This window comes from Manihot esculenta, chromosome 15 (genome assembly GCF_001659605.2).
Source record: "Manihot esculenta cultivar AM560-2 chromosome 15, M.esculenta_v8, whole genome shotgun sequence".
NCBI lineage: Eukaryota > Viridiplantae > Streptophyta > Magnoliopsida > Malpighiales > Euphorbiaceae > Manihot > Manihot esculenta.
In genome coordinates this window covers 21584618-21656706 of record NC_035175.2, presented here as the reverse complement: position 1 = coordinate 21656706, position 72089 = coordinate 21584618, and the positions used below count along the sequence as shown (strand labels likewise).

The 72089-nt window shown below is 38.2% G+C and overlaps 1 protein-coding gene and 1 pseudogene across 1 annotated transcript; both read right to left on the bottom strand.

Annotated features, from left to right (window-relative positions):
- Positions 1–17353: 17353 nt before the first annotated feature.
- On the bottom strand, positions 17354–45862 carry LOC110608385 (annotated as a pseudogene).
- Positions 45863–49528: 3666 nt separating this feature from the next.
- On the bottom strand, positions 49529–50502 carry LOC110607374 (metalloendoproteinase 3-MMP). The gene has a single exon (XM_021746473.2). It carries the CDS (start codon positions 50480–50482, stop codon positions 49556–49558), a length of 927 nt encoding a protein of 308 aa, XP_021602165.2. The 5' UTR covers positions 50483–50502; the 3' UTR covers positions 49529–49555.
- Between the last annotated feature and the right edge of the window lie 21587 nt (positions 50503–72089).

Below are 72089 nucleotides of genomic sequence, written 5' to 3'. Positions count from 1 at the left end.
TTGATGGGTTGGAAATGTGTGAAGAAATGGAAAGGTCGATCCCTAGAGAATCAAAATACTTTTTTGGCTCGCCATGCATGAGAGGCTCCTAATAAACAACAAGAAACATAACAGACATTTAACTAATTCCTTAGTGTCCTAGATGTCCTGGTAAAGAGGAGACTACTCTCCAGGTCCTCAGAGGTTTCCCTATGGCAAAAGACGTTGGAAAAATAGGACAAAATAATAAAAGTTGAATCGTATTGGACATTGTCTTTAAGAATTCATTTTGCAATCCCTTAAATTTAAACAGGGTTTTCTGGAATTTAATTTCTAAGATCAAGACATCAAGGAGTTATTTCTAATTTATAACCCAGCAGAAAGCAATAAAAAGAGAGGAATAAAGTAGATAAAATGGGTGTGATTTTCTTTGTGAAAATGCAGTCTATTTATAGTGAAAAAATATCTATTGTAAACTGTTTTAAAAATCTTGAATTAATATAATCAAATATGCATAAAATCATAATGATTAGATTTAATACTAGATTTAAATATCAAACCTGCAACAACAAAAAAAATCTCAAATAAAATTTTCAACGACCATAAAATCTTACAGAATGAGATAATTATATTTGAGATCTAAAAATATTTGAAAGGTCAAAAATGAATATTTATTGGCAAGTCAAAATCTTTTGAAATTTAAATTCATTTTACAACAATCCCCCACATATTTCAAAAGATTTTTCATTGCTGGATTTAATATTTAGTTTATATGTTTAGAATTTAGTATCTTTTAGACTATAAACCAAACCTAGACTAATAAGACTTAACATACAAAATAATTGGTGAAACTTTTGTTTCTATGAACCAAAAACTTATTTTTGTAGGTTAATATTTTATTAATCTCATAACACTCCACATATCTCATTGTCAATGTTGTTTTATGCTAATAGGTCATACGCATGTCTGGTAATTTATAAATGTTCTAGAGATTATGCCACAAACTCATAGAAGCGACCCCACTCCACACTTATATAGGTGATATCATCAAGTATATACTGCAATTTATACACCACCCATAGAAGGATATGAATATCATTGAGAGCTTTCAGCTCATCCTCTCATTAATGCAATCTTGTACTTCTCACACCATAGGAAGGGACAACATTAAATAGTGGTAACAGAACTAACAAATAACTTGTTATTACTCATATGAACCTTTTTCATGGGATCTCCAATTACAAAGGTTGGATTCCTATCACTGTTAATTTTATATTGGCTCAAGTCTCATTCCCCTCGATATTCTATTTATTAACTTCTTTCTTAAAGGTTTAGTCAGAGGATTAGTCAAATCCACTTCTCACTCCACGTAATTAATGGATATAATTACATTTTTCAACAGCTGCCTTACCATATTATGTCTTAGACAAATATGTCTATTTTTACTATTGAAAATTTTATTCTTTGCAATAATTATTGCCGTTTGGCAATCATAATACGCAAATGATATTGATTTTATTCTCAACATAGTATTTACTAAGAAATTTGTTAGCCACTCAAGCCTCATTGTCATCTAATTATAGAGCAATAAACTCTGACTCCATGCTAGTTTTGACAATAATAATTGATTTTCAAGTAATTACACCACCGTCTAGATTAAATATATAATCACTAAATCTAAATTTCAATTAACATCACTGTATTCTTCTAATACAGTGAGACATCCATTATATAGAATGTCTCACTATATAGAATACCATAACTCATGGTACCTCTCAAATAATTCTTAAATTTGACTAAAATAGCCCAATGATCATGATTAGATTATGTATAAATCTGCTCAGTCTATATAGTATAAGCTATATCAAGTCTGAAAAATTCATTAAATGCAACAACCTTCTAATAATATGTGTATATTTAAATTGAGCAATAATATTATTTTTACTCTTCTTTGAGAATTACCGTTATGTGGAGTATTCACTAGTGTGACGTTGAGATATTTAAACTTCTTTAGAAGAAACTCAATATTAATACTCTTGCGATATAATTATACTATCATTTCAATTTTAATACCACAAATTACATTTGCTTCCTTTATATATTTTATATCAAATTTATGAATAGGAAAATATTTTAATTTCACATACTATAATATAAGCATATCATTCACATATAAATAAATAATCGCTCATTCATTATTTATATATTTTATAAACATATACTTATCAAACTTCAACGGAAGAGAAAAAAAAAAAGACTCTAATATAAACTTGGTTAAATTTCTCATACTGTTGTTTAGATACTTGTTTAGGTACTTGTTTCAAAATATATAAAGATTTAAAAATTTTATAAATTCTATTTTCTTGATTAGAAATAAAACAACCCATTGTACCATATAAAAATTCTCCATCCAAATCTCTGAAAAATAAGAATCCAAATAGTGAATAAAATTTAATATAACCAAGTTAAACTAGTTAAATACTTTTTATTTAAACCTACGTTTTAGAGGAAAAAATAGTTTTAGCAAGACTTTTAAATACTTTAGATCATATACTGATAATCTTTGTTCATAATTATATGAGCCTTATCTCTTTTCTGGGTCCTTAATATATATATATATATATATATATATATATATATATATATATATATATATATTATTGCTTTCAATATTTATTGGGCCAGCATTCTGTGACCATGCGATTCCCTGAAATGGAATGGCAAGCCAGCAAAGGGCCCACCGACACACCCGCACCGAGTTGTATGTCATCAAACAAATTCGAGCCCATCTTTAATGCCCCCACATTGGCTCACAAGCTTGCATTACTAAGCCTTAGCTTGTTGGTCCACTGTATGGAAGAGCTGCACACCTACTGTTCTAATAAACCAGCTATGCCACCGATATTCTCTTAACATCGGGAGGCATCTCTATGAGAGGATGCTTAGTACTAGCCATTCCAATATTCTAATTAGCAATATATATTACCAGTTAGTTATTATATCAATTTTATTAATTATTTATCTCAATATGAAGATTTATTCTTCTAATGCACGCACAACATGGCAGATACTTCACTGTTATTCAATCATGTCAAAAGCAAATATGACCTCCTGTATTAAAATATCTCCAAAGCATTATTTAAAAGGAAAAAAAAGTCTTATAACCACAGTGTCCCCATTAAATAAAGTATACCTCCAACACCACAAATTGGCCATTATTTAAAATCTAAAGTTATTGCAGCTAACTGATGCAACAAACCAGATTTATCTTGAACATAAGCATTAAATCCGAGCATGATAACGTATTTGGATATGTAATACCCGGCTAGAGTCCGGCACCGGAATTTCTATTGTCTGATGGAATCCGGGGTGTTGGGATTCTATATAAGGGTAGGAGTTATGGTTTCTATGTGTTATGAGGTGTTTTATGGTTTTACAGTTCGATTGTTTTGAGTGTTGCAGAGAAAATGGTTCATGGTGATTGTAGCCAAGTTCGGCCGCCGAAGATAAGTTCGGCCGCCGAAAGTGCTCAATATTCGGCTTCCGAATTCAGGTTCGGCCCCCGAATGTTGCATGGTTTTGCATGCGATTCGGCAGCCGAAGCTGAGTTGCTTAGCCAGCAGTTTTGTATCCCTTAGTCAGCATTTTGGACAGGTGTTATCACCAGCTCATGTCCAGACGTTGGCCACGTCTCCCCTGGTTTATTTGCTGAGTTTGAGCAGCTCATGCAAGAGTTAGCTAGTGTGCAAGAGATTTTGAAAGTGTTGAAGAAAACAAAAACTAAGTTTTTGAGAGTTTGAGAGTGTGAAGAGAGGTGGTTCGTTTCCTTTGATCAGAGTGTTTATCTTCTTATAACAGGAGGTAAGTGATGCTCTTGAACATGTTTTTATGTTTTCTGAAGGTTTTATGGGAGTTATGGAAGGAGATGCATGCTTAGGGTATAAATGATAGTTTTGATGATTTATGCATGTATACATGTTTATGTGTTATGTTTGTTTTGTTGTTTGGGGTTATTAGATAGTTTTGGACCCCTGTGGACATATACGTGAGTATATGTGAGTTGAGTAGAGGAGGTAGGCATGTTTGGAGAGCTTGAAGGGAAGGAGGAGATGGTTTGCCGTTGAAGCTGAGTTCTGGATGAACTCAGGTTCGGCAGCCGAAGGTGCATTCGGCCGCCGAACCTCTTGCATGGTGGCTTAGGCTGCCACAGCTTGCCCCCGCGAGTTGTGCATGTTCGGCTCTGTTTGGGGGATTCGGCCGCCGAAGGTGCCGCCGAAGGTGCTTGAGTTTCGTCTCTGGAGAGGACTTTCGGCCGCCGAACCTGCCGCCGAAAGTGTTCTGTCCAGCTTTCCTTTGCTTGCTTTGCATGACTATTAGAGAGAGTTTTAGGGGATTCTTGGGGAGTTTAAATAGAGTTAGTCATAAGCTAGTTTGGTCCCTCATGTGCGTTTATCTGGATAGGTACAGACCAGAGGAACCAGAGAGAGCAGCAGTGAGTACTGCTCCAGAGATTCAGAGCCTGCAGAGTCAGTCAGTCCAGTTAGCCCGAGGTGAGTGGAACTAAACTTATGACTTTTAATTGAACTACAAACTGCTTTTGAGCATATCTCATGCATCATGTTTATGCCATAGGATGATTGCATTAGTATTCACGAATATGGTGCATTGCATCGTTATTTGATGATGTGAGTAAATGCTGAATGATCCAATAGTCTCAGACAGGAAGTCCAGGAGCCTTTGACTACGCCCTGGCAGGTATATAGTAAAGTCCAGGAGCCTTTGACTACGCCCTGGCCATGGTAAGTACAGGGGGTGTTATATACACATATACATATATGACAGGAAGTCCAGGAGCCTTTGACTACGCCCTGGCACAGAGTTACTGGGACTATGTGGTGACAGGTTTACTCTTGATGTGGCTTGTCTGTGATATGGTGCATTCCATGAGATCATAATTTACTGAAATGTTTTACTGTTCTACTCACTGGGCTATAGAGCTCATCCCACTCCCTTAACCTCAGTTTTGCAGGTTCAGTGTACAGTGTACAGGGACAGTCCAGCAGAGTACAGGAAAAGTAAAGAGATCTGTAATAGCTTAGAGTGGACATGTAATATTAAAGAGATGTAATAGTTGTGTGCTTGACCTAGTGATGTATGTTTTGTACATGATCTGTATATGTATATATGTTTTCCTGTATGTGAAAACCAGGCTTAACAGGTATGAGTTAACCCATCTAGAGCAAGCTCTAGTCAGGGATACAGAGTACAGAGTACATGAGTACAGAGTACAGAGACAGTGCATGCACAGGTTGAGCCTTGGTTCAGAAAAGAGTTTTATTTTCACATAAAAGGTATGATCATGTATGAGGTTTACAGGTACACAGAGAGTATAGCAGGCTTGCTACGGGTTCTGGCGGCCTTAAGCCGACCTGAATCCTAGCGCCGGTGATGGTCCATTTTGGGGTCGTTACAGATTGGTATCAGAGCCCTAGGTTCACATGATCGGACCTATAGAGACAGTGTTGGGCTCAGACAGGTTAGAAGTGGTCAAGCACAATAGGAAATCATGTCCACTAGGATAGGGTCTTGAGTCCTATCTGCTATGATATGCCATGAGTGTCGTATGTGTATGATATGTGATGTTTATGTACTAAGTGGTATGTTATATGTTGTGTTTCCAGAATAAAGATGCGAGGAACTCGTCGATCAGCTCGATTGACTGGAGTCCCACCAGAGAGTGAGAGACCAGCTGCTCGTCCTCCTGCATTGCCAAGGGCAAGGTCGCAGAAATCTAGCAGGGAAGGTACGTCAATAGACCCTAGAAGGTCTGTTGACGAGAGCAGAAGAGGTACAGCTAGGGGAGGAAGATCAGAGGAAAGGAGGGAAGCTATGGAGATTGATCAGTCTAGAGATGATAGCATGGGTATAGGCAGTTTTGAGGAAGGTATGGGAGAATCGCAGGGAGGTGCTCAGACCTCAGGTTTTGGCTATCCAGAGTATCCGATGGGAGGTATGTCGGAGTACTCGAGTTTTGTGCCATATCCTCCTTATATGCCTTATATGCCTTATCCTTACTATCCACCATATCCTATGTATCCCTCTTCCCCTACCCATCCAAGTGCAGCACATCTAGAGCCAAATGACCCAGTACTACCACCAGAACCAGTAGCCCCTGTTGTTGACAGACATGAACCTAGCTCATCTGGAGGTAAAGTCCAAATGACGGAGTACTTGAAATTGGATGCTCCTAAATACAATACGGGAGATGATCCATTTGATTACCTCAGAGCAGTTAGGATGATCACCAGTGAATTGGGAGCAGATGATAGGAGAGCCATTGAGATGGCAGGTTTCACATTAAAATGCAGGAAAGCCAGAGAATGGTTTAAGAATTATGTGGAGCCGAGAATGGACAGCATGTCATGGGGAGAGTTCGCCAATGAGTTTGCAGGGTGGGCTTTTCCTGACAGTTCAAGGGAGATGAAAGTAATTGAATTTGAACAATTGAGACAGACAGATGAGATGAGTGTTGATGAATTCACAGATAAGTTCCTGGATTTGCTTCAGTACGTGGGTCAAGCCTATGATACTGATCAGAAGAAAGCAAGGAGATATACTATGAGACTGCATCCCAGGTATGCTTCCTTGATTCTTCCAGCAGAAAAGGAGAGTTTCCATACGATAGTAGACGCAGCCAGGAAAATGGAAGCTAGTGCCAATATTCAGAAACAGTCACAGGCACAGGCTTCGGGTTCTAAAGCCCCCACACCAAGCAGTAAAAGATGGGACAGAGCAAAAGGAACAAAGAGTAAGTTCTGGAATAAAGTCAAGTCAGGTCTGGGAATAGGTAGTGGCTCAAGCTCTGGCACAGCTCCAGTCTGCAGACGATGCGGAAAACCACATGGAGGAGTTTGTCGGTTGGGATCTACAGCTTGTTTTCGATGTGGACAGGAAGGGCATATTGCTCGGGATTGTCCGCAGATGACTTTTGCACCATCCCAGCAGATGAGTTCAGGCAGTGTGGTACAGCCAGTTGTACGGCCAGCAGCTCCAGTCATGCCTCAGACTAGTGGCAGAGGTAGAGGGAGAGGGGTAGCCTCTACTTCAGCAGCAGGTTCCCGAGGTGGAAATCCGGTAGCCCCAGCACGGATTTTCACAGTGACACAGGAGGAGGCTAACACGTCGAACACAGTGGTGTCAGGTAATCTCATCATTGGGTGTTCAGATGTGTATGCTTTGATGGACCCCGGTGCTTCTCATTCCTTTATTGCTTCGAGAGCCATAGAGCGATTGGGTTTGATCAGTTCTGAGTTAGAGTATCCTCTCTGGGTCAGTGGACCTAGATGTGACCCATCAGTGGCAGTGTCAGTCTGTCGTTTCAGTCCAGTGTTCATAGAGAGTAGATGCCTTCCAGCTGACCTTGTGGTTCTAGACTTGACAGATTTTGATGTCATTCTAGGGATGGATTGGTTATCTACATATAGTGCTACGTTGGACTGTCGAGAGAAACTAATGAGTCTCAGAGACCAGGATGGGTCAGAGTGTGTCTTCAGAGGAGACAGGAGAGGTACACCCAGAGGTATGATTTCAGCCCTTCAGGCTCGTCGTTTGCTTAGGAGGGGTTGTCAGGGGTTTCTAGCTCATGTGAGAGAGCTAGACAGTCAGGTTAGGGAACCAGCCACAGTACCAGTAGTCCGAGAGTTTCTCGATGTGTTCCCAGACGATTTGCCAGGACTACCACCTGATAGGGAGATAGGGTTTGAAATTGAATTGCTGCCAGGTACCAGACCTATCTCTATTCCTCCCTACAGGATGGCGCCAGCTGAGTTAATAGAGTTGAAAGAACAGTTGCAGGACTTGGTAGATAAGGGTTTCATCCGCCCTAGTACCTCACCTTGGGGTGCTCCAGTGCTCTTTGTCAGAAAGAAGGATGGATCCCTCAGACTTTGTATCGACTACAGACAGTTGAACAAGGTCACTATCAAGAATAGGTATCCCTTACCTCGGATTGATGATCTATTTGACCAGCTAGCTGGAGCAGGTTGTTTCTCGAAAATAGATCTGAGATCCGGGTATCATCAGTTGAGAGTCAGAGAGGCAGATGTGCCTAAGACAGCTTTCCGGACGAGATATGGGCATTATGAGTTCTTAGTGATGCCATTCGGGTTGACTAACGCCCCTGCAGCATTTATGGATCTTATGAACAGGGTATTCAGTGAGTTTCTGGATCACTTTGTCATTGTGTTTATCGATGATATCTTAGTGTATTCCAGAGATGCAGAGGAGCATGCCCAGCATCTGAGGATCATTTTGCAGACACTGAGAGAGCATGGTTTGTATGCCAAGTTCTCGAAGTGTGAGTTTTGGTTACGGAGCATTGCCTTCTTGGGACATGTGGTATCAGCAGAGGGTATTGAGGTAGACCCCAAGAAGATAGAGGCTGTAGCTAACTGGCCCAGACCCACGACAGTGACTGAGATTAAAAGCTTTCTGGGACTGGCAGGTTACTACAGGAGGTTCGTTCAGAACTTCTCAAAGACAGCAGCTCCTATGACCAAATTGACTCAGAAGAACCAGAAGTTTATCTGGTCAGACCAGTGTGAAGAGAGCTTTGAGGAGCTCAAGAGGAGATTGACAACAGCACCAGTGTTAGCTCTGCCTGTCAGTAATGAAGAGTTCACAGTGTTCTGTGATGCATCTCGAGTGGGATTGGGTTGTGTATTGATGCAGAGTGATAGAGTCATAGCTTATGCTTCTAGACAGTTGAAGAAGCACGAGTTGAATTACCCTACCCATGACCTAGAGATGGCAGCAGTTATCTTTGCACTTAAGATGTGGCGGCATTACCTCTACGGGGTTAAATGCGAGATCTTCACTGATCACAAGAGTTTACAGTACATCTTAAGTCAGAGAGAGCTGAATTTGCGGCAAAGAAGATGGGTCGAATTGCTCAGTGATTATGATTGTAAAATCCAGTATCATCCGGGTAAGGCGAATGTTGTCGCAGACGCCCTAAGCCGGAAGTCACTAAGCAGTTTATCCCATATAGCAGCAGAGCGGAGACCGGTTGTGATGGAGCTTTATAAGCTCTTTGACGAGGGATTACAGTTAGAGTTGTCTGGTACAGGTGCGTTGATAGCACAGATGAGAGTGACACCTGTGTTTCTGGAGCAGATAGCTCAGAGACAGCACGAGGACCCTGAGTTGATGAAAATTGCCAGGACTGTTCAGTCAGGCAACAATGCAGAGTTCAGATTTGACAGCAAAGGGATCCTTCGCTATGGGAGTCGACTTTGTGTACCAGATAGGGGCAGTGTGAAGGAAGACATTATGAGGGAAGCTCATAATGCGAGGAATAGTGTGCACCCAGGAGCCACCAAGATGTATCAGGATCTGAAAAGGGTCTATTGGTGGCCAGCCATGAAGAAAGAAGTGGCGCAATTCGTGACAGCCTGTGAGGTTTGTCAGAGGGTGAAATTAGAGCATCAGAAACCAGCCGGAATGCTTAACCCATTGCCGATTCCAGAATGGAAATGGGAGAACATAGCCATGGATTTTGTAGTGGGTTTACCAGTAGCGTCCAACAGGATAGACTCGATATGGGTGATTGTGGACAGACTCACGAAATCTGCTCATTTTCTTCCAATACAGAGTAACTATTCTGTGGATAAGTTGGCACAGGTCTATCTGGATGAGATAGTGAGATTACATGGAGTTCCAGTGTCTATAGTTTCAGACAGAGGACCACAGTTTACCTCCCGCTTTTGGCGGAGTCTGCAAAGTGCGATGGGCACGAGATTGGATTTTAGTACTGCTTTCCACCCACAGACTGATGGACAGTCAGAAAGGACCATCCAGACCATAGAGGATATGCTTCGCCTTTGTGTGTTAGACTTTGGCGGTTCTTGGAGGCAGCATCTACCTTTGGTGGAGTTTGCCTACAATAACAGCTATCATGCGAGCATCGGGATGGCTCCTTATGAAGCTTTGTATGGGAGGAAGTGCAGATCCCCTGTTTGCTGGGAAGAGGTAGGAGAAAAGGCTCTTGCAGGGCCAGAGTTAGTAGACCTTACCAGTAGAATGGTGCTCATGATCAGAGAGAGAATTAGAACAGCTCAGAGTAGACAGAAAAGTTATGCAGACGTTCGCAGAAAGCAGTTAGAGTTTCAGGAGGGTAATTGGGTATTGCTGAAAGTGTCTCCAATGAAAGGAGTGGTTCGTTTTGGAAAGAAAGGTAAATTGGCTCCACGGTACATTGGACCCTTTGAGGTGTTGCAGAGGATCGGAAATGTGTCGTATAAGCTGGATTTACCTGCTTCTATGGAGAGAATTCACCCGGTATTTCATGTTTCTATGCTACGACAGTTTGTGTCAGATCCGAATCAGGTTCTGAGTGAGCCTGAGGTGGAGATTCATACGGATCTCACCTATATCGAGCAGCCAGTGCGGATTCTGGACACGCAGATCAGACAGCTAAGGAACAAGGAGATTCCGATGGTGAAAGTTTTATGGAACCACCATAATCTAGAAGAGTGCACCTGGGAGACGCGGGAGTCTATGCTCCAGCAGTATCCACATCTGTTTTGAGGTTAGTTTCCTCCTTGTGTTTTGTTTTTGTTGTTTTAGGAACATTCGAGGACGAATGTTCTTAAGGAGGGGAGAATGTAATACCCGGCTAGAGTCCGGCACCAGAATTTCTATTGTCTGATGGAATCCGGGGTGTTGGGATTCTATATAAGGGTAGGAGTTATGGTTTCTATGTGTTATGAGGTGTTTTATGGTTTTACAGTTCGATTGTTTTGAGTGTTGCAGAGAAAATGGTTCATGGTGATTGTAGCCAAGTTCGGCCGCCGAAGATAAGTTCGGCCGCCGAAAGTGCTCAATATTCGGCTTTCGAATTCAGGTTCGGCCCCCGAATGTTGCATGGTTTTGCATGCGATTCGGCAGCCGAAGCTGAGTTGCTTAGCCAGCAGTTTTGTATCCCTTAGTCAGCATTTTGGACAGGTGTTATCACCAGCTCATGTCCAGACGTTGGCCACGTCTCCCCTGGTTTATTTGCTGAGTTTGAGCAGCTCATGCAAGAGTTAGCTAGTGTGCAAGAGATTTTGAAAGTGTTGAAGAAAACAAAAACTAAGTTTTTGAGAGTTTGAGAGTGTGAAGAGAGGTGGTTCGTTTCCTTTGATCAGAGTGTTTATCTTCTTATAACAGGAGGTAAGTGATGCTCTTGAACATGTTTTTATGTTTTCTGAAGGTTTTATGGGAGTTATGGAAGGAGATGCATGCTTAGGGTATAAATGATAGTTTTGATGATTTATGCATGTATACATGTTTATGTGTTATGTTTGTTTTGTTGTTTGGGGTTATTAGATAGTTTTGGACCCCTGTGGACATATACGTGAGTATATGTGAGTTGAGTAGAGGAGGTAGGCATGTTTGGAGAGCTTGAAGGGAAGGAGGAGATGGTTTGCCGTTGAAGCTGAGTTCTGGATGAACTCAGGTTCGGCAGCCGAAGGTGCATTCGGCCGCCGAACCTCTTGCATGGTGGCTTAGGCTGCCACAGCTTGCCCCCGCGAGTTGTGCATGTTCGGCTCTGTTTGGGGGATTCGGCCGCCGAAGGTGCCGCTGAAGGTGCTTGAGTTTCGTCTCTGGAGAGGACTTTCGGCCGCCGAACCTGCCGCCGAAAGTGTTCTGTCCAGCTTTCCTTTGCTTGCTTTGCATGACTATTAGAGAGAGTTTTAGGGGATTCTTGGGGAGTTTAAATAGAGTTAGTCATAAGCTAGTTTGGTCCCTCATGTGCGTTTATCTGGATAGGTACAGACCAGAGGAACCAGAGAGAGCAGCAGTGAGTACTGCTCCAGAGATTCAGAGCCTGCAGAGTCAGTCAGTCCAGTTAGCCCGAGGTGAGTGGAACTAAACTTATGACTTTTAATTGAACTACAAACTGCTTTTGAGCATATCTCATGCATCATGTTTATGCCATAGGATGATTGCATTAGTATTCACGAATATGGTGCATTGCATCGTTATTTGATGATGTGAGTAAATGCTGAATGATCCAATAGTCTCAGACAGGAAGTCCAGGAGCCTTTGACTACGCCCTGGCAGGTATATAGTAAAGTCCAGGAGCCTTTGACTACGCCCTGGCCATGGTAAGTACAGGGGGTGTTATATACACATATACATATATGACAGGAAGTCCAGGAGCCTTTGACTACGCCCTGGCACAGAGTTACTGGGACTATGTGGTGATAGGTTTACTCTTGATGTGGCTTGTCTGTGATATGGTGCATTCCATGAGATCATATTTTACTGAAATGTTTTACTGTTCTACTCACTGGGCTATAGAGCTCATCCCACTCCCTTAACCCCAGTTTTGCAGGTTCAGTGTACAGTGTACAGGGACAGTCCAGCAGAGTACAGGAAAAGTAAAGAGATCTGTAATAGCTTAGAGTGGACATGTAATATTAAAGAGATGTAATAGTTGTGTGCTTGACCTAGTGATGTATGTTTTGTACATGATCTGTATATGTATATATGTTTTCCTGTATGTGAAAACCAGGCTTAACAGGTATGAGTTAACCCATCTAGAGCAAGCTCTAGTCAGGGATACAGAGTACAGAGTACATGAGTACAGAGTACAGAGACAGTGCATGCACAGGTTGAGCCTTGGTTCAGAAAAGAGTTTTATTTTCAAATAAAATGTATGATCATGTATGAGGTTTACAGGTACACAGAGAGTATAGCAGGCTTGCTACGGGTTCTGGCGGCCTTAAGCCGACCTGAATCCTAGCGCCGGTGACGGTCCATTTTGGGGTCGTTACAGGATAAGCCTCAACTATCACACTTAGAGAAAAGCAAATTTAATCATTGGTAAAATCCACTATATAGACTTTAAAGCACCAGATTGTAAGCCTTCCTATATATAGAGACAATCAAAAGTCCCGCAAAAGAACTTCATTAAAAATTTCCAGCATTATGCATCAAAAGAACTTCATGCTTCAAGCCAAGACAAGCAAACTTTAAAAATTAAACTAAATTTAAATCTTTTGATTATATATATATATATATAACTGACCTTTGAATGTAAGAGCCACTTTCACATTTTACGTGTGTAATATAATTTTTTCCTTGTTGATGTTTGACTCGTTGTCCTATGTTTCGACTTGCCATACTTTTCTTTGTTTTAATTTCAATATTCTTAGCCATTGTATTTCTCCTCCATTATCGATAGACAAATAAATTTTTAAATTTGTTGAAAAATAGAATAGAACAATAAACTCTCAATCGTGTTGGACACTGTCGTTAATGATTTATTTCGCAATCTTCATAATTAAACATATTCTTCTGAAATTTAATTTTTATAATAAAAAAATAAGAATTTATTTCTAATTTATAATTCAGCAGAAAGCAATGAGAAGAGAGGAATAAAGAAGAGAAGTATAATTTTCTTTGTGAATATACAGTGTATTTATAGTGAAAAAAATAATCGTTGTAAACTGTTATAAAAATATTAAGATAATATAATCAAATCTGTATAAAATAATAATGATCAGATTTAATATTGGATTTAAATATCAAACTAACAGTAGCAAAAAAAATGTCACAAATAAAATTTTCAACGATTATAAAATCTTACAGAATGAAATAATTATATTTGAGATCTAAAAATATTTAACAGGTAAAAAATGAATACTTATTGGCAAATTAAGATTTTTTAAAATCTAACTTCATTTTACGACAAAAGATTGATGGATCAAGTTGCTTCTAAATCATGACCAAGAACGTTTTTTCTAGCAAAACACTTATGCATACAAACTGGATAAATTTTTCAACCTGATTATTAGCAGAAAGAGTAAAGATAATGATGAGAAAATTATGTATTTCTATTATATATATTTTACAGAGATATTACATCTATATATACAGAATAGTATGACCTAATTATGACAAGAATAATAATCGTTATAATTATGCTAAACAAATCTTCTATAATCATGCAAAGATTGATTTTCTATAATCATGCTAACACCCCCTCAAATTCAAGGTGATAGCGCATGTGCCAACTTGAGTTTGTATAAGAGATCTTAGAAGCGAGCTGGAAGATGCGGTTTGGTGAAAATATCCGTAGTTTGGCTAACAGACGAGAAAGGAAACAAACATATGGTGTCGTGAGCAACATGATGATGTAGTGACACCCATGTCAGTTAATAGTCACCGTAACTAAAGTAGTTTAGATGTAGTATCAGCAAGAGCACGATATTCAGATTCATTGCTAGAACGGGCAACAACAGTTTGCTTTTTGCTACACCAAGAGATAAGAGAATCTCCCAAGAAGAAGCAACAACCCGTTGTAGAGCGACGATTAGTCGGATCGCCGGTCCAATCAGCATCAGAGTAGCCAGATAATATCAAGGAGGAAGTAGCAGAGAAGTGTAAACCATGAAAAAGAGTTCCTTTGATATAATGAAGGATTCGAAGCACTACAGAGAAATGAGTTGAATGAGGAGCAGACATAAATTAACTGACTGAGTAGAACGAAGGAGAGTAGTGGTAGGAGAACATGCAGTCACAGGTACAGAATCAACAACGGGTGCAGGTTCAACAGGTGCAGGTGGAGGTAGAACGACGGAGAGTAGTGGCAGAAGGAGATGCAAGCACAGGTACAGAATCAACAACTGGTGCAGGTTTAACAGGAGCAGGTGGGGGTCAGCTGGTATCATAATCACAGAATCAAGAATGTTTGAGTAATGCCTCAAGATCACTCATAGTGATGGCAAATTTCTTCATTTGTTCTTTGATTGCAAAGGAACAGAGATAAATGAAATACGGGCAGAGTCAGGTAGCTTGGTGGAAAACTAATCAGAATTGCAGAGAGAGAAGCAATCCTAGAAACTATAAATCGAAGTCTTGTGGCTCTGATACCATATTAGCAGAAAGAGTACAGATAATGATGAGAAAATTGTGTATTTCTATTGTATATATTTTACAGAGATATTACATCTATATATACAGAAGTGTATGAGCTAATTATGATAATAATAATAATCGTTATAATTATGCTAAACAAATATCTTATAATCATGCAAAGATTGATTTTCTATAATCATGCTAACACTGATCAAGACTTGCTGGTGGCTTTGGAAAATAGAAGTGTCATTTGTCTAAATTCTACTATCCAGAAGATAAGCTAAATTCTTCAAAGTATTATGTCTTATGCTGTGAATATTCATTAAGCTACAGCCAGTTTACAACCCTATAGTAGTATAAGCGAGCTGGGGGTACAGAAGGACATGTGGGAACTTGCAAATGCCAATATATCAAACTGAATACTGATTGTGATTTCAACTATAGGTCGGGCTGAGCTTATGCTGGAGGTGTTATCAGGAACGAAGTTGGCCTTTGGATCAAGGGCTTTGTCTCCAATCTCGATGTTGTTCGATTCTTGAAGCTGAGCTCTGGACGGTACTCAATGGTCTCCATAACTTGGTTAACCTGGGGCATACTTTTGTTGTCATTGAATGTGATAACGCCGAGATTTTGGAGCTGGTATTGGGTGATCGAGCCTCTCAAGGGAACTGCGCTCATTTGGTAAACGCTATTAAGGACAGTCTAAGCCGTTATACAGGATTCAAGTTGGGATTCATCTATAGAGAAGCAAACTTTGTCGCTAATAGACTAGCCTCTCATGCTAAGGAAGTCCCCATTGGCCTCTGTGAGCTTGATCAACCCCCTCTTGAGATGGTGAAGTAGATTGAATTGGATCATGCACTTGCTTCTGCTATAAACTAGTTTTTCCGTTTTCACTTCTTTTTCTAAAAAAAAAAAAAAGTTCAATTTCAAACTAATTATTTAATTCAAAATCTTTCTACAATTGCTTCTCAGGTTGATATAATAGAAACATCTTTGCAATTATCTTCTTCAAAAATTTATTATGAAGTTCTAATAAAACCTCTTTTCTAATCTTATGAAATTTTTAAAGAACACATGATTAAATTAAAGAGTATTTATAATATAGTCCATAACAAAACCACAGTTTAGCCCCTATTATTTAAAAAAAATAAACAATTTAGTCCCCATTTTGTTAATAAAATAATCATTTTGTTAAAGTTTACTATTAGATTATAAGAATTTAATCTTTCAAATCTCACTTTTTATAATAATTTAATCTGTTTAATTTTAATAATTTATAATAATTTAGTTTGTTTAATTTGAGTTATCTTCTTTCAATTGATTAATGGTAAATTTAATAAAATAATTATTTTATTAATGAAATAAAAATTTTGAAATTAAATTATTTATTATTAAAATAACAGGAACTAAATTGTGGGTTTTGCTAAACCTGATGGACTACACTGTAAATTACTCTAAATTAAATTATAAAGAAGCTACTTTAGATAAGATTCAAGATAAACTAAAGTAGAATTTCTATCGTTTTTAAATCATTTAAATTTTTTAAAATGGATAGGTATTGGGTTAAAATCATTAAACTCCTACATGTAGAATGTTTTTTCCTGGAGGATGCTTTGCTTTCATTAAGCAGTTTTTTAGCAGCCATGAGCATTACATCCAGTCTATATATATTTTGAGTATATGGTTTTTTGGGAGTCTTTTTTACTCTTCTTTGAGATAGTGGAGAAGAACTTTTTTTTTTTTTTTATGAAGAACCAGAGCTTGTCTTGGGTTTTGAAAAGAAGTTCATTAGACTTTGGGTTTTTCATCCTCTATTGCGCTGTTGCGTTTTAGTTTTTCTTTTCCTCGAAGTTTAGGTGCTATTGGGTACGAAAAATCTAGATTGGTCTAAATTGAGGCAGCTGGGTTATTTGGAGGCTATCTCTACTATTGTAATTATCCTTTTATTCTGGGTGATTTGGTTAGAAGGTGTCATTATTACTTAGCTGCGGGTGTGTATAGGTTCAGATTTCTGCTCTTCTCTTTATCTTTAGTTGATCTCGTCCTTTATGGCGGTTGTTTTATTTTTAGCGTGGAGCTAGAATCAAATGGTTAGATTGTTGTTTCTTGAGCTGCCTTGTCTTTTTTACTTTCTTTGATTCGTTTGAATTTGTTGTTTTATCTTAGGTGCTTGATGGGAAGAATTCTCATGCTTGTCTTGCTCTTCTCTTGGCTGCCTGACGGGAAGTCGAATCACAAGGTGAAAAATAGTTGTTTATTACAATTCATCAATTTGAACTTGACACCATTACTAGCTTGAGTGAAAATAGAAACTTTTATTCATTGAGAACTTAAGAGAAACACTGTAACTATAGATTACAACTAGAGTATTCAAAATGAAAAAAATATTATTCCTCAAATTTGTAAAGGCTAAGCTCAAGTAGAGAGATCGACTATTTGACTCTTATTTAATTCAAGAAAAGCCTTAAATGTTATATAAAGCACGAACCCCTTGGATATCATCACTATGAAGACCCTTAGTTGTTCCTAAAGGAATAGTTGGAAACATAATAGTTCCTTCCACTAAGCTATGCCTAAGACCAAGTAGGTGCCCTATTTCATGCAAGGGAACAGTCTCTAAGTCATATGCAGCTTGGCTTGCACCTTGAGAAAGTAACTGCAATTTTAGGGAGGAAAGAATTCAAATATTATTAATTGTGCATGGATGTTTATGTATACAGTTTGGATGTAACAGATTCTTAATAGACTAACAAACTGGAACTCTCTATATCTTTCTAGAAGTATCTAGGAAGAGCTGCATTTATAAATAAAACGCTATTGTTTTACTTCCTTCGCTACATCATCATTTTCCTTTGATTTTCACGCTGCTCACTTTTCTTTGCAGCGTTGTTTTGCATGAGGTCAAATTTTATCTTTTCAACCCCCCGCAAGATCGAGATGCCCTAATTTTAGGTAATTCCATCTTTGAGAGGAGATTTTAGAACTGCGCCGCACCAAAGGGCTTGGTGAACAGATCAGCGATCTGCTGGCAATATGGTACATGCATCATCAAAATAAAGCCTCTAAAGAGTTGATCACGGACAAGGTGACAGTCCATATCCAAATGCTTCGTTCTTTCATGGCATACGGGGTTAGCTGCTACATGTTGAGCTGCTTGGTTGTCGCATTCCAAAGGAATGGGGAGCTCTAGCTGTATATAGAACTCCTTTAACAGGTAAGTGAACCATTAAAGTTCGCATACTGTGATTTCCATGCTTCAATACTTAGCTTCTGCGGAAGATCTGCTAACAGTGTTCTGTTTTTTAGTTTTTCAGGATATTAGTGATTCTCCGAGAAAGATGCAATAACTTGTGAGGGATTATCTGGTCATTGGGCAAGAAGTCCAATTTGCATTGGAGAAAGCTTGGATCTTGAAGTTATTTTGGGATGAAAAAAATAAACCCCATGTTAGACAACCTTTCAAGTAACGAAGAATATGAAGTGTTGCATCCCAGTGTTACTGGCGTGGTTATTGTATGAACTGATTGAGATGTTGGGTTGCGTAGGAGATATTTGGCCCCGTAACACTAAGGTAAAGTAGTTTACCTATTAGCTTTCGATACTTGTCTGGGTCTTGTAAGATATTGTCTAATTTAAGTCCTTGTGGTAAAGGAACGTCGGACGTTTTAGCATGTGTGAATCCAATATCTTAGAGAATATCTAATACATATTTCTTTTGGTTAAGGAAAAGACCGGCTTCAATGCGAGTGACTTCTAGTCCCAAAAAATATCTGACATACCCCAAATCTTTAATTGTAAAGAGTCCATCTAAGTAAGCTTTTACACTTGATATGTCTTCTTCTGATTGCCCTATTATGCGTATGTTGTCAACATAAACTAGTAAGGCTAAAAATTTATTCTCTTGTGATCTTGTGAACAGGCAATGGTCAAAAGTGGATTGGTTGAATCGGTAGTGCTTCAAGCAATTGATAAGTTTTTTATTCTACATTCTCCCTGCTTACTTTAGGCCGTAGATACTTTTAATCAGTTTGCATACTTGTCATGGTTGAACTTTGTCATACCCTTCTGGTGGTAGCACATATAGGTCTTTTTCGACATGCCCATATAAATAGGCATTATTGATATCTAACTGGTGTACTGGCCAGTTCTTGGCAGTGGCTAAGGCTATAAACATCCTTACAGTCACCAATTTGGCGACCGGAGAGAAATTATGGTGTAATTGACTCTGGGTAGATGGTTGAAGCCTTTGGCTACCAGTCTAGCTTTAAACCAATCAACGGATCCATCTAGTTTATGTTTGGAGAATGCACCAGGAATATCATGGTGTATAAAAACTGCCACAAAATCATTTAGCCATCTAGGTCTTGAGGAGAGTCTTGTGCTCTTTCTTGTTGGTGTATTGGGGCTGTCATTGCTTCAATAGTTTCTGTTGAGATATTTAATGGATCAGATGTATTAGGTTCTTCTTCTTCACATAAGGTTTATGTTGCTCTTGGGGACTCATATGAAGGTCTGTGATGGGAATCTGTGTAGGAACAGGGAGTACTTTTTGAGGTGGGGATGGTGAAACCGGTTCTAAATTGGATTCTTGGATCGTATTTGATAGCATTAGTTTGTGGGGATAGTGTATATCTTGCTGGAAAATGAAAGGAAATATGGTTTCATGGAAAATAACATTCCTAGAAATGAGGATTTTGTAAGGTTCAGGGCATACACTTTATAAGCTTTCATTCCAAGAATATAGCAAAGAAAGATGCACTTGAAGGCTCTTTCTACAAATTTTGTCTTGTGGGTAGCATATTGGTTGTAAAGTATAAGCAACCAAACATTTTAAAAAGGTCAAGGCTAGTAGGTTTTCCATACAGGCGGGCAAATGGGGCTTTGCAGTTTAGAACTGAGCTAGGGAGTCTGTTGATAATGTGGATGGCTGTGAATATGGATTCTCCCTAGAATCTTTGTGGTAATTTTAACTGAAACATCAAGGCTATTGCAACTTGCAGCAAGTGCTTGTGCTTTCTTTTGACTACCTCGTTCTGTTGTGGGGTGTGAGGACACGATTTCTAGTGGATGATACCTCTTTCTTTAAGCCGTCTATTACATTCTGAATTTACAAACTCTGTTCCATTGTTTGTTCTTAATTGCTTCACTATTTTATGGAATTGATTGTGAATCATGACAATGAATTCTTTCTGTAATACCCGGCTAGACCCCGGTATCGGAATTCCTACGTTCCGGCGGATTTTCCGTTGGAAGTCGGGATTCGAGGATGTCGGAGCTTGCCCTAAGGGTATAAGAAAGGTTTTTAAGATGGTTTTTAAGTGTTTTTATCATGTTTGCATGTTTTGAGTTAAGGAAGAAAAGTGAGTTTTTGAAATGAAAAGGCCAAGGGGACAAAAGCCAGGTTCGGCCGCCGAAGGTGAAGTTCGGCCGCCGAAAGTTGCATGGTTTTGCATGCACGTTAGGCCGCCGAAGGAAGAGTCGGTTGGCCACCACAAAAGCCCCTTTGCCCGAGACTTGAGTGTTAAACACTCTGTTTTTGGGTCAAAGGTGGGTTCAAGCTCTCCTTGGTGTGTTTCTCATGTTTTCCTCAAATCTTGCATGTTTTAACATGTTTTAAGCTTTGTTTTAGAGATTTGAGCAAAAGGAAGCAAAGTTGAGCAACTTGGAGACTTTGAGTAGTTTTCCACCACATCTCCAAGTTTGGACCAGCAATCCTCTCGTTCTTCAAGAGGTAAGCATGGATCCTCACCTCCTCTTATGTTTAAAGTAAGTTTTAAGAGTTTTTAGAGAGTTGTATGGGTTAGTTGTTGGTGGAGCTTTGAGTTGAGCATATGTTGAGCATATGCTATTTGATGTTGTTTTAGGGGTTTGAGTTAGTTTATAGACCCCTATATGCATGAGATATGTTAGGTGCTAGTTGAGAAGTGTTGGTATGCATGTTATGGGTGTTTTATAGGTTTTTGGAGGCTGGAACCCTGAGTTGGGTCGGGATTCTGCCTTTCTGGAGAATCCAGGTTCGGCCGCCGAAGCAAGGTTCGGCCGCCGAACCCCTTGTGGAGGCAGTTTCGGCTGCCAAACCTTGCCCCCGAAAGCTAGGCTTTTGGGTGAGAAAGAGACTTTCGGCCGCCGAAAGAGGGAGTTCGGCCGCCGAAAGTGCATGAGTTTCGTCTCTGGACGAGGCTTTCGGCCGCCGAAGGTGCCGCCGAACATGCATGAGTTTCGTCTCTGGAGGGAGGTTTCGGCCGCCGAACCAGCCGCCGAAAGTGCCCTGACCAGCCTTCCTTTGCCCATTTTGTCATGCATGCTTATGATGTTTTAGAGGGGTTTTGGGGAGATATTAAGAGTTATGTTTAAGTAAGTTTGGTCCTCATTTGAGTCCACCTGTGTAGGTACGGACCCGAGAGACCAAGGAGGCCCACAGAGTTAGAGTTACAGCGACTGCTCAGCAGTTGACAGAGGTGAGTGGAACAGAACTTTGTTTTAAGTTAATGAATGTTTTAGCATGATTCATGCATCATTACTGCCATGTTTATGTAGGATGCTTTGCATTAGTATTCACCAAGTTGAGGCATTGCATTATTATTTGTTTATGTGGATTGGACCGAGGCGACTCCAATAGCCCATAAGTCTGTCATTATTGTATGTCCTGTGTGAGCTCCTTTGGGGCCGGGCATTTAACTTGGATGAGTCCTGTGAGAGCCCTTATAGGGTCGGGCACCATGAGTAGTTAGTGAAAGACCTGTGTGAGCTCCTTTGGGGGCCGGGCACCGACAGAGGGAGTTTTGGGGTCATGTCCAATCTGAGATGTGAAATGTTTGTGCAGTGATGCATTTCATTATAGCATATTTTAAATGTTTTTATGGTTTCCGCTCACTGGGCTTTAGTAGCTCATCCCTCTCCCTAACCCCATTTTTCAGGGCCTCAGAGAAGAGAAAGAGAAAGAGAAAGCAAGGGTAAACGCATATGTACTAGTATAGAATAGTGGACATGATAATGATGTACAGTACAGTGTTTATGTAATGTATAGAAATGATGTAAAAGCAAGTTATATAGAGTATTAGAGTATTGTGCTTGGCCCTAGTGCTTGTTATCCTTTGTACATGATCCTTTTATGTTATATATGTTTGAGACAATGTTGTGATGAGAGCTAGGCTTGGTGCATGGTAGTATTTCTATCTCTGTAGTTACTGTATGGTACCATAGCAGGTATCACTCTTCGAGTGCATACAGACAGAGCATGCATAGTCCAGGCTTAGTTGAAGAAAATAATAGAGAAGAGTAAGTAACAGTGTTAAGTTTAAGTGTGATCATGTATGGGTTTTATCAGGTACACAGAGTTTACAGGTGGCTTACTACGGGTCCCGGCGGCCTTAAGCCGATCTGGATCCTAGTGCCGGTGATGGTCCGGTAAGCGGGCTGTTACAGATTGGTATCAGAGCCTAGGGCCTCTAGAGTACGGTGTGCTGAGCGGGATTAGAGATATCTCACATCGGAAAGAGGTTGTTTTAGAGGGCAAGCACAATAGGAAGATCATGTCCACTAGGATAGGATGTTGAGTCCTGTCTTGATGCTGTGTAATGCCATGATGTTATACATGTGCATTTAATGCTTGCTATGATATGCTATGCTATGAGTTGAGGGTTCATGTTTTTACATGGATCATATGCTAAAGTGTATGTTATGTTTTCAGAAGCGAAAATGAGAGGAACCCGTCGATCAGCTAGATTGACTGGAGCTCCGCCCGAGAATGAGGGTATGGAAGGGCGTCCCCCTGCTTTGCCAAGAGCTATGTCCCAAAGGGCAGGCAGAGAAAGAGCATCAAGAGACCCTAGAAGGTCTTTTGATGAAAGCAGGAGGGAGACAGAACAGAGAAGAAGATCGAGTGATACAAGGGAAGAGATGGATATGGATCCAAGAAGGGATGGAGGGTTAGGTGTTGGCACTACAGAGGAGGATGTGGGATCATCACAGGGAGGCGGTCAGGCCTCGGGGTATGGTTATCCACCCCACTATCAGCCCTACCCACAGGGCCCAGGATATTCGATGGGAGGTACATCGGATTATCCTAGTTTTCACCCATATCCCACATATATGCCTTATCCACCGTATTACCCCCCATATCCACCATATCCCATGTATCCACCCTCGCCTTTTTACCCCAGTCCAGCATACTCTACACCAGAAAGTTCTGCACCTCCCCCACCACCACCAGTGGTACAACCAGAAGCCCCAGTTATCCAAACACCTCAACCTGGCCCATCTGTGAGGAGCAAGGTAAAGATGACTGATTACCTAAAGTTAGATGCTCCTAAGTACCAATCAGGAGATGATCCGTTTGAGTACATTAAAGCAGTCAAGATGATAGCAGATGAGCTAGGGGCAGATGATACCAGAGCCATTCAGATGGCAGGGTTCACTTTAAAATGTAAGAAGGCGAAGGAATGGTTTGGCGTCTATGTGGACCCTAGGTTGGATAACATGTCTTGGGAGGAGTTTGCTAATGAGTTTGCCGGATGGGCATTTCCAGATAGTTCGAAAGAGCTAAAGCTGATAGAGTTTGAGCAGCTCAAGCAGACAGAGGAGATGAGTATTGATGAGTTTACTGACAGGTTTATTGAGTTGCTGCGGTATGCAGGACAGGCCTATGATACGGAACAGAAAAAGGCCAGGAGGTATGCTATGAAACTGCATTCCAGGTATTCCTCTTTGATCCATGCAGCCGAGAGGGAGAGTTTCCACACCGTGGTGGATTTAGCACGGAGAATGGAGGCTAGTGCCATTATACAGGGTACAGTGAAACAGCAGCCGGCACAGTCCTCTGGTTCTAAGACCCCAGGTAGGGGCAAGTCAGATCCCTCTTCACAGGGTGCAGCAACTTCCAGTGGTAAGAAGTGGAGTGGTTCCACTCAGAAGTCGAGGAAGAATAAGTTCTGGAATAAGATTAAAGCAGGTCTGGGATTAGGCAGTGGCATGAGTTCAGGCTCAGAGGTTCCAGTGTGTAGTAGGTGCGGTAAAGCGCACAGAGGAGTTTGTCGCTTTGGGATTACAGGATGTTACAGGTGCGGCCAGGAGGGACACATGGCTCGTGAGTGCCCTCAGGCAGCTTTCACGGCACCATCCCAGCAGACAGCTCCAGCTAGCATGCCACAGCCACCAGTTTCAGTTATGACGCAGGGCAGAGGCAGAGGGAGAGGGTCAGCCTCTTCATCTGCAGGTCCCAGAGGTGGAGGTCCGTCAGCTCCGGCGCGGATTTTCACGATGACACAGCAGGAGGCAAACACTTCTAACACCGTGGTGTCAGGTAACCTTCTCATTGGGTGTTCTGAGGTGTATGCTTTGTTAGACCCTGGTGCTTCACATTCCTTTGTTGCTCCTAGAGCCATAGAGAGAGTGGGTTTGATGACGTCTGGGTTAGAGTGTCCCCTATGGGTCAGTGGCCCTAAGTGTGATCCATCGTTGGCAGAGACAGTCTGTCGACATAGTCCAGTGTTTATAGATGGTAGATGCCTTCCAGCTGACCTTGTGGTTCTAGAGTTGACAGATTTTGACGTCATTCTAGGGATGGATTGGCTATCTGCATATGGTGCTACCTTGGACTGTAGAGACAAGGTAGTTAAGTTCAGAGATGAGGATGGATCTGAGTTTGTCTTCAGAGGAGACAGGAGGGGCACGCCTAGAGGTCTGATATCAGCCCTACAGGCTCGTAGGTTGCTCCGGAGGGGATGTCAGGGGTATCTAGCTCATGTGAGAGAGCTAGACAGTCAGGTTAGGGACCCCAGATCAGTGCCCGTAGTCAGAGAGTTCCCAGATGTGTTTCCAGATGAGCTTCCAGGACTACCACCTGATAGGGAAATAGAGTTCGAGATTGAGTTAGTGCCTGGTACCAGACCGATCTCTATTCCTCCCTACAGGATGGCACCAGCAGAGCTGAAGGAGTTGAAAGAGCAGCTACAGGAGTTGGTAGACAAGGGTTTCATCCGTCCAAGTACCTCACCCTGGGGTGCTCCAGTGTTGTTTGTCAAGAAAAAGGATGGATCCCTGAGACTTTGTATCGACTACAGGCAGTTGAACAAAGTCACTACCAAGAATAAGTATCCTCTACCCAGGATCGATGATCTATTCGACCAGCTAGCAGGAGCAGGTTGTTTTTCTAAGATAGATCTGAGATCGGGCTATCATCAGCTGAGAATCAGGGAAGAGGATGTACCTAAGACAGCTTTCAGGACCAGATATGGGCATTATGAGTTCTTAGTGATGCCGTTCGGGTTAACTAACGCCCCTGCAGCATTCATGGATCTCATGAACCGAGTTTTCAGAGAGTACCTGGATCACTTTGTTATTGTCTTCATAGATGATATCTTGGTGTATTCCAGGAATGCAGAGGAGCATGCCCATCATCTGAGGATAGTCCTGCAGACCTTGAGAGAGCATGGTTTATATGCCAAGTTCTCCAAGTGTGAGTTCTGGCTAAGGAGCATTTCATTCTTGGGGCATGTAGTGTCAGATCAAGGTATAGCAGTGGACCCCAAGAAGATAGAAGCTGTAGCCAATTGGCCTAGACCCACCACAGTGACAGAGGTCAAGAGTTTCTTGGGTTTGGCAGGCTACTACAGGAGGTTCGTTCAGGACTTCTCCAAGATAGCGGCTCCTATGACCAGATTAACCAGAAAGAACCAGAGATTCACATGGTCTGACCAATGTGAAGAGAGTTTCGAAGAGTTAAAGAGAAGATTAACTTCAGCCCCGGTGTTAGCTCTGCCTACTAGTGATGAAGACTTCACAGTGTTCTGTGATGCGTCCCGAGTGGGATTAGGTTGTGTGTTAATGCAGAATGACAGAGTAATCGCTTATGCTTCTAGACAGCTGAAGAAGCACGAGCTGAACTATCCGACACACGATCTTGAGATGGCAGCTGTTATCTTTGCACTCAAGATGTGGAGGCATTACCTCTATGGGGTGAAATGTGAGATCTTTACAGATCATAAGAGCCTACAGCACATCCTGAGTCAGAGAGAGTTAAACTTGAGGCAGAGACGGTGGGTGGAATTGCTTAGTGATTATGATTGCAGGATCCAGTATCATCCGGGAAAGGCAAATGTTGTAGCCGATGCCTTAAGCCGGAAATCACTAGGCAGTTTAGCTCACATTACAGCAGAGAGGAGGCCGGTGGTGAAGGACTTCTACAGGTTAGTTGAGGAAGGGCTACAGTTAGAGGTAACTGGTACAGGTGCTTTGATTGCACAGATGAAAGTTACACCCGTGTTTCTGGAGCAGGTGGCTCAGAAACAACATGAGGATCCAGAGTTGGTCAAAATTGCCAGGACTGTTCAGTCAGGCAAGAGCGAAGAGTTTAGATTCGACGACCAAGGGATTCTCCGCTACGGGAATAGACTATGTGTACCAGATGACATCAGTTTGAAAGGAGACATTATGAGGGAAGCTCATAATGCGCGATATAGCATTCACCCTGGAGCCACCAAGATGTATCAAGATCTGAAGAAAGTTTATTGGTGGCCAGCAATGAAGAGAGAAGTGGCACAGTTTGTGTCAGCCTGCGAGATATGTCAAAGGGTGAAGCTAGAGCACCAGAAGCCGGCTGGAATGCTTAACCCACTGCCGATTCCAGAATGGAAATGGGAGAACATAGCCATGGATTTTGTAGTGGGCTTACCGGCGACGTTCAACAGACTAGACTCCATATGGGTGATTGTGGATAGACTGACTAAATCTGCTCACTTCATTCCTGTCAGGAGTGGCTACTCTGTGGACAAGCTAGCGCAGGTGTATCTTGAGGAAGTTGTGAGGTTGCATGGGGCTCCTGTTTCTATAGTGTCTGACAGAGGACCCCAGTTTACCTCCAGGTTTTGGCGAAGTCTGCAAGAGGCTATGGGCACAAGATTAGACTTCAGCACTGCTTTCCATCCACAGACTGACGGACAGTCAGAGAGGACCATCCAGACCATAGAAGATATGTTTCGAATGTGTGTGCTAGATTTTGGCGGATCTTGGAGGCAGCATCTACCCTTAGTGGAGTTTGCCTACAACAATAGCCATCATGCTAGCATAGGGATGGCCCCATATGAAGCTCTGTATGGGAGGAAGTGCAGGTCACCAGTTTGTTGGGAAGAAGTTGGAGAAAGGTCCCTAGCAGGGCCTGAGTTAGTAGAGATCACGAACAGGGTGGTGCCCATTATCAGAGAGAGGCTCAAGACTGCTGTTAGTCGGCAGAAGAGCTATGCAGACGTTCGCAGAAAGCACATAGAGTTTGAGGAGGGGGATCTGGTCTTGTTGAAGGTGTCTCCAATGAAAGGGGTGGTTCGTTTTGGGAGGAAAGGTAAGTTGGCTCCGCGGTACATTGGACCTTTTGAGATTGTGCAGAAGGTCGGAAATGTGTCGTATACGCTTGATTTGCCTATGTCTATGGAAAGAATCCATCCAGTCTTCCATGTTTCGATGCTAAGGAAGTTTGTGTCAGATCCGAGTAAGGTTCTCAGTGAACCAGATGTGGAGATCCTAGGTGATCTCACGTATGTGGAACAGCCAGTACGGATCATTGACACCCAGATCAGAAAGCTAAGGAACAAGGAGATCCCGATGGTGAAAGTCCTCTGGAACCACCATAATATAGAAGAGTGTACCTGGGAGACAAGGGAGTCTATGCTCCAACAGTACCCCCATCTCTTTTGAGGTTAGTTCTAGATTCTTTTGTTCTTTATGTGCTTTATGTTATGTTTTGAGTATGTTTGAGTTAGAGAGGAACATTCGGGGACGAATGTTCTTAAGGGGGGGAGAATGTAATACCCGGCTAGACCCCGGTATCGGAATTCCTACGTTCCGGCGGATTTTCCGTTGGAAGTCGGGATTCGAGGATGTCGGAGCTTGCCCTAAGGGTATAAGAAAGGTTTTTAAGATGGTTTTTAAGTGTTTTTATCATGTTTGCATGTTTTGAGTTAAGGAAGAAAAGTGAGTTTTTGAAATGAAAAGGCCAAGGGGACAAAAGCCAGGTTCGGCCGCCGAAGGTGAAGTTCGGCCGCCGAAAGTTGCATGGTTTTGCATGCACGTTAGGCCGCCGAAGGAAGAGTCGGTTGGCCACCACAAAAGCCCCTTTGCCCGAGACTTGAGTGTTAAACACTCTGTTTTTGGGTCAAAGGTGGGTTCAAGCTCTCCTTGGTGTGTTTCTCATGTTTTCCTCAAATCTTGCATGTTTTAACATGTTTTAAGCTTTGTTTTAGAGATTTGAGCAAAAGGAAGCAAAGTTGAGCAACTTGGAGACTTTGAGTAGTTTTCCACCACATCTCCAAGTTTGGACCAGCAATCCTCTCGTTCTTCAAGAGGTAAGCATGGATCCTCACCTCCCCTTATGTTTAAAGTAAGTTTTAAGAGTTTTTAGAGAGTTGTATGGGTTAGTTGTTGGTGGAGCTTTGAGTTGAGCATATGTTGAGCATATGCTATTTGATGTTGTTTTAGGGGTTTGAGTTAGTTTATAGACCCCTATATGCATGAGATATGTTAGGTGCTAGTTGAGAAGTGTTGGTATGCATGTTATGGGTGTTTTATAGGTTTTTGGAGGCTGGAACCCTGAGTTGGGTCGGGATTCTGCCTTTCTGGAGAATCCAGGTTCGGCCGCCGAAGCAAGGTTCGGCCGCCGAACCCCTTGTGGAGGCAGTTTCGGCTGCCAAACCTTGCCCCCGAAAGCTAGGCTTTTGGGTGAGAAAGAGACTTTCGGCCGCCGAAAGAGGGAGTTCGGCCGCCGAAAGTGCATGAGTTTCGTCTCTGGACGAGGCTTTCGGCCGCCGAAGGTGCCGCCGAACATGCATGAGTTTCGTCTCTGGAGGGAGGTTTCGGCCGCCGAACCAGCCGCCGAAAGTGCCCTGACCAGCCTTCCTTTGCCCATTTTGTCATGCATGCTTATGATGTTTTAGAGGGGTTTTGGGGAGATATTAAGAGTTATGTTTAAGTAAGTTTGGTCCTCATTTGAGTCCACCTGTGTAGGTACGGACCCGAGAGACCAAGGAGGCCCACAGAGTTAGAGTTACAGCGACTGCTCAGCAGTTGACAGAGGTGAGTGGAACAGAACTTTGTTTTAAGTTAATGAATGTTTTAGCATGATTCATGCATCATTACTGCCATGTTTATGTAGGATGCTTTGCATTAGTATTCACCAAGTTGAGGCATTGCATTATTATTTGTTTATGTGGATTGGACCGAGGCGACTCCAATAGCCCATAAGTCTGTCATTATTGTATGTCCTGTGTGAGCTCCTTTGGGGCCGGGCATTTAACTTGGATGAGTCCTGTGAGAGCCCTTATAGGGTCGGGCACCATGAGTAGTTAGTGAAAGACCTGTGTGAGCTCCTTTGGGGGCCGGGCACCGACAGAGGGAGTTTTGGGGTCATGTCCAATCTGAGATGTGAAATGTTTGTGCAGTGATGCATTTCATTATAGCATATTTTAAATGTTTTTATGGTTTCCGCTCACTGGGCTTTAGTAGCTCATCCCTCTCCCTAACCCCATTTTTCAGGGCCTCAGAGAAGAGAAAGAGAAAGAGAAAGCAAGGGTAAACGCATATGTACTAGTATAGAATAGTGGACATGATAATGATGTACAGTACAGTGTTTATGTAATGTATAGAAATGATGTAAAAGCAAGTTATATAGAGTATTAGAGTATTGTGCTTGGCCCTAGTGCTTGTTATCCTTTGTACATGATCCTTTTATGTTATATATGTTTGAGACAATGTTGTGATGAGAGCTAGGCTTGGTGCATGGTAGTATTTCTATCTCTGTAGTTACTGTATGGTACCATAGCAGGTATCACTCTTCGAGTGCATACAGACAGAGCATGCATAGTCCAGGCTTAGTTGAAGAAAATAATAGAGAAGAGTAAGTAACAGTGTTAAGTTTAAGTGTGATCATGTATGGGTTTTATCAGGTACACAGAGTTTACAGGTGGCTTACTACGGGTCCCGGCGGCCTTAAGCCGATCTGGATCCTAGTGCCGGTGATGGTCCGGTAAGCGGGCTGTTACACTTTCAATATGGAAAACACAGATTGTTTATGTTGTAATAAGTACGTCTAGGTTACCCTAGTATAGTCATCCACAATGGTCAACACATATCTTGCATTTGAAATTGAAAGTGCTAATTATGGACCCTAGAAGTCCGTATGAACTAGCTCAAAGGGTGCTATGGTAGTAATCTTGCTTTTATTGAAACTCAGCCTTTGTTATTTTGCAATAGAACAAATAATGCACACATAAGGATCACAATTACTAGCCTCAATTACATTTAGATATAGCAGCTTGTTTCTAAATATATGTCCTAGTCTTCTATGTCAGACTTCATATTTATTTAGATGCTGTTGAGATATCAATGCTGCCTCTGATCTGCTTTATTGATGGCTAAATGATTCTTTATTTAGCTTGTATAATTCTTGGTGCATCCTTCCAACAGCCATCAAGCCTTTAGTCGCTAAGTCCTGCAAAAGGCATTTATTATGGAAAAAACTTACAGAAATTTTATTGGTTTCTGTGATTTAACTTACAGATAACAAATTGTATTTAAAGGTGGGAATATAGAGTACATTTGATAGTTGTAGATTTTGGTTAAAGAAAAATGTTCCAATTTTGGTGATGGACTTCATACTGCCATCGGGTAAGGTGATAAAGTTTGGTTTAGTTAGAACTCTGTTGTAATACCCGGCTAGACTCCGGCGTCGGAATTCTAATCTTCCGATGGAATTCCCGTTGAAACCCAAAATTCCAAAGCTGGAATCTCCTTAGGAAGGGTAAATTAAGGTTTTTATAAAATGAATTTTGAAAATTTTAAGGTTTTAAGAAAGAAAGAAAAGAGTTTTAAAGAAAATAGTTTTGGAAGGGAAAAACCGGGTTCGGTTGCCGAACCTTCAAGTTCGGCCTCTGCGGGACCTCCCCTTTCGGCCCCCGAAAGTGGCTTAACTAGCCACCTATAAGAGGCATTCAGCCCAAAAATGAAAGAGCTTTCTCTCCATTTTCGGGCAGAGGTAGGTCCATGCCTTCCCTTTGTGATTCTTGTTGTTTTTTCTTCAAATCTTTCAGAAAATTCATGAGTTTTCCCTCGTTTTTGAATATTTGAGTTCAAATCTAAAGTTTTAAACCTTGGAGACCTCCGGAGACCGTTTTACCTCACCTCCACGTTGGGGTTGCTGTTACCTTTAGATCTCCAAGAGGTAAGTCTAGATCTTTGCTTTTCCTATGTTTTAAATAAGTTTTAAGAAGGGGTTAAGAGTTAATAATGCATGAAATAGTTAGATCTAAAGTTTTAGGGTTTAAGTTGGGTTATTAATGAATATTTGCTCTTAAGTGTTTTTGTTGTTGCTTGTTGGGGATTAGACTAGTTCTTATGCCCCTTATGCATGATGAGTGAGTATGCATGTTTTTGAGTTGTTGGGTGTGAGGATTGGAGAGTTAGGTGGTTGTGTGCATAGGGCAGAATCGGATTCTGAATTGCTGGAGAACCCAGTTTCGGCCGCCGAAGCAAGGTTTGGCCGCCAAACCTGCTTGTGAAGGCAGCCTTTTGGCTGCCTAACCTGCCCCCGAAAGCATGGACTTTCGGATCTATGAAGGGGTTTAGGCTGCCGAACCTGCCCCCAAAGGTTGCTGACTTTCGGATCTGTGTGGAATTTAGGCCGCCGAAAATACCTGACTATCGGATCTGTGAGGAACCTTCGGCCGCTGAACCTGCCGCCGAAAGTCCCCTGCCCAGCCTTCCTCTGCTTGTTTTATGTGCATGTTTTGTTATGTTTTAGGGGGGTTTTTAGGGAGTTGTTGTAATAGTTATATTTGGTCCCTCATGTGAGTCCATCTGTGTAGGATCGGACCTGAGAGACTGTAGAGGCCTGCAATGAGATAACTGCACCAGTTTTAGGCGAGCGTCAGCTAGAGGTGAGTAGAACTAAACTTTTTAAGCATGTTCACACATCACGAATGCCATGTTTATGTATTAAGCTGTTTGCATTAGAACTCATGAATATGATGCATTACATAATTTACTGTTGTTGTGGATGGATATTGGATGACCCACTAGCCCTCGAGATGTTATGATATGATATGATACGGAAAGACCAGGGCTGCCCATTCTATGCCCCGGCACTATGTAAGGGAAATATCAGGGCTGCCCATTCTACGCCCCTGGCATTATGTATATGTTATGTTATGTTTAAGCAACAGTCCTGAGGAGCTCCGTTAAGGGCCAGGCACATTGGAATATGTAGAGGGTTACTGGTGACAAGTTCATCTTGATATGAATTGTTTGTGTTGTGACGCATTTCATAAGAGCATATGTTTATTAAACTGTTTTTATGTTCTGCACACTAGGCTCTTGTAGCTTATCCCTTTTCCCTAACCCCAGGTTTGCAGGGTCCAAGATAGCTCAGAAAGTCGGCATAGTAGCTGGTATAGTTTATGTAATAGTATAGTGTGGATATGTAAATTTTTAATGGATTAAAATTGTGCTTGGCCCTAGTTTTCTTTACCTTTGTAATCCCTGTTAACATGATCATTATGTAAAAGTTTTAAGCATGTGTTATGTTGAACTAAGCTTGGGGCATGTGATGTTTACCATACTGGAGCATTTGATGAGGGCTCTAGTATGGATTTTATGTTTTCAGTTTATGATACATGCATAGGTCAAGCCTTGGTTCATGAAATGTTTAAGTTTTTGTTATAATGTATGATCATGTATGGGATTTTATCAGGTACCCAGGATGTATAGTAGGCTTGCTACGGGTTTCGGCGACCTTAAATCAATCTGAATCCTAGCATCGATAGCGGTCCAGTTTCCGGGTTGTTACATCTGTAGCTTGAAAAAATAGATAAATCATTACACATACGACTTGTGGCACCTATGTCCACAATCTATTTCTCTATATTCTTAATCTTACAAGCATTAGAGTAGCAATAGGATAACATACCAGCAAAGCAAGTGTAACTCACACAACTAGCATCATTATTGACAACAATACCTTGGCCATGGGCCTTCATATATTTCATCATTTCCTGCATTAATGATTCCATATTCTAATCTGCCTTATTCTGGACACAATTATCTTCACAGTTTAGAGGTGTTTCATACACTTGAGCAATATTGTTGTTCCCTTTGGCCCTTTGCTGTTTGAGTTCATTGAACCAGTTTGGATATTCGTTGAGCTTGAAATATGTATCTTTTATATGCCCGGTGTCCTTGCAGTAGGTGCATACTCTGTCATCTCTCTTCTTATATTGCGTTTTCAATGTTTTTTCCTTGTTTCTTTCTGGAACTCTTGCCATCATTGCACTATTTCCAAACTCTTCACTTGCACCTTGGGCTTCTCTCTGTTTTTCAATTCTCAAGATTATAAAATAAGCTTTATTCACACTAGGTAGGGGGTCTATAATGAGAATTTGGTTCCTCACATGATCATAGGTTTTATTTGGACCCATTAAAAATTGCATCAATTTGTGTTTGCTTTTCATATTAGCAAATGATTTTGCTGCACCACAATCACGCACAGGAATTATTTCCAAGCATGCACACTCATCCCACAGTTTCTTTAATTTTATATAATACATCATAAGAGGGTTGTTTACTTAACTGACATTGTTAGTTTCTTTCATTAACTGGTACATTAAGGGATCATTGTTGTCCCTGAACCTTTCATTCAATTCTTTTCGCAATTCATAAGTATTTATCGCATAAAGGAAGGCCTCAACTAAATATTTTGAAAGAGCATTTAGAATTTAGGACATTACCATATTATCAGCTTTCTGTCATTCTTCATAACTTTTGTCATTTTGCTCTGGTACTTTGCACTTGCCATTTATGAACCTTAGCTTATCTTTTGCCTTTAACGCAATTATCATTGATCTAATCCATGTTAGGAAGTTGTTTCCATTAGGGGCGAGCTGACAAGATCATGTTGGGAGAATCAGAATTCAAAAGCTTGATCATCTTATCTTCCTTTTCAGCGTTTTTCAATATGATTTATTCTGTAATTTCGGCTATTATGTTTGCAAGGTATCTTAGTGTACAGATTTAGAGGATAGATGAGTTTTTCCAAATCTAGATCTGGGGTTTTCTTAGCAGAATTGCTCACATATGATGAGCTCTGATACCATGAAAAAGTAACTGTAATTTTAGGGATGAAAGAATTGAAATATTATTGATTATGCATGAATGTTTATATACACGGTTTGGATGTAACAGATTTGTAACAGCCCGCTTACCGGACCATCACCGGCACTAGGATCCAGATCGGCTTAAGGCCGCCGGGACCCGTAGTAAGCCACCTGTAAACTCTGTGTACCTGATAAAACCCATACATGATCACACTTAAACTTAACACTGTTACTTACTCTTCTCTATTATTTTCTTCAACTAAGCCTGGACTATGCATGCTCTGTCTGTATGCACTCGAAGAGTGATACCTGCTATGGTACCATACAGTAACTACAGAGATAGAAATACTACCATGCACCAAGCCTAGCTCTCATCACAACATTGTCTCAAACATATATAACATAAAAGGATCATGTACAAAGGATAACAAGCACTAGGGCCAAGCACAATACTCTAATACTCTATATAACTTGCTTTTACATCATTTCTATACATTACATAAACACTGTACTGTACATCATTATCATGTCCACTATTCTATACTAGTACATATGCGTTTACCCTTGCTTTCTCTTTCTCTTTCTCTTCTCTGAGGCCCTGAAAAATGGGGTTAGGGAGAGGGATGAGCTACTAAAGCCCAGTGAGCGGAAACCATAAAAACATTTAAAATATGCTATAATGAAATGCATCACTGCACAAACATTTCACATCTCAGATTGGACATGACCCCAAAACTCCCTCTGTCGGTGCCCGGCCCCCAAAGGAGCTCACACAGGTCTTTCACTAACTACTCATGGTGCCCGACCCTATAAGGGCTCTCACAGGACTCATCCAAGTTAAATGCCCGGCCCCAAAGGAGCTCACACAGGACATACAATAATGACAGACTTATGGGCTATTGGAGTCGCCTCGGTCCAATCCACATAAACAAATAATAATGCAATGCCTCAACTTGGTGAATACTAATGCAAAGCATCCTACATAAACATGGCAGTAATGATGCATGAATCATGCTAAAACATTCAGTAACTTAAAACAAAGTTCTGTTCCACTCACCTCTGTCAACTGCTGAGCAGTCGCTGTAACTCTAACTCTGTGGGCCTCCTTGGTCTCTCGGGTCCGTACCTACACAGGTGGACTCAAATGAGGACCAAACTTACTTAAACATAACTCTTAATATCTCCCCAAAACCCCTCTAAAACATCATAAGCATGCATGACAAAATGGGCAAAGGAAGGTTGGTCAGGGCACTTTCGGCGGCTGGTTCGGCGGCCGAAACCTCCCTCCAGAGACGAAACTCATGCATGTTCGGCGGCACCTTCGGCGGCCGAAAGCCTCGTCCAGAGACGAAACTCATGCACTTTCGGCGGCCGAACTCCCTCTTTCGGCGGCCGAAAGTCTCTTTCTCACCCAAAAGCCTAGCTTTCGGGGGCAAGGTTTGGCAGCCGAAACTGCCTCCACAAGGGGTTCGGCGGCCGAACCTTGCTTCGGCGGCCGAACCTGGATTCTCCAGAAAGGCAGAATCCCGACCCAACTCAGGGTTCCAGCCTCCAAAAACCTATAAAACACCCATAACATGCATACCAACACTTCTCAACTAGCACCTAACATATCTCATGCATATAGGGGTCTATAAACTAACTCAAACCCCTAAAACAACATCAAATAGCATATGCTCAACATATGCTCAACTCAAAGCTCCACCAACAACTAACCCATACAACTCTCTAAAAACTCTTAAAACTTACTTTAAACATAAAGGGAGGTGAGGATCCATGCTTACCTCTTGAAGAACGAGAGGATTGCTGGTCCAAACTTGGAGATGTGGTGGAAAACTACTCAAAGTCTCCAAGTTGCTCAACTTTGCTTCCTTTTGCTCAAATCTCTAAAACAAAGCTTAAAACATGTTAAAACATGCAAGATTTGAGGAAAACATGAGAAACACACCAAGGAGAGCTTGAACCCACCTTTGACCCAAAAACAGAGTGTTTAACACTCAAGTCTCGGGCAAAGGGGCTTTTGTGGTGGCCAACCGACTCTTCCTTCGGCGGCCTAACGTGCATGCAAAACCATGCAACTTTCGGCGGCCGAACTTCACCTTCGGCGGCCGAACCTGGCTTTTGTCCCCTTGGCCTTTTCATTTCAAAAACTCACTTTTCTTCCTTAACTCAAAACATGCAAACATGATAAAAACACTTAAAAACCCTCTTAAAAACCTTTCTTATACCCTTAGGGCAAGCTCCGACATCCTCGAATCCCGACTTCCAACGGAAAATCCGCCGGAACGTAGGAATTCCGATACCGGGGTCTAGCCGGGTATTACATTCTCCCCCCCTTAAGAACATTCGTCCCCGAATGTTCCTCTCTAACTCAAACATACTCAAAACATAACATAAAGCACATAAAGAACAAAAGAATCTAGAACTAACCTCAAAAGAGATGGGGGTACTGTTGGAGCATAGACTCCCTTGTCTCCCAGGTACACTCTTCTATATTATGGTGGTTCCAGAGGACTTTCACCATCGGGATCTCCTTGTTCCTTAGCTTTCTGATCTGGGTGTCAATGATCCGTACTGGCTGTTCCACATACGTGAGATCACCTAGGATCTCCACATCTGGTTCACTGAGAACCTTACTCGGATCTGACACAAACTTCCTTAGCATCGAAACATGGAAGACTGGATGGATTCTTTCCATAGACATAGGCAAATCAAGCGTATACGACACATTTCCGACCTTCTGCACAATCTCAAAAGGTCCAATGTACCGCGGAGCCAACTTACCTTTCCTCCCAAAACGAACCACCCCTTTCATTGGAGACACCTTCAACAAGACCAGATCCCCCTCCTCAAACTCTATGTGCTTTCTGCGAACGTCTGCATAGCTCTTCTGCCGACTAACAGCAGTCTTGAGCCTTTCTCTGATAATGGGCACCACCCTGTTCGTGATCTCTACTAACTCAGGCCCTGCTAGGGACCTTTCTCCAACTTCTTCCCAACAAACTGGTGACCTGCACTTCCTCCCATACAGAGCTTCATATGGGGCCATCCCTATGCTAGCATGATGGCTATTGTTGTAGGCAAACTCCACTAAGGGTAGATGCTGCCTCCAAGATCCGCCAAAATCTAGCACACACATTCGAAACATATCTTCTATGGTCTGGATGGTCCTCTCTGACTGTCCGTCAGTCTGTGGATGGAAAGCAGTGCTGAAGTCTAATCTTGTGCCCATAGCCTCTTGCAGACTTCGCCAAAACCTGGAGGTAAACTGGGGTCCTCTGTCAGACACTATAGAAACAGGAGCCCCATGCAACCTCACAACTTCCTCAAGATACACCTGCGCTAGCTTGTCCACAGAGTAGCCACTCCTGACAGGAATGAAGTGAGCAGATTTAGTCAGTCTATCCACAATCACCCATATGGAGTCTAGTCTGTTGAACGTCGCCGGTAAGCCCACTACAAAATCCATGGCTATGTTCTCCCATTTCCATTCTGGAATCGGCAGTGGGTTAAGCATTCCAGCCGGCTTCTGGTGCTCTAGCTTCACCCTTTGACATATCTCGCAGGCTGACACAAACTGTGCCACTTCTCTCTTCATTGCTGGCCACCAATAAACTTTCTTCAGATCTTGATACATCTTGGTGGCTCCAGGGTGAATGCTATATCTCGCATTATGAGCTTCTCTCATAATGTCTCCTTTCAAACTGATGTCGTCTGGTACACATCGTCTATTCCCGTAGCGGAGAATCCCTTGGTCGTCGAATCTAAACTCTTCGCTCTTGCCTGACTGAACAGTCCTGGCAATTTTGACCAACTCTGGATCCTCATGTTGTTTCTGAGCCACCTGCTCCAGAAACACGGGTGTAACTTTCATCTGTGCAATCAAAGCACCTGTACCAGTTACCTCTAACTGTAGCCCTTCCTCAACTAACCTGTAGAAGTCCTTCACCACCGGCCTCCTCTCTGCTGTAATGTGAGCTAAACTGCCTAGTGATTTCCGGCTTAAGGCATCGGCTACAACATTTGCCTTTCCCGGATGATACTGGATCCTGCAATCATAATCACTAAGCAATTCCACCCACCGTCTCTGCCTCAAGTTTAACTCTCTCTGACTCAGGATGTGCTGTAGGCTCTTATGATCTGTAAAGATCTCACATTTCACCCCATAGAGGTAATGCCTCCACATCTTGAGTGCAAAGATAACAGCTGCCATCTCAAGATCGTGTGTCGGATAGTTCAGCTCGTGCTTCTTCAGCTGTCTAGAAGCATAAGCGATTACTCTGTCATTCTGCATTAACACACAACCTAATCCCACTCGGGACGCATCACAGAACACTGTGAAGTCTTCATCACTAGTAGGCAGAGCTAACACCGGGGCTGAAGTTAATCTTCTCTTTAACTCTTCGAAACTCTCTTCACATTGGTCAGACCATGTGAATCTCTGGTTCTTTCTGGTTAATCTGGTCATAGGAGCCGCTATCTTGGAGAAGTCCTGAACGAATCTCCTGTAGTAGCCTGCCAAACCCAAGAAACTCTTGACCTCTGTCACTGTGGTGGGTCTAGGCCAATTGGCTACAGCTTCTATCTTCTTGGGGTCCACTGCTATACCTTGATCTGACACTACATGCCCCAAGAATGAAATGCTCCTTAGCCAGAACTCACACTTGGAGAACTTGGCATATAAACCATGCTCTCTCAAGGTCTGCAGGACTATCCTCAGATGATGGGCATGCTCCTCTGCATTCCTGGAATACACCAAGATATCATCTATGAAGACAATAACAAAGTGATCCAGGTACTCTCTGAAAACTCGGTTCATGAGATCCATGAATGCTGCAGGGGCGTTAGTTAACCCGAACGGCATCACTAAGAACTCATAATGCCCATATCTGGTCCTGAAAGCTGTCTTAGGTACATCCTCTTCCCTGATTCTCAGCTGATGATAGCCCGATCTCAGATCTATCTTAGAAAAACAACCTGCTCCTGCTAGCTGGTCGAATAGATCATCGATCCTGGGTAGAGGATACTTATTCTTGGTAGTGACTTTGTTCAACTGCCTGTAGTCGATACAAAGTCTCAGGGATCCATCCTTTTTCTTGACAAACAACACTGGAGCACCCCAGGGTGAGGTACTTGGACGGATGAAACCCTTGTCTACCAACTCCTGTAGCTGCTCTTTCAACTCCTTCAGCTCTGCTGGTGCCATCCTGTAGGGAGGAATAGAGATCGGTCTGGTACCAGGCACTAACTCAATCTCGAACTCTATTTCCCTATCAGGTGGTAGTCCTGGAAGCTCATCTGGAAACACATCTGGGAACTCTCTGACTACGGGCACTGATCTGGGGTCCCTAACCTGACTGTCTAGCTCTCTCACATGAGCTAGATACCCCTGACATCCCCTCCGGAGCAACCTACGAGCCTGTAGGGCTGATATCAGACCTCTAGGCGTGCCCCTCCTGTCTCCTCTGAAGACAAACTCAGATCCATCCTCATCTCTGAACTTAACTACCTTGTCTCTACAGTCCAAGGTAGCACCATATGCAGATAGCCAATCCATCCCTAGAATGACGTCAAAATCTGTCAACTCTAGAACCACAAGGTCAGCTGGAAGGCATCTACCATCTATAAACACTGGACTATGTCGACAGACTGTCTCTGCCAACGATGGATCACACTTAGGGCCACTGACCCATAGGGGACACTCTAACCCAGACGTCATCAAACCCACTCTCTCTATGGCTCTAGGAGCAACAAAGGAATGTGAAGCACCAGGGTCTAACAAAGCATACACCTCAGAACACCCAATGAGAAGGTTACCTGACACCACGGTGTTAGAAGTGTTTGCCTCCTGCTGTGTCATCGTGAAAATCCGCGCCGGAGCTGACGGACCTCCACCTCTGGGACCTGCAGATGAAGAGGCTGACCCTCTCCCTCTGCCTCTGCCCTGCGTCATAACTGAAACTGGTGGCTGTGGCATGCTAGCTGGAGCTGTCTGCTGGGATGGTGCCGTGAAAGCTGCCTGAGGGCACTCACGAGCCATGTGTCCCTCCTGGCCGCACCTGTAACATCCTGTAATCCCAAAGCGACAAACTCCTCTGTGCGCTTTACCGCACCTACTACACACTGGAACCTCTGAACCTGAACTCATGCCACTGCCCAATCCCAGACCTGCTTTAATCTTATTCCAGAACTTATTCTTCCTCGACTTCTGAGTGGAACCACTCCACTTCTTACCACTGGAAGTTGCTGCACCCTGTGAAGAGGGATCTGACTTGCCCCTACCTGGGGTCTTAGAACCAGAGGACTGTGCCGGCTGCTGTTTCACTGTACCCTGTATAATGGCACTAGCCTCCATTCTCCGTGCTAAATCCACCACGGTGTGGAAACTCTCCCTCTCGGCTGCATGGATCAAAGAGGAATACCTGGAATGCAGTTTCATAGCATACCTCCTGGCCTTTTTCTGTTCCGTATCATAGGCCTGTCCTGCATACCGCAGCAACTCAATAAACCTGTCAGTAAACTCATCAATACTCATCTCCTCTGTCTGCTTGAGCTGCTCAAACTCTATCAGCTTTAGCTCTTTCGAACTATCTGGAAATGCCCATCCGGCAAACTCATTAGCAAACTCCTCCCAAGACATGTTATCCAACCTAGGGTCCACATAGACGCCAAACCATTCCTTCGCCTTCTTACATTTTAAAGTGAACCCTGCCATCTGAATGGCTCTGGTATCATCTGCCCCTAGCTCATCTGCTATCATCTTGACTGCTTTAATGTACTCAAACGGATCATCTCCGGATTGATACTTAGGAGCATCTAACTTTAGGTAATCAGTCATCTTTACCTTGCTCCTCACAGATGGGCCAGGTTGAGGTGTTTGGATAACTGGGGCTTCTGGTTGTACCACTGGTGGTGGTGGGGGAGGTGCAGAACTTTCTGGTGTAGAGTATGCTGGACTGGGGTAAAAAGGCGAGGGTGGATACATGGGATATGGTGGATATGGGGGGTAATACGGTGGATAAGGCATATATGTGGGATATGGGTGAAAACTAGGATAATCCGATGTACCTCCCATCGAATATCCTGGGCCCTGTGGGTAGGGCTGATAGTGGGGTGGATAACCATACCCCGAGGCCTGACCGCCTCCCTGTGATGATCCCACATCCTCCTCTGTAGTGCCAACACCTAACCCTCCATCCCTTCTTGGATCCACATCCATCTCTTCCCTTGTATCACTCGATCTTCTTCTCTGTTCTGTCTCCCTCCTGCTTTCATCAAAAGACCTTCTAGGGTCTCTTGATGCTCTTTCTCTGCCTGCCCTTTGGGACATAGCTCTTGGCAAAGCAGGGGGACGCCCTTCCATACCCTCATTCTCGGGCGGAGCTCCAGTCAATCTAGCTGATCGACGGGTTCCTCTCATTTTCGCTTCTGAAAACATAACATACACTTTAGCATAGGATCCATGTAAAAACATGAACCCTCAACTCATAGCATAGCATATCATAGCAAGCATTAAATGCACATGTATAACATCATGGCATTACACAGCATCAAGACAGGACTCAACATCCTATCCTAGTGGACATGATCTTCCTATTGTGCTTGCCCTCTAAAACAACCTCTTTCCGATGTGAGATATCTCTAATCCCGCTCAGCACACCGTACTCTAGAGGCCCTATGCTCTGATACCAATCTGTAACAGCCCGCTTACCGGACCATCACCGGCACTAGGATCCAGATCGGCTTAAGGCCGCCGGGACCCGTAGTAAGCCACCTGTAAACTCTGTGTACCTGATAAAACCCATACATGATCACACTTAAACTTAACACTGTTACTTACTCTTCTCTATTATTTTCTTCAACTAAGCCTGGACTATGCATGCTCTGTCTGTATGCACTCGAAGAGTGATACCTGCTATGGTACCATACAGTAACTACAGAGATAGAAATACTACCATGCACCAAGCCTAGCTCTCATCACAACATTGTCTCAAACATATATAACATAAAAGGATCATGTACAAAGGATAACAAGCACTAGGGCCAAGCACAATACTCTAATACTCTATATAACTTGCTTTTACATCATTTCTATACATTACATAAACACTGTACTGTACATCATTATCATGTCCACTATTCTATACTAGTACATATGCGTTTACCCTTGCTTTCTCTTTCTCTTTCTCTTCTCTGAGGCCCTGAAAAATGGGGTTAGGGAGAGGGATGAGCTACTAAAGCCCAGTGAGCGGAAACCATAAAAACATTTAAAATATGCTATAATGAAATGCATCACTGCACAAACATTTCACATCTCAGATTGGACATGACCCCAAAACTCCCTCTGTCGGTGCCCGGCCCCCAAAGGAGCTCACACAGGTCTTTCACTAACTACTCATGGTGCCCGACCCTATAAGGGCTCTCACAGGACTCATCCAAGTTAAATGCCCGGCCCCAAAGGAGCTCACACAGGACATACAATAATGACAGACTTATGGGCTATTGGAGTCGCCTCGGTCCAATCCACATAAACAAATAATAATGCAATGCCTCAACTTGGTGAATACTAATGCAAAGCATCCTACATAAACATGGCAGTAATGATGCATGAATCATGCTAAAACATTCAGTAACTTAAAACAAAGTTCTGTTCCACTCACCTCTGTCAACTGCTGAGCAGTCGCTGTAACTCTAACTCTGTGGGCCTCCTTGGTCTCTCGGGTCCGTACCTACACAGGTGGACTCAAATGAGGACCAAACTTACTTAAACATAACTCTTAATATCTCCCCAAAACCCCTCTAAAACATCATAAGCATGCATGACAAAATGGGCAAAGGAAGGTTGGTCAGGGCACTTTCGGCGGCTGGTTCGGCGGCCGAAACCTCCCTCCAGAGACGAAACTCATGCATGTTCGGCGGCACCTTCGGCGGCCGAAAGCCTCGTCCAGAGACGAAACTCATGCACTTTCGGCGGCCGAACTCCCTCTTTCGGCGGCCGAAAGTCTCTTTCTCACCCAAAAGCCTAGCTTTCGGGGGCAAGGTTTGGCAGCCGAAACTGCCTCCACAAGGGGTTCGGCGGCCGAACCTTGCTTCGGCGGCCGAACCTGGATTCTCCAGAAAGGCAGAATCCCGACCCAACTCAGGGTTCCAGCCTCCAAAAACCTATAAAACACCCATAACATGCATACCAACACTTCTCAACTAGCACCTAACATATCTCATGCATATAGGGGTCTATAAACTAACTCAAACCCCTAAAACAACATCAAATAGCATATGCTCAACATATGCTCAACTCAAAGCTCCACCAACAACTAACCCATACAACTCTCTAAAAACTCTTAAAACTTACTTTAAACATAAGGGGAGGTGAGGATCCATGCTTACCTCTTGAAGAACGAGAGGATTGCTGGTCCAAACTTGGAGATGTGGTGGAAAACTACTCAAAGTCTCCAAGTTGCTCAACTTTGCTTCCTTTTGCTCAAATCTCTAAAACAAAGCTTAAAACATGTTAAAACATGCAAGATTTGAGGAAAACATGAGAAACACACCAAGGAGAGCTTGAACCCACCTTTGACCCAAAAACAGAGTGTTTAACACTCAAGTCTCGGGCAAAGGGGCTTTTGTGGTGGCCAACCGACTCTTCCTTCGGCGGCCTAACGTGCATGCAAAACCATGCAACTTTCGGCGGCCGAACTTCACCTTCGGCGGCCGAACCTGGCTTTTGTCCCCTTGGCCTTTTCATTTCAAAAACTCACTTTTCTTCCTTAACTCAAAACATGCAAACATGATAAAAACACTTAAAAACCCTCTTAAAAACCTTTCTTATACCCTTAGGGCAAGCTCCGACATCCTCGAATCCCGACTTCCAACGGAAAATCCGCCGGAACGTAGGAATTCCGATACCGGGGTCTAGCCGGGTATTACAAGATTCTTAACAGACTAACAAACTGGAGCCCTCTACATCTTTCTAGAAGTATTTAGGAAGAGCTGCATTTATAAATAAAACACTGTCGTTTTACTTCTTTCTCTACAGCGTCGTTTTCCTTTGATTTTCATGCTGCTCACTTTTCTTTGTAGTGTTGTTTTGCATGAGGTCAGTTTTTATCTCTTCACACCTACTGCCCATCTCTCATCAACATCATAATGAAATCATCCATCCTGTGGTGCAAAAGCATGAGCTAGAATTCCACCACATCCATCGAAAGAAATTCCATCCCATGATTACCTCTATGAAACCCTATTTTGATATCGACAGTCGTATAATCTCATGCCCTTGAAAACTTGAAATGTGTGGCTGTAGCCCATGTTTGGAAAGCTTTCACAATAGGGTCTATGGCTCGAGTGGGGGGTTCAAGGAAGAAACCCATAAGTTAGACTATACTTAGAAGCTGGCCATTTGGGATTTCTCAAGAAGAATGTATAATGAGAGACAGTATGGAAAAAGGAAGAATTACAATTATGGTTTTTCTTGCCAGAATCCATCCAAGTGGTGCCATTGACGATGTCTAGCACTCCACATTGAGGTATAATCATCTTGGATACAGTTTGAGAATCTAAGGAATCAATAACCTTCAAATTATAATTGAGCTGGTAGGTTTTAAGAGTATACTCTAGTAGTTCATCAAAATCATCATTAGAGACTGATTTTTATAGTGTAAGTAACCAAAATGTTCAAGGTAGATTTTGAACTCATGGATGCCTTTTAGCATTAACGGACCCATTCATGGGCCAAGGGGCCATGAGCCCCTCAGAAATTTTTGAAATTTTTTAAAGGTATACAGGTAATTTTTTTTAAAATATGAAAAATTATCATTAGATCCCTACATGTTTAAAAAACTTATCAACTCATCCTTATTTCAAAATTATTTAATTAAATTATTATTATATTTTATAATTTCAAATTCTTTAATCCATTTATCAAAGAAATTTTTACTATTTAGTTTCTCATCTCCTATATTATTTTTCAATCCAAAAAATTTGCTTCTCATTCTCAAGATTTCAAGTTCAAGTCTCCATTTAAATTTTTTCTTAGGTTATTCACTCATTATTTAATTTATTTTTATATATCATTTTTATTATTAAGTTATAATTTTTTTTATTTATCTCTCTTAGTTACTAATGTATTTATACGAGAATAATTTTTAATGGTTAGAATATTTTAAAAAAAAATTAAATTTCAATAGTAAATCTTGTATTAAAATATTATATTATTTTAATAATTTTTTTCTTTTATAAATTTACATGTTACAACAATAGCAGAACGACTCTACAGTGATAAACCATAAATAAACGACTTTATAGTGATAAACCATAAATAATTGATCGATAATTTATATTGAAAGATATATTTGCAAATACTGATAATAATATTATTAAAAATATATTTTAATGAATGAAAAATAGATGAGAATGACAATGATTTAATTATAATAGTTTATTCACTTTCTATAAAAAATTATTTTCTTAACATAGATTTTTCACACATATTAAAAAATATAAGTTATTTTATTAAGTTTTCAATTATACTATCTTAAAAATATTAAATTTTATTAAATATTAAGAAATATTTTAAATATTTATTTAGAAAAATAATAATTAATGATAGGTTAATTTGAAAATAACGTAAAATTAAATAAGATTATAATAGTCAATTATATATTATTATAATGATAGAAAGTGAATAATAATTTTGGGATAATAATAAAAAAAATTGATAAAATAATAAAACAGGAGATATTTATTTAAATTGGACCTTGAATTGAATTTATGTACTCGTCACTGCCTTTGAGCTTGTCACTCTTATGGCATCCTTGAAGATTCTTAAGAAAATCAAATGGGATGATTTTTCATCATTAGAGACTTTGTTAAAGCTACATAAGGTGTACATTCATGAATTATTCAAAAGGTGTGGAAAAACAAAGAAGAAGATAAGAGGAGGAAGAAGAAGAATTGCAACATGAAGGGGACCCTAGGAAGTCCACATTGCAAGACAAAACATATAGACTTTAATGAAATTTCATATTTTATGAGTCTTATCATTCCAAAAAGGTTACCTAAATATATTTCACATGTTAAACAAAACTTATGGACCCAATGAAATTTCATATTTTATTAGTCTTTCCATTCCAATGAAATTTTCGTGTTTTTTTAAAAAAATTTCATGCCCATTTGATAACGGTAATAATAGCATAATTATGAAGTTTTAATTTATTATTATGATCACTACAATAAATATAAAAATTAATAAAAAAAAATTGCAGTAATATTAATTTTACTGTTATAAATATTAATATACAACTCAATATATATGAATAATGGTTGGTAGTAATATATATAAAAACAAAGGAAACAATAAAAATAGCGGGCATTAATAAAAAAAAATTTTTAATAATAATATTTAATATTGCTAATAATTTTTATATATTTTTATATTTTAGTAATAAAATTATTTAATAATGAAAATTGTTTGCTAATTTTAACATTTTTTGTAGTGAGGTAAATGCATTAAAGAAGTTATACTTTTATTGATTAGAAAATTAAAATTAGATGTACGACAAAATCTATGAATGAAACAAGAAGAAGAATAGAATAATATAAAAAGACAATTTCTGCACTAAAATACTTAATTTTATTTGGTGGTAAGTATATCTAAATAAATCTAAAATATCTCAATCTCCGATTCTCAGTTTAAAAAAAATAAAAACCATTTCTGACGTTATAAGTGATATTGATTTAGAATATCATAAATATCATAATATGAAAGGGTGACTCTAGGAAGATCCCCAAGTTTAGTCTTTCAATTCCAAAAGGTTGACCGAAATTCCACATGTTAAGCAAAATTAATACACTTAAATGAAATTTCATGCTCATTCCACATGTACAATATTTTTTGGTGTTTGCATTTTAATTTAATTGGCTCAAATTTTATTTTTTTATAATTTTAATCCATCTTTAAATTTTTAAATTTAAAAGTCTATCTAGCATATCACATACATTTGTTGTTATTATTTTTTAATTATAAATTAATGACTGAATCACTTAAATTAATTTAAATTAAAATTAAAAAAATTAAATTAAATTAAAATTAAAAAAATTAAATTAAAATGAAAATACACATAAACGATTAGATTTTTTTTAGATTAATTGAACTTTTATAATCTATAATATATAATATATATAAATGTGGAAATAAGTAGATTAATAAAATTATTCTTAATCTTTTATTTGCTGGAGTATTTACTTTATAAAATAACCATTTCCATACAAATTTAATTAAAAAAAATTAAATATTTACGTTTTTAAACTTTCATGGCCCGTCATATAAATTAATGAATAAAATAATATATATCTTAATTTATTATTTACAAAACCAATAATTAAATTGTAAAATTTATAATTTATTTTTATGAATATAATTTATTTTTTTAATTTATAATACACTAAAAAATACAGATTTAATATACTATGATTCGTCCCTTAAAGTTATATTGCTTATTTTTCCAACAGATTTTCATTGTCGTTCAAAATATTAGTGACGAATTTCTAGTGAATTAATCCTCTTGAAAATTTACTAATAAATTTTGTCCGTGGCTAAATTTATATTCCATACAATAACAAATTCTTCGAAAATCTATCAAAAAAATTTTCTAGAGAGATATAGCTATTGCAAATTCATTGAAAACATTAATTTTATTTTAATAATATTCATAAAAAAATTTATCAAAAAATTTTACATATTTTCAATAATATTTCTTACCATTTTAATTCATATTCATAATACACAAAAGTGTTTAACAATTTTCATAAAATTAAAAGTTTAGAAGAAATTCATAATAAATAATGTATAAAAACAACAATACATAAACACTACAATCAATTTTCTTGAATATTTAATAGAGAAATAGAGTCTGAAATAGTATGATTTGGTGAATTATTAACCGATCAATCCCACAAAAAGAATGAACTTTTTTAATTAGGTATTTTATAATTATAATAATACTTATATATTTTAATAACACTTATAAGTTTTTAAATGAAATGTTAATATTAAAATTGGTGTTTAATTAAAAGAAAAATAAAAGGTAATTTAAATTTTTTTAAAATAAATTATTCTTTTATATTTTGTAATAATTTTAAATTTAAATATTTACAAATTTTCTATGATATTTTATGTATTTTATAAAATTTTTATTTTTATTTATTAACAATATAAATATAAATAAGTATAATTATAAATTAGATATTAAAATTTAAAAATTAAATTTATTTACTCAATAAGAATTTGAGTGAGTTATTTTTTAGGAGTATTTTTTAGAGTTAATGGTATTACTGTTTTTGAAATTTGGTAACTATTTTTAAAAAAATTTATGAATTTATATATTAATTTAAGAGGTGAAATGAAGAGAGGGAAGTATTTGTGCACATAATTAAGAATAGTCGCTTAATCTGCATGCAATAATTAAAATCGGTGTGTTCGGTTCAGGTCACAACAGTATTTAAATAGTACAAAATCACTCGAATCGAATTAATTTAAAATTTATTTTTTTATTAATTTAATTTTTATTTTTAAAAATTTTAATTATTTTAATTCAATTTAATTTTAATAAAAAATATTAATAAAATTGAATCGAAGCTATTAGTGATAATAATATATTATTTTTTATAATATAAAAATATTAAATTATAATGAAAATTGAAATATTTTAATTAAATTGTATAATATTAAAAATAAAATAAAAAAAGTAAAAAAATTAATTGATTAAATCAAATCGATTTTACTCAATTTTACAAATATTATAACTATAATTTTCAATTTATTCGACCTAATGACCCACATTATTGAAAGTGAGAAAACAGAATGTCTTTGGAACAAATCAGAAAAGTGTCCATACCCAATGTTTAGCTTAATAATTAATCTGATTTACAACAAATGTATAAATTTATTAAAATATCCTAAAATTATGCTCTTGAGAAAATATACTTTCAAAAATTCACGTAATAAGATGTATGATATAAATGCATTTAATATATAAATTAACTTTTTAACAAATAAAATTATTTTTAAAATGTATAAAATAATAATATTTATAATATAATTTAAGCATATTAAATTAAAAAATAAATTGATAATTTTCATGAAATTTAATAAGAGAAATGTGAGTTATCAAGTTTTAACTAAATGTAAATTAAACAATATTTTCAGCTCACGCATCTTTAAACACCGCTATATATGGGTTATCCACAAGCTTTGTTACTAAATTGGTTAAAAAAGCAAAATTGGTACTAAGCACTATATATACAACTGTTTATATATAATTGTTATATTGAATAATCTCTCATTAACTTGAGAGAAAATAGAAACTTTTATTTATTGAATATTTAAAAGAAAATTAAACTTTTATTTATCGAGTATTTAAAGGAAAACATTGTAATTGCATATTACACTAAAAATGTTCAAAATATAAAAAAGACATTATTTTTCAAAATCTGAAAAGAAAAGTCCCACTCTTAATATAAAAAAAAAAAAAAAAAAGTCAAACATTATATAAAGTACGAATTCCTTGGATGTCATCGTTATGGAGACCCTTAGTCGTCCCAGAAGAAATACTCGAAAACATAATAGCTCCTTCCACTGAGCTATGCCCAAGACCAAGTAGGTGTCCTATCTCATGCAAGGCCACAGTCTCCAAGTCGTATGCCCCTTGCATTGCACCTATTGCCCATCTTTCATCTGCATCATAATGGAATCGTCCATCTTGCGGTGCAAAGGCATGAGCAAGAATTCCACCACGTCCATCAAAAGAATATCCATCCCCATGGTTACCTTTGTGAAACCCTATTTTGATATCGGCAGTGGTATAATCTTGTACCCTTGAAAACCTGAAATGTGTGTTGGCAGCCCATGTTTGGAAAGCTTTTGCAACAGGGTCCACAGCTTGAGTTGGAGTTCGAGGAAGAAACCCATAGGTGAGACTATACTTAGAGGTTGGCCATTTTGGATTTCCAGGGAAGAATGTATAATGAGAGACTGTATGGAAGATGGTGGAGCGATGGTGATGGTTTTTCTTGCTAGAATCCATTCGAGTGGTTCCATTAACGATGTCTGGTACACCACATCGAGGCATAATCATCTTGGACACAGTTTGAGAATCTAAGGATCCAGTGACGTTCAAATGGTAATTGAGCTGATAGGTTTTAAGAGCAGACTCCAATAGTTCATCAAAATCATCACCATTGGCATGAGACTGATTTTCATAGTGTAAGTAACCAAAATGTTCAAGGTAGGTTTTCAGCTCATGAATGCCTTTGAGCTTATCACCCTTATGGCATCCTTGAAGATTCTTAAGGAAATCAAATGGTGGTGATTTTTTATCATCAAACTTTGCTAAAGCTGCACGAGGAAGAAGAGAAATGAAGACAATAATAGTGAAAGAGAAGATGGCGAAAGCTTTAGAAGCCATATTTGGGACAAAAATTGACCTTGAACTTGATGGTTTGTGAGAACTCAAAGCTCTCATGCTTAGCTATTTATAGGGCAAGATGGAAAAATCAGTCTTCCCTTATAGATTTAGAAGAGAAAGTCAGTCTTATATTGCAATTAATTAATTCATGAATTGTTCAAAACGTGTGGAATAAAGAAGAAGAATAGCAACATAAATAGACTATTTCTTACGTGATGGAAGTTCATAATTCCAACCTAGCTTAGTCTTTCAATTCCAAAAAGTTGACCTAAATTCCACTTATAAAAACAAAATTCACAGACCTAATGGAACTTCATAATTTTTTTTAAAAAGAAATTTCTTATGCTCATTACCCAAAAAATCTTAAATGTTTGAGAGCAAAAAGAAAGGACAAAGAGGATACTTGTTAAAAAATTTTAAGCAGATGTGGTATATTTAGAATTTTTTTTTTTTTAAAACTATTGGCTTGATCAAAGCTTTTTATTAAGTTTTAATAATTATAAATTGTTCACTATCATTTATGTGGAAATATTAAAATACTTGGTTGTTCTGAAATATTTATTAAGACATATTATGAATTTTTACTATTTTTATGCTTAATTTGATTGGTAGTTGTTATTTGAATTTTAAACAGAAGTCACTTTAATAATTCATTATATTACATTATTTTATCTATGCTAAGAGGCAACTGTATTCGGTTCAAATCGAAAAAATTGATCTAACCGAATTAATTTAAAATTTTAGTTTGATTTTTTATTCATTTCGATTCAGTTCGATTTTTAATTTTAAAAATTTTAATTATTTTAATTCGGTTTGATTTTAATCAGAAAAAAATCAAAAAATTGAATCGAACGATTAGTGATAATAATATATTATTTTCAATAATATAGAGAGATTATATCATATTAAAGTTAAAATATTTCAATTAAATTTGAAAATACTAAAAATAAAGTGCAAAAGTAAAAAATTTATTAAAAATTTAAATCAATTGAACCGAACCAAATCAGACCGATTTAATTCAATTCAATTTCTGATTCAATTCGATTCGATTTTTATAAATACTAAAATTTTAATTTTTAATTTATTCCGTTCGATTTACTTTTGAACCGAATGGACTGAATACTCACCTTAATCTATGCCTTAGTCTTATTCATGCATACTTTTCTCACTCTGACTAATCTAACAGTTAGAAATGAATTATGGGTAGCACAGAATTAATGGTTGGTGAATGTGAACACAACCATTCTTTTTCTTTTTCTTGTTATTTTTATTATTGTTAAAAATTACATGAGGAAGATTCTCATGAAAATGAAATATTTTTTATTTTAACTATACGTTATATACTTTATATAAATATTTTTTATTTTATACATTTAATTATGATAACTAAAAAATATTTTAATATAATTACTTTTAGAGAAAAAATTATAATATAAAGGAATACATTAGTAGAATATATGTATATTATTATTATTTTGTACTCACAGTCTTAGTCTGGTAGTAGGTGCATTTGAATAAGATTTCAAATTCTATTCCTCGATCTCCGTTTCAAAAACAGTATATATTATTATTTTAAATATAAAATAAAATTTTTTTTATATTATATAACAAATAATTATTCAAATTTAATTATAATATAAGAATAAAAGTAACTATTTCATATACAGATAATTTTAACTTGTTTTAATCGTATACATAAAAAAGTTAAAAAAATGTTAGGGATATAATTGTTTCATTATATTTATTTCAATTAATATTATATTATTTAATATAAATTTAACAACAATATCCTTTAGAAAAACATAATAATAAGGTAGACTTTCATTTTATTAAATATATTTTAAATTACTCTAATTAATGGTATTTAATAAGATATATGTATAAAAATAATTAAAAACTCTCTGTTTTTCAATGTAAACATCATTAACTTGAATAAATATATTATTAGGGCCTTTCAATAATTTATACTTATATTTCAATAAAATCTGTAAATAAATTTCATACAAAACCCATTTAACATTGAATATATTATTTTACTAATATAAATTGAAATGAAAGCCATATAGGTAATATTTGACTGGAATTAAAATTAAGTAAAATAGTAATTACTATTTTTAAATAAAAAAATCAATAGAAATAAATGATTTAGATGCAATCAATTATTTATAGAGTAACATGAAATCATATGACTCGCTTTTAAGCGACAAATAAATGGAAAATAAATAAATAAATATTAATTTTAAATTAAATATAAAATTTTTGGAAGAAAATTATATAATTATAATTTACACTTTATTATGAATATCACTACTAATAGTCTTTTAGGGACTTATATTTTTAGATAAATAATAAGTTTATTACAGTAACCTACTACTTAAGTAAAAAATTTTATTTGCCTCTAAATAGTATTTTGTTTATTTTTAATAATAAATTTTTTAGACAACTATTTATTAATATCTAAATGTTATATTATTTACTTTTAATTATTAATTTTTGAAGTAAATATTAATTTGTTTCTCTATATCATATTATTTGTTTCTAATAATAAAATTTTGGAGGCGAAAGCATGTGCTACAAAAATTTAATAAAATATTTTGTAAATTTATTTGTAACTATAACAATTTTACAAATAAATATTGATAAATATATATATATATATATATATATATATTTTCTTTATAAATATATATATATATATATATATATTTTCTTTATAAACTAGTTTTATGTCTATTTGTATTAATTTAATTTCACAGACGGATCATATATCTATTTGTAAATTAGTTTGTATCTATTTAATTTTATAAATGAATTATACATCTGTTTATGAATTTATTTGTATCTATTTCATTTTATACATAAATTATATGTCCATTTGTATCCATATAATTTTTTAAATAGATTATGCGTTCATTTGTAAATTCATTTAAGCGGTAGAAGAATAATTTTTTTTGTCCTCTATCATCGAACGTTGAGATTTTGGGTGTCTTCAAATCATATGGCATTATTAGATGGAGTTGAAGAAGGACAGGGGTTGTTCAAGGAGAAAGGAGGACAAAATTTTAGTCTTTCTCTTGGAAATGGCTAAAACCCTAAGGAAAGTTGACATTACCCGGGCGATGAGGAATGCCATTTTGTCCTGACAGAGTCATCTGTCGGCAAATCAAACCCACAATCCTCACTTGTCCAATGTTTTCTGCTCTAAGATATTATAGAAGTTTATGGTATTCATTGATTTGCATTTTGATATCTTTTTCTTCAATCATTTCCCATTTATAAAAATTGCCAATTACAAATTTTTGTTTTCCAGCATCCTCAGCAATATATTTCAGGTTCATTGAATCCCATATTTTCTTGGCTTTCTTGTAGGAATAGTAGAGATCAAAGAGATCGTTAGAAAGAGTACCGATAATTATATGCCTACATACCTTATTAGAATAGGCCCAAATTTCATACAACTTTGGATCAACAGCAAGTACAGGTCTTGATTCTGTGAGTGCTGAAGCAACGCCGTGCATATCAAGTGTTGAAAAAATTATCTCTTGCCATCTTTTAATATTTTGACCCGAAAAAATCTCAATCTTCGAGATGTCAGGAAAAGATTTAGCGTATGGAACAGCAGGCAGAAGAGACCCACCATTTGCAGCAGTAAGAAGCGTGGCGGCAGGAAGAACAGCAGAAGCAGAGGCAGTGACAGTGATAATGTCATTAGAAGTATGCAGTGCAGAGGCAGTGGTAGTGATAATGTCATTGGAAGTATGCAGTGCAGAAGTAGAGGCAGTGACAACATTTGGTTCCCTTTATGTAAAGATAAATCCTTAAGATTGTTGAAAAATAATGATAAAATAATGAAACCTGAATCGTGTTGAACACTGTTTTTAAGGATTTATTTTATAATCTATCAGGATTAAACAAGTTCTTCTGGGATCTACTTTTCAGGATCAGGATAACAAAAATTTATCTCTAATTTATAATCCAGCAGAAAATACAGAGAAGTCGAAAAATTGGGAGTTTATATCTTTGTAAAGATGAAAGTTATTTATAGTGGAAAAACCGACCGTTGTATATGGTTATAAAAATATAATATAATAAAATCATAATAGTCATATTTAATATTATATTTAAATTTCATAAATAAGATATTTAATGACCATAAAATTTTCAACGATCATAAAATCTTTAATTACCATAAAATCACCATAAAATATTTTGAAATCTAAATTAATTTTACAACAAAAAATAGTGTACATTCATGAATTAATCAAAAGGTGTGGAAAAACAAAGAAGGAGATAAGAGGAGGAAGAAGAAGAATTGCAACATCATAGACCATTTCTCACTTTATATTTGTTTTGAAATATTGCAATATGAAGGGGACCCTAGGAAGTCCACATTGCAAGACAAAACGTATAGACTTTAATGAAATTTCATATTTTATGACTCTTACCATTCCAAAACTTATGGACCCAATGAAATTTTATATTTTATTAGTCTTTCCATTCCAATGAAATTTTCATATTTTTTTGAAGAAATTTCATGCCCATTTGATAAAGGTAATAATAGCATAATTATGAAGTTTTAATATATTATTATGATCACTACAATAAATATAAAAATTAATAAAAAATTTTTTTACAACAATATTAATTTTACTGTTATAAATATTAATATACAACTCAATATATATGAATAATTGTTGTTAGTGATATATAAAAAAATATAGAAATAATAAAAATAGTGATATATAAAAAAATATAGAAGCAATCCCTTTCATTTTAACCGGTGGTCTTGAAATTGAACTTTGATTGCGGAGCACTTTTCAAATGTAGAAGCAATCCCTTTCGTTTTAACCGGTGGTCTTGAAATTGAACTTTGATTGCGGAGCACTTTTCAAATTTAGAAGGGAGTGTTCTGTCCCTTTTAAAGGGCTTACTAATTTAAATTTGAACCGGTAGAGCCAATATGATACGCAGAATTTATTTATTTTCTTTTTTAAAAAATGGGTCTTCCTTCCATCATTAATATGGTTACTATTGTACATTCACCTCTAGAAAAAAAATTAAAAATAATGTAAAAAATTATGAGATGATTGCTTCAGCTTTTATTTAATGACCATTTGAAACTACTTCCTTTAAAGATATATTAATGTTGGGTTTTAAAAATGATTTGATTTAAAGGGCTGATAATAATATTTGCTGGGTTAAAGAATTTGATTTTAAAATGCGAAAGGGTTTAAAAGTTAAATATGTTTAAAGATTAAAATATAAATAATTGAAAAAAGAATAAGGAAAGAAGATGGAGAGGAACACAATAGATATGCATGGGCTACATATTGACTGGATTATACTATTGAATTTAACAAACCTATTTATAATAATAAAAAAAAAAACAAACTAGTCTCATCTGATAAGGATGATTATAACAATAATATATCAGACCATAGTATATGATTTTACAAAATGAAATAAACATTTAAAATTTAAAAAATACTTGAATTTAATTTTCAAGTGGATGTTATTATTTCCAACACTCCTCCTTAACATTCAGTTGAAACATTTTTTTTTTATAGAAAAGATACTCCTCCTAACTTTCGGCTTTCATCTTCTTCTTATTCATTGTTTTGGTCATTCTTATTGCACAAGCATACTTTTGTGACGAGACTTCTTTATTTATAAATTTTGCAAATGCATTGAGTCTCTACTAGAGATATTTTTCCAAGTGTGAAATTTTTTAACAAAATAGGATTTGAATGAGGCAATAAATTTTGAAATAGATTTGAAGTAGGTTATGGATTTTGAAAGGGTTTTGGTTCTTCAGAGGTACTTTGGAGCAATAAGGGCTCTGATACCACTATTGGGTTTAAAAACTAGTTTGGTTTAAAGAATTGACAATAACACTTGTTAGGTTTAAAGATTGAAAGGGGTTTAGAAGTTAAACATATTTAAAGGTTACAATAGAAAAAATTGAAAAAAGAATGAAGTAAGAAGATTGAGAAGAGAGAAACATAATACCTGTGCATATACTATATATTGACTACATTATATTATTAAATTAACAAGCCTATTTATAATAAAAAAAAATAACAAACTAATCCCATTTGATAAAGAGATTATAGTATCTGATCTTATGGAAAAAAATAAACATTTACAATTTAAAAAATAGTTGAATTCAATTTTCAAGTAGATATTATTATTTCCAATAGTTAAACATTAAGAGCGCTTGCATTAGCTCCTAACCCCATTGAGGCATTTAATGCCACAGTAGCAGACTATACCAATCCGGATGGGTCTTGGAAGTGGGAATTATTTGGTCACCATCTACCACAAAAGTGCAACGCTTCATATAGCAACTATTTTGCCACAATCGGAAGACTAAGAATAGGATTATGTGCTATGGATGGCAACCCCATAGGTATATTTTTTCTAAAATCAACTATGTTTTCCTTGCTAATGTTGTTGGTGACTCTTTGATAGGTTAGAAATGTGTGAAGAAATGGAAAGGTCCTTAGAGAATCAGAATACTTTTTAGGCTCGCCATGCATGAGAGGCTTCTAACAAATAACAAGAAATATGGCAGGCATTTAACTAATTCCTTAGTGTCCTAGATGTCCTGGTAAAGAGGAGACTACTCTCAATGTCCTCAGAGATTGACCTATAGCAAAAGATGTTGAAAAAATAGGACAAAATAATAAAACCTGAGTCGTGTTGGACACTGTCTTTAAATATTTATTTTGTAATTCCTATAATTAAACAAACTCTTCTAAAATTTAATTTCTAAGATCAAGGCAAGAAGGAGTTATTTCTAATTTATAAATAAAAAGAGAGGAATAAAGTAGATAAAATGAGTGTGATTTTCTTTGTGAAGATACAGTTTCTTTATAGTGAAAAAAATAGTTACCGTAAACTATTATAAAAATTTTGAAATAATATAATCAAATATGCATAAAATCATAATGATAAAATTTAATATTAAATTTAAATATCAAACCTGCAATAACAAAAAAATCTCAAATAAAATTTTCAACAACCATAAAATCTTATAGAATGAAATAATTATATTTGAGATCTAAAAATATTTGAAAAGTAAAAAATGAATATTTATTGGCAAGTTAAAATCTTTTGAAATTTAAATTAATTTTACAACAATCCCCCATATATTTCAAAAGATTTTTTATTATTGGATTTAAGATTTAGTGTATATGTTTAGAATCTCGTGTCTTTTAGACTATGAACCAAACCTAAACTAATAAGACTTAACATACAAAGTAATTGGTAAAACTTTTCTTTTTATGAACTAAAAAATCATTTTTGTAGGTTAATATCTCATTAATCTCATAACACTTCACAGATCTTGCTGTCAAAACTGTTTTGCGCTAATAGACCATACGCATACCTGATAGTTCATAAGTACTCTAGAGATTATGCCACAATCTCATAGAAGTGATTCCACTCTGAACTTATATAGGTGATATCATCAAGTGTATACTGCAATTTATACACTACCCATAAGGGATATAAATATCATTAAGAGCTTTCAGCTCATCTTCTCATTAATGCAATCTAGCATTTCTCACACCATAGGAAGGAATAACATTAAATAGTGCTTAGAGAACTAACAATTGACTTGTTATTACCCCTATAAATATTTTTTATGGGACATTCAATCACAAAGGTTAGATTTCTATCACTATTAATTTCAGATTGGCTCAAGTCCCTTTCCCCTTGATGTTTTATTTATTAACTTCTTTCTAAAATGTTTAGTTAGAAGATTTGCCAAATTCACTTCTGACTCCACATAATAAATGGATATAATTTCATTTCTCAGCAGCTGCCTTACCATATTATATCTTAGATAAATATGTCTATTTTTACTATTGAAAGTTTTATTCTTTGCAATAGTTATTGTCGTTTGGCAATCACAATAAATGAACGATATTGATTTTATTCTCAACATAGTATTTGCTAAGAAATTTTTTAGCTACTCAAGTCTCATTGTCATCTAATTCCATAGCAATAAACTCTGACTCCATGGTAGTTTTGACAATAATAATTGATTTTCAAGTAATTGCATCACCATCTAGATTAAATACATAATCACTAGTGAATTTTATCTCATTTGAATCTAAATTTCAATTAACATCACTGTATTCTTCTAATACAGTGAGACATCCACTATATAGAATATTATAACTCATGGTACCTCTCAAATAATCTTAAATTTGACTAAAGTAGCCCAATGATCATAATTAGATTATATGTAAATTTGCTCAGTCTACATAGTATAAGCTATATCAAGTCTGAAAATTTTTTTAAATGTAATAATATTATCTCCGTTTTTCTTTGAGAATTAGCATTATGTGGGGTATTCACTAGTTTGATATTGAGATATTTAAACTTTTTTAGAAGAAGCTTAATATTAATACTCTTGCAATATAATTATATTATTACTCCAATTTTAATAGCTCAAATTATATTTACTTTTTTTATATATTTTATATCAAATTTATGAAAAGGAAAACATTTTAATTTCACATAATATAATATAAGCATATCATTCACATATAAATAAATAATTACTCATTCATCATTTATATATTTTATAAACATATACTTATCAAACTCCAACATAAGAGAAAAAAAATGACCCTAATCAAAACTTAGTTGTATTTCTCATACTACTGTTTAGGTACTTATTTCAAAATATATAAAGATTTAAGAATTTTGTAAACTCTATTTTCTTAATTAAAAATAAAACAACCCATGGTAGTGTATAAAATTTTTCCTTTCAAATCTCTAAAAAATAAGAATCCAAATGGTGAATAAAATTTTATATAATAAAGTTAAACCAGTTAAATACTTATTATTTAAATCCATTTTTTTAAGAAAAAAAAATTAATAAAATTCTCACACTTTTAAATACATTAGATTATACACTCATAATCTTTGTTCATAACTTATACGAGTCTTATCTCTTTTTTGGGTCCTTAATATATATATATATCCAACATTCATTGGCCAGTATTCTGTGACCATGCGATTCCCTGAAATGGAATGGCAAGCCAGCAAAGGGCCCACCAACACACTCGCACAGTAGCAGACTATACCAATCCGGATGGGTCTTAGAAGTGGGAATTGTTTGGTCACCGTCTACCACAAAGTGCAACGCTTCATATAACAACTATTTTGCCACCATTGGAAGACCAAGAATAGGATTATGTGCTATGGATGGCAACCCCATAGGTATATTTTCTCTAAAATCGGCTATGTTTTCCTTACTAATGTTGTTGGTGAATCCTTGATAGGTTAAAAATGTGTAAAGAAATGGAAAGGTCCTTAGAGAATCAGAATACCTTTTAGGCTCGCCATGCATTAGAGGCTTCTAACAAACAGCAAGAAACATAACAAACATTTAATTAATTCCTTAGTGTCCTAGATGTCCTCGTAAAGAGGAGACTACTCTCCATGTCCTTAGAGATTGTCCTATGGCAAAAGATGCTGGAAAAATTGGATAAAATAATAAAACTTGAGTCGTGTTGGAAACTGTTTTTAAGGATTTATTTTGCAATCCCCTAGAATTAAACAAGCTATTCTGAAATTTAATTTCTAAGATCAGGACAACAATGAGTTATTTCTAATTTATAACCCAGTAGAAAGCAATAAGAAGAGAGAAATAAAGTAGATAAAATGTGTGTGATTTTCTTTGTGAAGATGTAGTCTATTTATAGTGAAAAAAATAGCTATTGTAAATTGTTATAAAAATCCTGAGATAATATAATCAAATATGCATAAAATCATAACGATCTGATTTAATATTAGATTTAAATATCAAACCTGCAACAACAAAAAAATCTCCAATAAAATTTTTAACGACCATAAAATTTTACAGAATGAGATAATAATATTTGAGATTTAAAAATATTTGAAAGGTCAAAAATGAATATTTATTGGCAAGTTAAAATCTTTTGAAATCTAAATTTATTTTACAACAATCCCCACATATTTTAAAAGATTTTTCATTGCTAGATTTAAGATTTAGTGTATATGTTTAGAATCTTGTGTCTTCTAGACTATATACCAAACCTAGGCTAATAAGACTTAACATATAGAGTAATTGGTAAAACTTTTGTTTCTATGAACCAAAAATTCATTTTTGTAGGTTAATATCTCATTAATCTCATAACACTCCACAGATCTTGCTGTCAAAACTGTTTTGCGCTAATAGGCCATACGCATGCGGGGTAGTTTATAAGTGCTCTAAAGATTATGCTACAATCTCATAGAAGTGACCCCACTCTACACTTATATAGGTGATATCATCAAGTGTATACTGCAGTTTATACAGCACCAATAAGAGATGTGAATATCATTAAGAGCTTTCAGCTCATCTTCTCATTAATGCAATCTAGCACTTCTCACACCATAGGAAGAGACAATGTTAAATAGTGCTAACAAAACTAACAAGTGACTTGTTATTACCCATATGAATCTTTTTCATGGGATCTCCAATCACAAATGTTAGATTCTTATCATTGTTAATTTCAAATTGGCTCAAGTCCCATTCCTCTTGATGTTTTATTTATTAATTTCTTTCTTAAAGGTTTAGTAAGAGAATTAGCCAAATCCACTTCTGACTCCACATAATAAATGGATATAATTCCATTTCTCAGTAGCTGCCTTACTATATTATGTCTTAGATGAATATGTCTATTTTTATTATTGAAAGTTTTATTATTTACAATAGTTATTGCAGTTTGGCAATCACAATACACGAACGATATTAATTTTATTCTCAACATAGTATTTGCTAAGAATTTTGTCAACCACTCAAGCCTCATTTTCATTTAATTCCAGAGCAATAAACTTTGACTCCATGGTAGTTTTGACAATAATAATTGATTTTCAAGTAATTGCACCAACATCTAGATTAAATATATAATCACTTGTGGATTTTATTTCATTTGAATTTAAATTTCAATTAACATCACTATATTCTTCTAGTACAATGAAACATCCACTATATAAAATGCCATAACTCATGGTACCTCTCAAATAATTCTTAAATTTGACTAAAGTAGCCCAATGATCATGATTAGATTATGTGTAAATCTGTTCAATCTACATAGTATAAGTTATATCAAGTCTGAAGAATTCATTAAATGCAACAATCTTCTAATAATATGTGCATATCTAAATTGGGTAATAACATCATCTTTGTTATTTTTTGAGAATTAGCATTATGTGGGATATTCACTAATTTGACATTGAGATATTTAAACTTCTTTAGAAGAAACTCAATATTAATGCTCTTGCGATATAATTATATTATTATTTCAATTTTAATAGCCCAAATTACATTTGCTTTCTTTATATATTTTATATCAAATTTATGAATAGGGAAACATTTTAATTTCACATACTATAATATAAGCATATCATTCACATATAAACAAATAATCGCTCATTCATCATTTATATATTTTATAACCATATACTTATCAAACTTCAATGAAAAAGAAAATAAAATGACTCTAATCAAAATTTGGTCAAATTTTTCATACTACTGTTTTAAATACTTGTTTCAAAATATATAAAAATTTAAGAATTTTGTAAATTCTATTTTCTTGATTAGAAATAAAACAAGCCATTGTACCATGTAAAATTTTTCCTTTCAAATCTCCAAAAAATAAGAATCCAAATAGTGAATAAAATTGAATATAATGAAGTTAAATTAGTTAAATACTTTTTATTTAAACCTATTTTTTTAAAAAAAATAATTTTAGGAAAATTCTCACACTTTTAAATGCTTTAGATCATATACCGATAATCTTTATTCATAATTCATATGAGTCTTTATCTCTTTTCTGGGTTATATATATATATATATATATATATATATATATATATATATATGACATGGAGCAACTAGCCTTGGATTTTACGGCAGACTTGGACCGGGGCTAACTTTTGTATTTTAATTATTTTTTTTGGATATTTTGGGTATTTTCATAATTTTGCATATTAGGATTTTGTTTCTATTATAAATACCCTCCCTTGGCTATTAGAAAGGCACTTCTCAATCTTTGAGGATTTTCAATAAGACTTTTAGTCTTCTAGCCTATCTTTTCTCTTATTTCATCTTAGCCAAACGATATTGGTTAAAACTCTTGACGGAGTCTAAATAGTCCTTTATCAGATTGGTATCAGAGCAAAGTTCGACCATCGCAGATAACCAAGAGGCGCAACTTGCTGCGATTGAGGCATCTTTGGCGGAATTGAGGGAGATGATCGGACAATTGACCCTACAGCAGGGAATCCACCAACCCGCCGCCGCCGCACACCCCCAGCAGGAATTTCAATAAGACTTTTAGTCGCCAATCCTATGGCCGCCAATCCTGAGGTCACCTATGTGGTGAAGAAAATCTTATGTTTAACAAAACAGGAGGATGAGACGCAAAGGAGGAAGATTTTCCAGGCAAAGTGTCGAGTAGGAGAGGCAATTTGCAGGCTAATCATAGATAGCTGCAGTTGTGAGAATCTGATAGCTAAGTAATTGGTGGAGAAATTACAGTTGCCTACACAGCCGCACCCTTCGCCATACAAAGTCGGATGGATTAAGGAAGGTTCGACAATTGAAGTCAAAAAAATCTGCAGCGTGCCTATCTCGATCGGTAAATCTTATGCTGAACCTGTTAATTGTGATGTTGTGGATATGGATTGCTGTGGAATTTTACTAGGTCGCCCTTGGCAGTTCGATGTTAGATGCGTTGCACAAAAGAAAAAAGAATTCATACATGTTCACGTGGAATCAAAAGAAGATTATTATCTTGCCTTCCGGTTCTGTTAAACATTCTAAAGTGGAAGGGAAGAATGTTGTTGTTGTTTCCATGGGAGTACAGAGGTTATCAAGCACAGTTGAGAAATCTAAAGGCACACTGGCCTTATTGGTGAGAGTAAAAGGTACAATGGAGGATGCACCATCTTTAACACCACCCGTCAAAGAGCTGTTGAAGAAGTTTCCTAAGATAGTGGAGGAATCATCCAAGCTTTCACCTCTGCGGGATATTCAATATCAGATTGATCTCATTCCTATATCAAAATTATTGAATTTGTCTCATTACAAGATGAGTCCAAAGGAGAGTGAAATCCTCCAAGACCAGGTGGAATTTGCTAACAACAGTGTTGTCCATAGCTCCGCAAAGATGTCACCATTTGCTGTTGTATACAGGAAAGTCCCAGCGCATACAGTTGATCTTGTTGCCCTTCCCATAGGTTCTCACAACAGTATTGTAGCAAGCAACTTGGCAAAGCAGCACGTGGATGTTTTCAAACAGGTACAACAATGCCTTACAGAAGCCAATGACAAATATAAAGCTACAGCTGATAAACATAGGCGTTTCAAGTCCTTCAATGTCGGTGACCAAGTTATGGTGTATTTATGCAAGGAGCGTGGTGGAGGACAGAAAAAGCTTGACGCCAAGAAGATTGGTCCATTCCAGATCATTCAGAAGATCAATGACAATGCCTATGTTCTTGACCTCCCACATGAGATGAAAATTTTCAAGACGTTTAATGTGGCAGATCTATTTCAGTACTACCCTATTGATGACAACTCGAGGTCGAGTTCTTTACAAGTGGAAGGGAATGACATGGAGCAACTAGCCTTGGATTTTACGGTAGACTTGGACCGGGGCTAACTTTTATATTTTAATTATTTTTTTTGGATATTTTGGGTATTTTCATAATTTTGCATATTAGGGTTTTGTTTCTATTATAAATAGTCTCCCTTGGCTATTAGAAAGACACTTTTCAATCTTTGAGGAATTTCAATAAGACTTTTAGTCTTCTAGCCTATCTTTTCTCTTATTTCGTCTTAGCCAAACAATATTGGTTAAAACTCCTAACGGAGTCTAAATAGTCCTTTATCAATATATATCCAGCATTCTGTGACCATGCGATTCCCTGAAATGGAATGGCAAGCCAGCAAAGGGCCCATCGACACACCCGCACCGAGTTGTATGTCATCAAACAAATTCGGGCCCATCTTTAATCCCCCCACATTGGGTCACAAGCTTGCATTACTAAGCCTCAGCTTGCTGGTCCACTGTATGGAACAGCTGCACACCTACTGTTCTGATAAGCCAGCTACGCCACCGATATTCTCTTAACATCGGAGGCATCTCTATGAGAGGATGCTTCGTACTAGCCATTCCAATATTCTATGATCATATTTAATGTCTAGACCACTAATTAGCAATATATATTACCAGTTAGTTATTATATCTCCAAAGCATTATTTAAAAGGAAAAAAAATCTTATAACTATAGTGTCCCCATTAAACAAAGTATACCTCTAACACCACAAATTGGCCATTATTTAAAATCTAAAGTTATTGCAGCTAATTGATGCAACAAATCAGATTTATCTTGAACATAAGCATTAAATCCGAGCATGACGTACATGGATAAGCCTCAACTATAACACTTGGAGAAAAGCAAATTTAATCATTGGTAAAATTCACTATATAGACTTTAAAGCACCAGATTGTAAGCCTTCCTAAATAAAGAGACAATCAAAAGTCCCGCAAAAGAACTTCATTAAAAATTTCCAGCATTATGCATCAAAAGAAGTTCATGCTTCAAGCCAAAACAAGCAAACTTTAAAAATTAAAATAATTTAAATCTTTTGATTATATATATATATATATACTTAAAGAATAAAGAACTAACCTTTGAATGTAAGAGCCACTTTCACATTTCACCTGTGTAATATAATTTTTTTCTTTGTTGATGTTTGACTCGTTGTCCTATGTTCCAACTTGCCATGCTTTTCTTTGTTTCAATTTCCATATTCTTAGCTATTGTATTTCTCCTCCACTATTGATAGATAGATAAATTCTTAAAATTATTTGAAAAATATAATAAAATAATAAAACCTGAGTCGTATTGGACACTGTCGTTAAAACTTTATTTCGCACTCCTCAGAATTAAATATGTTTTTCTATAATTTAATTTCCAGAATTAGAAAAATAAGGATTTATTCCTAATTTATAACTCAGCAGATGTAATACCCGGCTAGATTCCGGCATCGGAATCCCTACCTTCCGGCGGAATCTCCGTTGGAATATGGAATTTTGATGATGCCAGAGTCTTCTAGAGGGGTAAAATGTGATTTCTAAAATGATTTTTACTGATTTCATGGTTTTAAATGAAAAGGAAGCGAGTTTTGAAAAGAAAAGACCAAGGAGGTTTTTGCCAGGTTCGGCCGCCGAAACTGAAGTTCGGCCGCCGAACATGAGTAGGTTTCGGGAGTGCTTTTGGCCTCCGAAAGCTATGTTTGAACAAACCAGGTTTGGCCGCCGAACCTCAAGTTCGGCCGCCGAACAAGGGGGTGTTTTGCATGCATGTTAGGCCGCCGAAGGAGGTTTGGCTGGCCACCTATAAAAGCCCCTCAGACCGAAAATGGGCGAGATTTCTCCCCATTCTCGAGCTCAGGTGTGTTCATGTCCTCCTTTGGTCATTTTCATGTTTTCTCTTCATCTCCTTCATATTTTTATGAGTTCCATGGTTGTTTTGAAGAGTTTTCAAGCTTGGATCAAAGTTTTGGGAGCTTGGAGACCCAAGGAGTAGTTTCCTCCCATCTCCAAGTTAGAGCTCGCACAAACCCTCGATCTTCAAGAGGTAAGTGTGGATCTATGCTTTCTTTTACGTTTCATGAAGTTTTAAGTGAGTTGTAAGAGGTTTTGATGGTTGAGTATGGGTAGATATGCATGTTAGGGTTTATGTGGGTTTTATGCCCAATGTATGATAATGTATGTTCATGTGATGTTTGTGTTGGGGTTTAAGTTAGTTTTCAAGCCCCTTGAACATATGGGAGAGAGTATGCATGATTGGGAAAGAGTATGTGAGGTTTGGTTTGTTTTGATGGTTTTGGCCTATGTGGGTCATAAACTATCTATGTATGCTTTAGATGTTGTTTTTGGGAGTTTAAGCTTGTTTGAGCTCCTTTGTGCATGGTTAAGGATGTATGCATGCGTTTGAGAAGTTGGGCGCTTGTTTTGGGGTGTATGGAAGGTTTGGGAGGCTTGAAATGTACAAAGGCTGAGTTCTGGATGAACTCAGGTTCGGCCGCCGAAGGTGGTTTCGGCCGCCGAACCTGCCTGAGGATGCAGGGATGGGCCGCCTAACCTTGCCCCCGAAAGTTGAGTTTTGGCTTGAAAGCAGACTTTCAGCCGCCGAAGGTAATGTTCGGCCGCCGAAAGTGCCTGACTTTCGTCTCTGGAGAGAGGGTTCGGCCGCCGAAGGTGCCGCCGAACCTGCCTGACTTTCGTCTCTGTCTGGGACTTTCGGCCGCCGAAGGTGCCGCCGAAAGTGCCCTGTCCAGCCTTTTCTTGAGTGTTTTCTATGCATGTTTAAGTGATGCTTTAGAGGGTTTTTGGGTAGTTGTTTATGAGTTGTTTAGAGTATGTTTGACACCTCACTGGAGTCCACCTGTGTAGGATCGGACCCGAGGAACCGAGGTGTTTAGCAGTGTTAGCTGCTTCAGAGTTAGTCCAGAGCTAGCCAGAGGTGAGTGGAACTAACCCTTATGTTTTAAATCAAATGTTTTCAGCATATTCAAGCATGTTCATGCATCATGAATACCATGTTATGCAATAGGTTGTTTGCATTAGAATTCACGAATATGATGCATTGCATAATACGATGATGATGATGTGGATGGATACTGGATGATCCTCTAGCCCTCAGTATGTTATGACATGATATGTGTAATACCCGGCTAGACTCCGGTATCGGAATCCCTACCGTCCGGTGGGATCTCGAACGTCGGAAATCTCTAGAAGGGTAAGAACATGTTTTATAAAATGTTTTCATGTATTTTAATGTTTTAAGTATGAAAGAAAATGAGTTTTTACATGAAAATAGCATTGGAGGAAAACCCAGGTTCGGCCGCCGAAAGTCAAGTTCGGCCGCCGAACATTGCATGGATGCGGAGGCACATTCGGCCCCCGAACGTGGCCTGGCCAGCCACCTATAAAAGGGGCACTTAGCCGAAATGGGCGAACTTTCTCCCATTTTCGGCCACAGCAAGCTTCCGACCTTCCCTTTACAAATCTTGTGTTCTTCCTCCAAATCTCTTCCATATTTCTTGAGTTTTAAACTCACATTGCAAGTTTTGAGCATTCAAACCAAGTTTTGGAGCTTTGGGAACTCAGGAGCTCATTTTCTTGGATCTCCAAGTTTAGGTCGTCTCTCTCTCGATCTTCAAGAGGTAAGAGCCGATCTTAAGCTCCTTATGTGTTTTAACTAAGTTTTATGCAAGATCTATGGGTAGAAATGCATGTTAGGGTATATGTTGAGTTTATGGGTTTTGATGCTTTGATGAACAATGTAGCTGTTTATGTGTTGTTGGAAGTGTTGTAGATGGGGTATATGATAGTTTGAGACCCCTAGGTGTAATGTATGTGAAGTATGCATGTTGTAGAGCAAGTTTTTGCATGATTTGAGCTTGGGAAGCGAAATGGGCATAGAAGAGCTGAGTTTCTGCCCTTCGGGAGAAGCTCAGGTTCGACCGCCGAAGTGACTTTCGGCCGCCGAACCCCCTTTGTGGAGGCAGCATTCGGCTGCCGAAGTTGCCCCCGAAAAAGAGACTTTCGTCTCTGTCTGGGACTTTCGGCCGCCGAAGGTGCCGCCGAAAGTGCCCTGTTCAGCCATCTCATGCATATTTCTATGTGATGTTTTCCTGATGTTTTAGGGGGTTTTTGGGGAGTTTATTAGAGTTATGTTTATGTATGTTTGGTCCCTCACTGGAGTCCACCTGTGTAGGTTCGGACCCGAGGAATCGAGGACCTCAGCAGTGAGACAGCTGCTTTAGAGTCTGTAGAGCTTCAGCCAGAGGTGAGTGGAATGAACCTTAAGTTTTTAAATAAATGAAATATAACTTTTTGGAGCATGTTCATGCATCATATATGCCATGCGATATTTTAGGTTGTTTGCATTAGTATTCACGAATATGCTGCATTGCAAAATATGATGTGGATGCGGATTGGCTATTGGATGATCCTCTAGTCCTCCTATGGTATGATATGATGATGATACGGTATGGATTGCCAGTGAGGCCCATTCTACGCCCCTGGACTATGTTAAGAGAAAGACCAGTGAGGCCCATTCTACGCCCCTGGCATATTGGAATGTTATGTTATGTTATGTATGTAAGAGAAAGACCAGTGAGGCCCATTCTACGCCCCTGGCATGATTGGACTATGTTGAGGACTATAGGTGACAATACCATCCTTATGTGATATGTTTGTGATGTGTTGCATTTCATGGAAGCATGAAATATTTAATATATGTTTTTCTCTATTCTGCTCACTGGGCTTTATAGCTCACCCCTCTCCCCTAACCCCAGATGTGCAGGTACAGGGTAGATCAGGAGGTTAGCCAGAGTATGGAAGATTTGTTCATGAAATAGTTAGATTGTGGACATGACGATTGTATTATGATGTAATGTAAAGTGTTTTAAAGTTATGTTATGTAATTTGAATATTGAGGATAGAGTTGTGCTTGACCAATACAGATTGTTAATCCCACTTGTATGTACATGGTCTTTGTGATATGAGATATGAGGTTATGTTTCAACCAAGCTTATGTATGATGAGATACCCCATTGGAGCATTTGATGAGGGCTCCAGTGGAGGTTTATGTTATGTTTATGTTTATGTACAGGTTGAGCTTGGTTGTTATATGAGAATGTTTACAGGTTTATGAATATTGTTGATCATGTATGGGATTAAACAGGTTTACAGGTTATATGTTAGGCTTGCTACGGGTCCCGGCGGCCTTACGCCGATCTGGATCCTAGCGCCGGTAGCGGTCCGGATTTCCGGGCTGTTACAGAGTGGTATCAGAGCCCTAGGTTCATATGGTCGGACCTAGAGTGTCGGGCTCATAGAGGTTATAGCAGGTCAAGCACAATAGGAAAGGTCATGTCCACTAGGATAGGATGTGGAGTCCTGTCTTACATGATGATGTGATATGCCATGATTATATGCATGTGCATACATGATATGTTCTACTATGTGATGTATGTGATGAGGGTTCATGTGTGCCCACATGAACCATATGATGCTGATGTTTGTGCTATGTGTGGTTTTTCAGAAGACAGGATGAGAGGAACTCGTCGATCAGCAAGATTGACTGGAGTGCCACCTGAGGATGAGGGCATGAGCGCCCGTCCTCCAGCATTGCCTAGGGCGATGTCTAGCAGGTCCAACAGGGAAAGAGCAGTGAGAGACCCTAGAAGGTCTTTGGATTTGGACAGAAGCAGATCTGTGAAGGGAACTGTACAAGGGAGAATGTCAGTGGATGTGGAGGAGAGTGTGGATGTAGAGCAGAGGAGGGATGGCAGTTTGGGGATTAGTATGTCAGAAGAGGGAATGGGAGAGTCCCAAGGAGGCACTCAGGCCTCGGGTTTTGTTCAGCCACCCCACTATCCACATTTCTCGCAACACCCCGGGTATTCGATGGGAGGCACGTCGGATTACCATAGCTTCAGCCCTTACCCCACACAGATGCCATACCCACCATACTACCCACCATACCCACAGTATCCTATGTATCCACCACCACCCTATCACCCAAATCCAGAAAACCCTACCACAGAAAATGTTGCCCCACCTCCACCACCTACAGAACCAGCAGCCCCAGTTACTCAACCTCCTAACCCTAGCTCATCCAGAGGGAGCAAGGTCAAGATGACCGACTACATGAAGCTGGGTGCTCCCCAATATGATAATGGTGATGACCCATTTGCGTATCTGGAAAGGGTCAAAACGATAACAGATGAGATAGGGGCGGATGACAGTAGAGCCATTCAGATGGCTGGGTTCACCCTAAAATGCAAGAAGGCCCGTGAGTGGTTCAAGAACTACATGAAACCGAGGGTGGATAGTCTATCATGGGAGGATTTTGCAAATGAGTTTGCAGGATGGGCTTTCCCTGATAGTTCAAGGGAATTGAAGATAATAGAATTCGAGCAGTTGAGGCAGACTGATGACATGAGTGTAGACGAATATACTGACAGGTTTATGGAGTTGCTGCCATTTGCTGGGCAGGACCTTAGTACAGACCAGAAGAAGTCGAGGAGGTATATCATGAAGCTCCATCCCAGGTATTCCTCCTTGGTACAGCCAGCAGATAGAGAGAGTTTTCACACCATAGTCGATATGGCTAGGAGAATGGAGGCTAGTGCTATCATCGAGGGAAAAGTCAAGCAGTCAGTGGCACAGCCTTCCGGTTCCAACACCCCAGGTAGGGGAAAAGTAGATCCTTCTTCCTTAAGTTCAGGTAGTAAGAGATGGAGCAGTACCACCAAGAAGCAGAAAAAGAACAAGTTCTGGAGCAAGATCAAGTCAGGTCTGGGATTAGGAAGTGGCTCGAGCTCAGGTGCAGACAATGTAGCATGTGTGAAGTGTGGTAAGCCACACAGGGGAGTGTGCCTCTATGGGTCCAGAGCCTGCTTCAGATGTGGGCAAGAGGGACATATGGCTCGGGATTGTCCTAGAGCAGCTGTTATGGCACAGTCCCAGCAGACAGGTTCAGGCAGTGTAGCTCAGCCAGTAGCTCCAGCACCAACTCAAGCCAGTGGCAGAGGTAGAGGGAGAGGAGCAGCCTCTTCTTCAGAGGGTTTCAGAGGTGAAGGTCCGTCAGCTCCAGCGAGGATCTTCACAATGACACAGCAAGAGGCGAACACATCCAACACCGTGGTGGCAGGTAATCTCATCATTGGTTGTTCTGATGTGTATGCATTGATGGACCCTGGTGCATCTCATTCTTTCATCGCTCCGAGAGCCGTGCAGAGGTTAGGGTTGATGGTCTCTGAGTTAGAGTGTCCCCTATGGGTCAGTGGACCCAAGTGTGACCCGTCAGTGGCAGAGTCAGTCTGCCAATGTAGTCCAGTTTTTGTGGAGGGAAGATGCATGTCCGCCGACCTTGTGGTTCTAGATTTGACAGACTTTGACGTCATTCTAGGGATGGACTGGTTATCTACCCATGGTGCTACCTTGGACTGCAGGGACAAGGTAGTCAGGTTCAGAGGTCAGGATGGGTCTGAGGTTGTCTTCAGAGGAGACAGGAGGGGTACACCTAGAGGTCTGATATCAGCCTTTCAGGCTCGTAGGTTGCTCAGGAGGGGATGTCAGGGGTACTTGGCTCATGTGAGAGAGCTTGATAGTCAGGTTAGAGAGCCCGCCTCGGTGCCAGTGGTGAGAGAGTTCTTAGATGTGTTCCCAGACGAACTGCCAGGTTTACCACCTGCTAGGGAGATAGAGTTCGAGATAGAACTAATGCCTGGAACCCGACCGATCTCTATCCCTCCCTACAGGATGGCCCCAGCTGAGTTGAAAGAGTTGAAAGAACAGTTGCAAGATCTAGTAGATAAGGGCTTCATCCGACCGAGTACCTCACCTTGGGGTGCTCCAGTGCTCTTTGTGAAGAAGAAGGATGGATCCCTTAGACTTTGTATCGACTACAGACAGTTGAACAAAGTCACTACCAAGAACAAGTACCCATTGCCAAGGATCGACGATCTATTCGACCAGCTAGCAGGAGCGGGT

What these genes read in the sequence shown, in the direction of transcription:
- LOC110607374 (XM_021746473.2), bottom strand. Translation starts at nt 50,482, where the DNA reads ATGGCTTCTAAAGCTTTCGCCATCTTCTCTTTCACTATTATTGTCTTC.